The 70003-nt window shown below is 37.1% G+C and overlaps 7 protein-coding genes and 1 long non-coding RNA gene across 8 annotated transcripts; 1 reads left to right on the top strand and 7 right to left on the bottom strand.

Moving 5' to 3' along the window:
* Positions 1-11650: 11650 nt before the first annotated feature.
* Positions 11651-13752, bottom strand: LOC136801550 (uncharacterized). The gene is made up of 2 exons (XM_067058189.1): positions 12806-13752; positions 11651-12484 (listed from the first exon to the last, which is right to left on the bottom strand). The coding sequence occupies exons 1-2, from the start codon at positions 13701-13703 to the stop codon at positions 12147-12149; spliced, it is 1236 nt and encodes a 411-aa protein (XP_066914290.1). The 5' UTR covers positions 13704-13752; the 3' UTR covers positions 11651-12146.
* Positions 13753-13902: 150 nt separating this feature from the next.
* LOC136801569 (streptococcal hemagglutinin-like) lies at positions 13903-22551 on the bottom strand. The gene has a single exon (XM_067058203.1). It carries the CDS (start codon positions 22549-22551, stop codon positions 13903-13905), a length of 8649 nt encoding a protein of 2882 aa, XP_066914304.1.
* A 116-nt stretch (positions 22552-22667) lies between these two features.
* Positions 22668-24521, bottom strand: LOC136801570 (microtubule-associated protein 6-like). Its single transcript, XM_067058204.1, has 2 exons — positions 23667-24521; positions 22668-23411 (listed from the first exon to the last, which is right to left on the bottom strand). Exons 1-2 carry the CDS (start codon positions 24519-24521, stop codon positions 22668-22670), a joined length of 1599 nt encoding a protein of 532 aa, XP_066914305.1.
* A 909-nt stretch (positions 24522-25430) lies between these two features.
* On the bottom strand, positions 25431-40989 carry LOC136801571 (uncharacterized). Its single transcript, XM_067058206.1, has 13 exons — positions 40910-40989; positions 40568-40627; positions 39876-39962; positions 39322-39524; positions 38205-38342; positions 37765-37779; positions 37051-37395; positions 36144-36424; positions 34640-34879; positions 30943-32783; positions 28061-30190; positions 25572-26766; positions 25431-25437 (listed from the first exon to the last, which is right to left on the bottom strand). The coding sequence occupies exons 2-13, from the start codon at positions 40605-40607 to the stop codon at positions 25431-25433; spliced, it is 6522 nt and encodes a 2173-aa protein (XP_066914307.1). The 5' UTR covers positions 40608-40627; positions 40910-40989.
* Positions 40990-41929: 940 nt separating this feature from the next.
* On the bottom strand, positions 41930-43975 carry LOC136801572 (uncharacterized). The gene is made up of 4 exons (XM_067058207.1): positions 43851-43975; positions 43067-43422; positions 42536-42881; positions 41930-42450 (listed from the first exon to the last, which is right to left on the bottom strand). Exons 1-4 carry the CDS (start codon positions 43888-43890, stop codon positions 41930-41932), a joined length of 1263 nt encoding a protein of 420 aa, XP_066914308.1. The 5' UTR covers positions 43891-43975.
* Positions 43976-43993: 18 nt separating this feature from the next.
* On the bottom strand, positions 43994-45892 carry LOC136801551 (E2F-associated phosphoprotein-like). The gene is made up of 5 exons (XM_067058190.1): positions 45638-45892; positions 45356-45432; positions 45000-45155; positions 44662-44755; positions 43994-44438 (listed from the first exon to the last, which is right to left on the bottom strand). The coding sequence occupies exons 1-5, from the start codon at positions 45721-45723 to the stop codon at positions 44156-44158; spliced, it is 696 nt and encodes a 231-aa protein (XP_066914291.1). The 5' UTR covers positions 45724-45892; the 3' UTR covers positions 43994-44155.
* A 4549-nt stretch (positions 45893-50441) lies between these two features.
* Positions 50442-51920, top strand: LOC136801552 (uncharacterized). The gene is made up of 3 exons (XR_010845870.1): positions 50442-50642; positions 50959-51101; positions 51517-51920. It is a non-coding gene; the product is annotated as an uncharacterized lncRNA (long non-coding RNA).
* A 5828-nt stretch (positions 51921-57748) lies between these two features.
* LOC136801553 (BET1 homolog) lies at positions 57749-60486 on the bottom strand. The gene is made up of 4 exons (XM_067058192.1): positions 60413-60486; positions 59964-60067; positions 59288-59344; positions 57749-58664 (listed from the first exon to the last, which is right to left on the bottom strand). Exons 1-4 carry the CDS (start codon positions 60426-60428, stop codon positions 58509-58511), a joined length of 333 nt encoding a protein of 110 aa, XP_066914293.1. The 5' UTR covers positions 60429-60486; the 3' UTR covers positions 57749-58508.
* Between the last annotated feature and the right edge of the window lie 9517 nt (positions 60487-70003).

Here is a 70003-nt window from a genome sequence, read left to right on the forward strand (position 1 = left end):
CAGCAAAAATTAATCTATTGGAGAATATAGAGAGAAGCGGGATCTTATCTTAACAAATCATCAAATTATACAACCCTAGACTGTGTGCCAATCCCTATTTATCGTTTTAATCGATTGCGGTTAATTAAATCAGCGCATGAAATTAAATTAACAAGAGCCTTCAGCAGCAAGAGCAGGACATCAAGCGCACGCATTTCATAAACAAAAACAAATCAGGCTTTTAATTATAATTGCATTAAAAGTTATCTTTTGCAATTTGATTGATCATTGATTGCTTACAATCATGATATAGTTTCAGCAAGGAATGATTCTTCAGTTTCTGACTACATGAAAACGTGCTTTCGAATTTAGTAAGGAGCGATGGCCGAGTGGTAACGGCGTTAGAGCCAGAAACCTAGGCTGCTGGCATCCACTAACGGATTCGTCTTCCTTATAGAGGACTACTACTTTTGTTGAGGTCTGCGATTCAGACTATCTGGAACCAGGGTTCCTTGTCAAAATCCCACTCTTTCCAAAGTCCCGCTTATTTTACAGAAAGCCGACCGTTAAATTAAAAGCCTGTCTGAAGTCCAAGGTTATATTGGGCTATCAACCTTAATATATCGACTCTGACGAATTCAGCATTACAAGAAAAAAACGAGTTTTTCAGTTATCGTTATGTAAAGGATGATATTTACTGTTGACGCGCTCAAATACACGTTTTTTATAAGAGCAAACTATATAAGAACATAAGGATTTGATGGCCAATATGTAAAGAACAAGTTAAGAACATTATAAGGCTTTGAAGGCTCTAAAATACTCAATTTCTTAGGAAAATAGACAAAAATGCTCAAAAAGTGGTGTAGGCTTAAATCTCCAAAATTTAAGAAAATCCGAAAGCTTAAAAAATTTTGAATGTTCTATTAAAAAAACGTGTAAAAGGCTTGGTAGGCATCTACGAATTTTCACACCAACTAATAACAAACTTGCGGGGCGTGTCATTTTGCCGACGTTTTCCGGTCAACGAGACGTCAGTCAGGAATGACGCAATAACGAACGACATATTTGTCGGCTGCCGGGAAAAGAAACGTTGCTGACTAAAAATAGTTCGGTACATATAAAAGGAATATTTTATTGATTAACAACTAATTTTCCGAGATCCAGTTTAGGATTGATCGCTGACCACATAATAGACTAGTAACACACACGTTTTATTTATAAGAACATCCAAAATTTTCGAAGCCTTCGGATTGTTTTTAACTTTTTGAGATTTAAGCCTAAAAATGTTCTTAAAATGTTCTTATTTTCACCATTTTGTGGGTATTGTTATCCGTTTTCCTAAAAAAATCGAGTGTTTAAGAGTCCACAAAGACTTAAAATGTTCTTAAGTTGTTCTTAACAGTTTAGCCATTGAAGCCTTATGTTTTTATATAGTTCTTTCTTACAAAAAAACGTGTATAAAATTGAGGGTAACAGTATTCGAATTTCAATTCTTCACCAATGGGTACTGTAAAAACCAAAAGGTTATCAAGAATAGAAATTCTCTTCGATAGAAGTCTCTTGAAGACAAGAAAAACATTTGAAAGACTCGTAATCATTTCAATCTTCAATTCTCTGTATATTTGCATACTAGAAATGCTAAAAGTCATGCAAGAAACTACAATCAGATTACAGGAATCTTTTTCCCGGCTTTCAAAGAAATCCCGCTGTACACAATGTAACCCGCGAATGGTTTCCAAAAAGAAGCCCGAGGATTTCCGTACATTAGCCTGTCCGCTCCAAAATATATTCACATCAAAACAAATATGTAAACATAATAAATAACACGAAAATAATAATTAGATGAATTGCCAAAGATGACGTCATTTTCTTGTCAGTAGATTAAATAACATTACGTCACTAGACGACGTCACGACAAGTAGAGCGGCAATGATACAGAACGGTGACGTCATCATGATTATGTCAAATGTCTGAACTCAGAAATGACGGATGATTAATTAGCTTTAATGACGGTTTTAATGATAGAAATAGAAAGGGAAGATTTTTTGTCTAATGAAGTTTATTGGATTAAGTTAATGTTGTTGAAATCGAAAGTGAAAGTAAAAATTTGATTTTAAGGAAAGAGGAAGTTCTTAGTGTAGGAAGACAGTTCTTGGAAAAAATCGTTGTACAAAGGATTGTACACGGAATGTAGGACGAAGCAAACTTAAAACAGGAATTAGGAATAAAACCAAAAACCAAGAAACAAGAATAAGTAAGGGTGGCCAGCATGATTGGGTTTGTAGTAATTGTCAGTCTCCCCTACTGTTAGGCAACAACAATGGGCGGTTCAGGTTATAGCCCGTTACCTCCCTGTGGACGACATGGATTTTCCGTAGCATTTTACTTTTGAAAAACTTCAGGATTCAGGCACGACGGAAGCTTTTTATATCTGGTACGGCGAATGAGGAAATTTAAGCGATTTTATAGCGATTTGACCGACGAAGAGGAAAACTTCGGGTATTTTTGTGAAAATCTGGTACGGCGGCCACCGTACCTGCCGTACCCGTTGCGTCGTGCCTGGGATTTCCGTAACATCCAAGATTTTTTAGGGGAAAATCTTGGATTTTCCGATACTTGGCAAAAGAATAGAGCAAATTTTATAGATTTTCCATTCTTGGTAAGAAAATGGAGCAAATTTTATGGATTTTCTGATACATATGACTAAATAATGAGGAAAAATCCTGGATTTTCCGAAACCTTTTTCAAATTTCTCAGGATTTCCAAGTGAAAAATAAATCCAAAAAACCTTGTCGTCCACAGGGGAATAATGATTTTTTCTGGAACTGCCCAATGCTTCCGGAAGGTCCGCAAAATATAAAGGGGAAACAGGAGTTTCAAACTATAAGTTAATTTCTTTCTACGAATTTATCAATTTCAAAACCCTCTGTATCCGCATCTGAAACATATTTTCTGAAAATTCAAACCAACTAAGAAATGCGAGAAATTTGTTCGTAATTTTCGAAAGACCTCCCACTTTCACTGATTACGTCATAAAGAATGTAATTTCTTGAATTTCAGCCAATGAGAACGAAGGTTTTCGCATGCATCAGTGACTTCTTTGAAAACCCTTCTCTGATGTTCTTTGAAAACAACCGACTGTAAGAAAAATACAGATTTTGTTATATTCTCTTGATCATATGAATAAATTAAAAGGAATAATTATCGAGCCATTTTCTGGGATTGAATTTTTTGGTAAACCCTTTGTCAATACCGATTACTATTTTACTATTTTAGCGATATTACCGATTACTAATTAAAGTTTCAACTTTACAGGGTGTCTCGAAAAAAAGTATGGAGTCGAAACACAACTGTGTGTATTCACAAAATTATATTTTGAGCTCTCCCTCTTTTTACTTTGTCATTACGTAACAATAAATACGTTCTCATATTTTAGCGATAACACACACAAACTTTTCTACTCAATGGCTTATTCAAACTCCATACTTTTTTTCGGGACACCATGCATAACAAAACACTGTCTTGAGTTACAGTAGAAGGAGGACTTGCCTCATGATTCTCTGCATATGTATATAAAAAATAGGAATATACTTGAAAGACAACTACTAAAGAGTATCCCTTGAAGGTTACATGTGTAGAAAAAGTACCCCCTGTCTGTAAATAAGATAAAAACGTTCAGGGGGTACCAGAAGATATAGTAAGTCTCAAAGAAAGACAAAATCATTCAAGCGTGCGTCATTGCGAAATCATCCGCACGCAAAAATTCTGCCCAGTGGTTGTTTACCGAAACAGAAGCTTTTTACTTTTAATCAAATTAACGCGACACGAAAAAATGCTATCAAACAAAATGAAAGAAATGTGTGAAAAATTTATCGGTGAAAATGGTTTGGCCCTCGCGTCGCCACTCCAGCCCACCCAAATACCAAAAGGCTTCCAAACCAAAATAGTTCAGTCGACTCTCTCTAACTCGATCTTTTAGGAATCATAATTTTTCCCCTTTAGAGAAAGATTCGGATTATAGAGATTCATCTCTAGTCCCTTCGGTGCTTTTAAACTCAATGGAATTGAGAATCAGTTCGAATTATAGAAAGTTTCAAATAATACAAGTTCGAATTAGAGAGAGTTAATTGTATTTTACTCTATACATAGTCAAGAAGGGCTAGAATGGAATCAAACCCACCCTTCTTCGCTTCTTCTGCCAGTATTGAAAAATGTTATACTAAAATTGCCTCTACAGTAGAATTGGGAATATATTAGAAACAGTGATATTGGTGACAGGTCGCCCCCCAAAGCGGCCGATTTTTTTGGGGCACCAAAAGACAGGGTCGAAAAAAGTTGCATCTGATTACTAATTTTGGCGCCCGTTTGCTTTTTTACACCTAAGAATTAGCTGACTTCAACAAAAAGAGAAAATATACCCATATAAATACACCCGGCTTAACCCCATTTTTAAAAACACATTTTTCTTTTAAAAGGGGCGCTAAAATCCCAACATTCAAAAATTGCCTCCCAAGCTTTGGTCGGCCTAACCACGCTATTGAACCAAAACAAATTGACATTTCGTACTTGGGTAGAATATATCGCGAACTTCCTCTTCGAAAGTGTTGAAAATATATAAAAAGTACAGAAAAGTATACATTTCTTAACAGAAAATGTAGGCTTCATTTGAAATCCCTCCTCCAAAGGGATCACCCTTTACAACCCCTCTCTTCCCCCCACCCCATAAGAAAAATTTTGAATGGGTTCGAGCTATGCGACCGTTAAAGTTTTCCAGAACAAAATTCGCAATAGCTCATACTCGATGCCTGATAATTGCTAATTTATCAATCAGCGGTTTTATGTAACAAATACACCAATTATCCACCACAGGAAGCTTTCAAAGATTTCCCTTTCTCTTTCAAAAGGAAGTCAAACGTATTTGCTAATGAAAAATGAGTATTGATTTTCTATCTTTCACAGGATAAATTTTCGAACAATTATTATAGCCTGGAATCCAACTTGTTGGAAAATTAAAATCTGAGGATCCTTGCATCTTTTTCTTTTATAAGCATTAGACTTGTAGGCAGTCGTAAGCATACTTGGACTAAGAACTGACTCGTGTAAGAGTAGAATTGAGTACATTAAGCAAATTCTCAGTATAGGGCTAACAGCAGATTCCATTTTAACAATTTGAAGGCAGACAGAGGACGAGATAATTTTTCTATTTTGGTGTTTTTGCGACCTTATGGTCTTAAGGTCTATTGACCAGCAGCACTGACAGCTCTCTCCGTTTCCGCTACTGGAAGTCCTGGCTAATAAGACTATGATGATATCATGGTCCTTATAAACATCGAGCATGTTTGAATAGTTTGAAAAATTCAAAGACGGACATTTTGGAAGTCCTGCTTATTTCCGGACACTGTCTTTTAGTTTTGTTTTCTTGTTTAAAGGAGAAATCAGAGATTTTCTTAAACTATTTTCAGTTAAGAAAAACAAATGTATTAGAAAAACAAGCATTATTTTAAATCTCTTGTAAATCAGGTAAAAGGATATTAGCTTAGTTTCCCGATATTCCGCTTATAATCCGATAATAAAATAAACTGCGGATACACCCGATCACCGGGAAATATTGGCCTCTCGAATTTCTTGCAAGATTTGCTCTGTTTGTTTACTTCAGATTGTTCTTTTAATTTATTTGAAAACAAGGTCAAAACATATTCAGATCTTTTGGTATTTTGTGGTTATTCAGATTTCAAAGTTCGGGCGAAAATGGTGATTTGAGCATTTTCCTTTTCATTTCATTAAATATCTCTAGATAGGGAGATCTAGAGTTTAGTGCTTACTATAGGCTATATTCTTAGCCTTAATTGGAACATTTTTTAACTTTCGGGTTTAAGTTAAAAATCACAAAGAATCGTTAATACACGTTTGTATAAGAACGTCTAAAATTTTTGAAGCCTTCAGAAGTTCTTAGTCTGAAAATCTTCTTAAAATGTTCTCATTTTCACCATTTTGTAAGTTACTTTGTCCATTTTCCTAAGAAATTTGGTGTTTTGCAGTCCGCAAAGCCTTAGAACGTTTTTAACTTATTCTTAGTAATTTGGAAATCGAAGCCTTATGTTCTTATAAAATTAAGTAGTCCTAAAAGTTCAAGACATCCACGGACTGCAAATCAGTTCCAGCCATATTGAGAAGTCAATTAAGGAAGAGGCCTAAATGGAAAGTCATGGACCTAAGTTTGAAGACAATATTCTGAAGTTACCGAATCACTTCGAATGAACGCCCATTTCAGTAAACGCCCCCTCAAATAGATGCCTCCCCTCTAGAAAGCATAATAAAAAGGGGAAAGTTTGACAATAATAATTGTATTCTTTTAGTATTCGAAAATGATTCTGACCCGGTTTCTTTATCTCGTAGTTGACATATTTGTACTCAGTGCCGTTGCAACTGGGGGGCCAAGGGGGGGGGGGGCTATACCCCCCAATAATTTGTTCAAAAATGGTTATTTTGCAAAATGCAAAGTTTTTCTTTTTTAATTTGTCATAATTGTCACAATTGAGTGCATTTTCAAGCAATCTAGAGCTCAAATTTTCAAAATTTACCCCCTCTGGCCAAACCATGGTTGGCCCTCGCGGTGTCACTAAACTTCAGCCCCCCCCCCAATATGAAAATGCTTCCTACGGCACTGTGTACTCAAATAATAATGAAGTAAAGGAAGATTCCTATCAACTCTATCAATATGACTTAAGTGTTTATAACTTAGCCCCCTTCTTAAGAAAAATCAAAAAAAAATCAATGAACGCCCGGGCGTTTATTCAAACCAATACGGTAAGGAGTCTCACAGACACAGTGATGAAATCTACGGCATCACGATAATGGCGTAATCATTTTTGATGAAATTAGTGGGAAAGATGTGTAATTAGAGATACAGTAATTCATTTAATGCCCTCATTAACTTTACGTAATGTAATAACCATATAAACCCAGTTTAACCCGATTAAGGTTTAAGGGATTATCGGATTATGTTTTCGGGATTATGAAGGAAGTCGCATGAGGATGTGACAATATATGAAAATGAAGAAAAATGAAATGACATAGTAGTTTAACCTTGCTAGCTGATGTATTTTTCTATTTCCATCTTTTACTCCCAGAAAAAGGCCGAGCAAAGTGTCAGAAGCACGAGGCATTGGCTTTTGTCATAAACGACTGAAATTATAGGTTAGATATACATAAGTGAAAATTTTCAGTGAAGTTTTACATTCTTTTCTCATTCCCTGAAAATTGAGGTAAAAAAAAGTGGGCAAGAGAAAAAGATAATCACAAAATCATGGGAGGGAGGGTTGGTCCCTTTTTATCTGATGGGGCGCCAACTTTGACAGAAATATGAAGATTAAACTCATCAGTAAAGATCTCATTTTTCTTTAATTTCGAAAAATGTAAATCTTTGCGATTCTTGAGCCAACGAAGAAGAATTCGAAAATAATATTTCAAAAAAAAGAGAGCGACAAAATTATTTTGAAGCCACAAGCAAATATCCTACAGATACAATTGACGCTCTCTAATTCAACATTCTACTATTCGATACGCGCTCGTTATTTAATAATATTTAAAGTTACCGTTATCAAAAAACTATCATCAGCGACGCTCTACACGTTTATTTTTTATTCGAACCTAGTTTATAAGAACATATAGGCTGAAATTCGTCGAAAAATTAAGAACATCTTAAGAACATGCCCAGCCTCAGTTTGGAAATGACAAGAAACTACAATTTTCTACTTCCTCTTTTTAAGCAGTTTTAACCGAATTTAGGGGTGGATCTTCAAAAGTCGAGAGTCAAATATTGTCCAAATTTTGCCAAATTTAAGTGCTCTTTATTTTGTATCATATTGTCGATTTAGAGTAGTCTGAAAAATTAAGAACGCATTTAAAAACATTTTAGGCTGGAAATTGCTAAAAAAAATAAGCACATCCAGGCTCAGCCAAATTTTAGGTGTTCTAATAAAAAACAAAACGTGTAATTTCAGATAGGCTCCCTTATTGGATGAAAATCAAATTTTTTCGATGGTCGAAATTCTAGAAGAACATTTTAAGGCCTTGCAAACTCTAAAACACCCCACCAATATCTGAGAAAAATGGAGAAAAATAGTGAAATTAAGAACATGTTAAAAACATTTTAAAGCTTGAAACTCAAAAAGTAAAGAACATTCGAAGGCCTAAAAATTTTGGGTGTTCTTATTAAAAATACGTGTAGTCGTCTAAATGAGAGCTTATCATCAAAACAGTTTCGGTTTGCCCGCCCCTATCCTTCTCTACATAGCATTCTATTTATTCCGGTAGCCTTAATCCCGTCTTTAACGGATTCACTGATCGGGGATAATGATTGAAGATTGGATAAAAATAATTTGGAAGAAGGAAGGATGTGAGGTCATCAAGTAAAAGTGTTGCTAGGTAACAGAACGAACGCCTCCCCTATGTCTATGCTTTATGAATGAAGACTCTGTGAAAACGTTTTCCCTATCAAGAGAAACATTTTGAGAGCATTCTTGCTGTTCTATTTTTGTAAATTTTTGAGTTCTGTTATAAAAAAATTGATAAGGTTTTAATTTCATTCTTTCCTATGAAATCAGAAACTGGGTTCTTCAATGGTATAAGTTTTCGCTCTATCTTGGAAAATAACTCTATCCAAGACTCCAAAGATCAAGATTGATAAACTCAAGTTCGGAAAACTTCAAAATAATCCTCGTCACAATTCACCAAACTTTTTCTCCTCCCTTGAAGAATGTAAAATTAAAGCAAAAGAAAAAAGATTTTACCTCGTGCTGCACATGAAAGAGGCGCACATTCCGTTTGCTTGTTTCAAATTCGATACTTGAAGTTTGACACATTATTCCATCTAAAAAAAAACAACGAAAAAGATCAACAATGACAGATCAGGGAGCTACATTTATCAGGCAGGCGCTGAAAATATAATTTACAATGCCTACAGTCGATATTTTACGCAAATAGCCCAGGAATCTAAGTCTTTCAGACAGTCTTTCGATTGTTTTCACGGGGTCCACGGCCAACTAGCTCGGCTATCTATGAACTGAACGGAACGCCTTTAACCACTTGGCCGGCACTCATTAAGAGGAAACATACTAATATCATGAGTGAAGGTCTAGAGAGTCTATCACCATATTTCCCTAACACCTTTGGAAGCGCTTGGGATTCGAACAATATGGGAAGTATGGTGATAGACTCTCTACCTTCACTAATATATCTTTCTCTCTCTCTCAATCCGGCTGATAATCGAAGTATCGATTGAGGTCAAATGAGCTTACTAAGCTCAAATTGCAGATGTATAACGATAAACTCGGTATGCAAATCTAATATTAGGTCATTGGTTTAGCGACACCGACACCGATAACAAACGGGGGGCAAGACCGATCATGGTTCGGATTAGGAAGAGGATGATCGGAATAACAGAAAACTGGTAGAGTGGATTAGAAATTCAGGAACTAAAAACAAAATCAAAAATCATATAAACAAGATTTATGCCTTCTACCAAATTAATAAACTGTGACATACATAAGATAAACTTACTTTTATCACGGTCATCATTTAGTTCATTTAGCAGTGTATAAAAAAGTTCTTTTCTGGATACTTCAAGCGCATTGAGCTTTTGTGCCATCATTTTGTACTTTCCGCTGGTCAGAGTAATCATAGTTTCCGTCATCATTTTTCTCTTTACCTTTATTTGTGTGTGATTTGAATGTTTGTTAAATGTATTTTTTTGCTAAAAAACGACAAAAATATTCATTAAGACGAATGAGAATGAGAAAGCCTTCCTGGATGGGATGATACCAAGCAAAATAGGAAACTCGGTACGAAGTCAGGGAAAGTTTATACAGTAGTAGAGAAAAGAAACATTCCAAACCTCCAACCAACTCCAAGAAAAACTGTGTGCTGTTTTTGGATTGTGTATCGAGAACAATTCTGGTCTGTAAATTACATCGTATTTGTACCCCTAAGGTTTCTCACCTTCTACGTTTTACTCTTAGAAAGCAAGCATTGTGGGCACAAAGAAGGGTTTTTACGAGATTGGTTGATAAACTTACTTTTTATAAGATCCCTTTTTATAGGGTGTATAAATAAAAATATCTTTTTCATAAAATTGATTAAAACACAAATAATTCGTCTCTCTCATTTAAATGTCTAAACCCTGCACAGTGAACCGATTCCGTCAAAAAGCAAATAAGCTAAAATTTCTTCTTAGTAGTTAATTGGTTGCTTTGAGAACTTGCAAGATCGAATCTGCCAAGTTGAGACAACATAGCCTTACTTTTAGTTTGATGAAAAAAAAAAAATCATGAAAGTGTTTATTTCGAAAATTTCACACAAAAAACAGTTTTTCATTACTGGGCAAAATTGGCAAATTCCGAAGAGGCTCTGGCATAAAAAACATTTGCTTTTGAAGGTTTCGGTTGGAAACGGGACTTGGCGAGGGTAGGCAAATAAAGGTTTCATTTTAATAAAGTGGTCTAAAAATAATTACAAAACGAATTAAAAAAATCTACCTATCTAGAAACAAAAATTGAAAAAACATTTACCAGTGGATACCCCTTAAAACCCACAATAAAAAGTGGTACCCTCTATCTCATTGTTTAGTTGGAGTGTAAGGCTGAAACTTTTTGTGTTGAAAGTACGTTGTCTATGATTGTCTTCCCTAGCAGTGATGTTTTGTAGAAAACAGTTTTCAGTTTTTCACGAGGAAGTGAAAAAGTGCAGTTTTAGCTATTTACCACTTAAAACCTACAAAATGGTTTTTCTCGAATAACTTTTTACAAAAAAGTTCTTTTGACCTCAAATTTTGAACAGTGATTCACTGTAAAGTTACTAATGTTATGAATATACCATTAGTACCTAAATGATCTCAAAAATATGTGTTAAAATCAAAATACCCCTTAAAACCTACAAAAATAAGGCTAAAAACCACAAAGTCCGACCCTTGCTAACGGGATACTCAAGCTGATGGATACAAATTTGGTGTTGCTTCGTGATTCAATGGTTCAAAGACTTGCTAGAAATTCATTCCCACAACAATATTTTCATTTTTCAGGATTTCATGCCCATAATGCAATTGTGTGTGGTTTTTTCGTCAAAAACGGCTACGAAAGGCCAAAACCTTCATTCGCTTCATTTTTAACCTATGGTTCTAATGTTTTTTCTAAATAAATCTCCATCAAATTTGTGACATTTTGGTATGCAACATGACCAGGTTTTGAGAAAGTCGATTTTCAGATTTTATTGATCATCACCATAAAAGTGCTTTAAAGTAGAATTTTAAGGGCCTGTCATTTTCGTTGGGGTCTATTCACGAAGATGAAAATGGTTTTTTCATACCTACCATAAGTATAGGTATCTAAAAAGTATAGGTTTTATGACCTTAAATTCAATTGTGTAATTTCAAGGTCCAAAAAACCTGATTTTTTGAAGGGATTTTTGATAAAATTTTGAATAACTTCGAATTTTAAGATACTTTAGCATCTTTAAAATCCTTAAAATTTGGTATTTTATGAAAGAACATTGATAAGAGGTTGTAAAAAAGTGAAACATACCACATAAAATTAAATCTGGTAGTTATGAAAGCCAAAAATGCAACATTGTGGGTTTTAAGGGGTATGTGGTTTTAAGGGGTATCCACTGGTACGGCGAAGTTAAGAAGCTTAGCAGTCGTTAATAGTCAAAAATACAATATAACATTTTCAATAAATTCGTATCTTAGTTATTGAATGAATTTGAACTTTTCTTAGATATTTAAAAACACACCTTGACCGATAAGATTCGGAAAGCTGGACAAGCCGACCTTTAAAAAGCCACACATACCCGATACCAATTTTCGGCCCCTGGATTGTTGGCCGTAATCAACCGTGGGTGAGAAAAATCTCGTCTAGAAAATGAATGGTCGGATACATCATCAATGGATGAGTTCTCCTAACATCATATCATTGAAGCATTAAACAAAAACATGCTAAATGAAAACCAGAGGAGCAAGATTTATGCTCCAAGCTAAAACATTTCATAATTTTCCACCAGGTGTAACGTACAGAGCAAACAAAAAACCGAATCGAATCCATCTGTAGAAAAAGACAAAGAAACCACGAGAATCACTCAATCCCAATAAAATAGATCTGCTTAATAATCCAATTTCACTTTTTAGCCTGCATCCTTCTTTTCTTGATAGCTTTCAGGCTGAAAAGAAGCGAATCCGAAGTTGTTGTGCTGAGTGAGAAATAAGGCGACAAAACTTTATCAGTTTGCGAGACGTTCTCGAATATAGCCGGTGAAGGCGACAATAGTCGGTGATTTTCCGAGTTCTCAGTTTGTGTATTCTCGCCAACTTCGAGTGACCGCTCTGACGGAAATTGGTGGCTGTTTAGGGAATCTTTTGGAGCACATTGCAGTGCGTTCTCACCGATGTTCAACATTGACGTGCGATCGATTTTCCTGTGATTGTCTGTTGTATGATGAATGGTTTCATTTGAATCTCCAAAAAGAAAGGAATAGTTGATATATCAATTACGATTTTGACGAATCAAAGATAGGAAAAAACGAACTAATGAACTGTAGAGAAAAATTAATTTAATTGCATTTAGATCGTATGTAAACTCAAAGTCTCAGATTGCTTCCAATCAGAAAACATAAAAAAGGTCTTATTTGCAACGATACAGAAAACATAAAATGGAATATCTCAAATCTGAAAACTGTAACTGGACAGAAGGACAGAAGGACAGAACGGCTCTTATTTCATCAACAAAAATTAGTTCATCTAAAGTTTTACAAAATGGAAAAACAGAAATAAAATTACCCGGAGATTTTTCATCTTCAAGCTTCTGACTTTGCATCATTTCAAAAATATTTGATCGATCCAAACCACTCAAGTATCTACTTTCATCCACCATTCTCAAACGATGAGGAAACAATGGAAAACTTTCGTGTTCAAAAATTTTCAAATTTGCATCTCCGCAATTGTGCGAATCGAAAACCAAATCTATCGGACATGGACGGTTTCGTTTCTTCCGCTCAGCGTGCAAGAGTTTGGTGAAATGTGAAATGTGATTGAACTTAGGTAATGAGGGTTGTCTCAGTGCATTAGGTTTGATCTTTCTGTGAACGAGCCTTGCTGGTTTGTCAGTATCTGTCTTTAGGGCTAACGGAAAAGTACCATGTAGCAAATTGAGGCTCGATTTTTTATTAAAGTTCGTGTCAAAGTTGATGAAATTGAACTTCGAATCAAGTTCTGTTTTTGAGTCTCGATCGTATCGTAAAATGTTTCGGTCGATACATAAACCATCTTTGACAATCGATTCACTTGAAGAAACTTTTTTTAATTTAGAAGGCGAATCTGGCAAAGGTCTTTCGCGTAGTATATACTTGGTGGCGGTTAGTTCCGGATTCTTTCCGTCGAGTTCCGATATACGGTATTGACGAGAGTGAAGTGTGCAGGTGGTCGTTGAAGCGGGGATGGTATTGTTGCTTTGTGACGGATTATAAATCTTGAAGAGTTGGAAAATGTTTGGGTAATTTTCAGCGGTGAGTTCGGGGCTTGTGCTGTGTCCATCTTTCGTTAAGGAATCAAGGGGAACCATATTACATGATGCTGGTAAGGACTGGTCCAACCTTCCAGTTATATCATTAACACCAGGAAATGTTTCCATTTGAAAAACCACTTTAAGCTTCTGTGAGATGTTAGGATCGCGTATCATTTGATAATATTTTTTGTATCGTATTTTTCTCTAAATGTAACATGTAACATGTGTAATTGCATTATAAGGTAACATGCCAGGGACATCAGGAATACCAAATCAAAGGCTTTTCGAATATATTTCGTGTGACCAGGCATATAATGAAAACATACAAAGTGTGATGTGTATATTATTTCCGTAAACTTACGCTGACTGCCGTTTATTTACGCGAAAGTTTTGTTTTACGATCGTCGCTCAAAATCTTTTTCGCGAGTTCACTCATTCGTCGTTTCCTCGACTCCACCGTCGAAGAGTTCGAAAAGTTATGATGGTTACTTGCCCCAGGCTTTTGAGCATTGTCATCGTCTATTACCATAGTAACCTTTAATCTCTCTTTATCATTCGACCCAGTCCATTTAAAGTTTTGTGTTCTGTTCTTCACAATATTTGCCGAAACTGTCGAAGTAACTTTGTCTCGTTTGCTCGAAATTCCGTTCAATGGTCTATCTTTGGAGATCTCTGCCATCATTTCTTTATACATGTCACCCACTCTCTTGGTCTTGGTACCAGGTTCTTTGATGGAAAGGCTCTCCGACGGAGTGTTGTCTGCCAAGGCTTGTCTACTTTTAAGGGAGGTTTTAGTCTCCTCCACATTGATTCTTTCTTTCTCAGGTGGGAACAACTTTTTACGGAGAGGAATCCCAGTGGATTTGGATTTGTTTACAGAAATTTCTGTCAACATCTCCTCACACATATCAAAGACGTTTTGATCCTCGCGTTTCTTTTTCGCATCATTTTTTGCAGGGCTGAACAGCCTCCTTGATAAAGGCGCCACGTCTATCCCTTCCTCGTCTGAACTGCCCTCTGTTGTATCAGCAGCGTCGGTAGTCGATTCTTTGAGGTCATTTTTAAGCATTACCTTGGATTTGCTACGGATTTGTTGTAGCGAGCTCTTCGTGATTGACTTCGACTTCGATAACAATTCACGAGATTTAACTTCTTCGCTATTTATTTGTTTACCATGATTCGACTTTATAGGTGAAGCCTGTCGAAGTTCATTTTTGTGATGAAAATCCAAAGATTTACGAACTTTCGAAGATTTATCAGTTGTCGTCGTACTTTTCTGATAATTTGAAGTTTTCGGATGTTTAACGGACAGTTTGTTTTCGGTTACGAAATCAAGAGATTTGCGAGCATTTATTTGTTTTCTATCCGTCAATTTACGAGATGGTAGATTTTGCGAACATTTTTTCTCATTTACGAAGTTGAGAGATTTACGAGCTTTCGCGAGGGTCATTTCTACAGGTATACAAGGAGCTTCCCCCGGTTTCATTCGAACTTTTACCGTGTTAAAGTGTTTTCGAGATTTTGATTCTTCTTGCTTTTCCAATAGATCGACATGTTTCGAAAAAGGAGGTAGTTCCTTACGAGTTTTATCGTGTTTTTTAGTTACGAGAAGTGGTTGACTAGATTTCGAGCTTTCTTTCGATATCGCAGACCTCGAATTGCAAGGTTCTGAGTTCGAATTCGATTTTCCTGTAGATTGTTGGTTGTTACTTGTAAATAGAGCTTTTCGAGCTTTCGATACCTCACTTGGTTCGATATGCAAAGATTTGCGAGGATCCAAACTTTCTGCTTCTTGGTGTTTCCTTTGGAACGAAGATTTTTGAGCACCTTTACAGTCTTGCCTCAACGCATTATCTGCCGTAAAATCTAACGGTTTATGAGCTGCTAATTTCGAGTCTTTATTTTTCGCTTTGAAAATCGGTTTGCTGATAATATCAATTTTCGCTGCATCGTTCGAAAGTTTCTTTTTTGTGAGAGTTTTTCGAGGTTTCGTCTTTTCAGTTCCTTTCGTTTTCAGCCGGAATTTATCTTCTTCGAGGCGTTCTAATTGACATCCGATATTCTCTAAATATGACATGATCAGCGGACGACGAATGGCGAATTGCGTTGAATCTGCGGATTGTTGGCGAGACGCTTTTTCAGTTTTCGTTGAGGGTTTCATGTTCATTTGCGACGAGAGACGTTTCGGTTCCATGAAAAGATTATGCGCGCTTCTTTTTGTTTCTTTCGTCGTAACCTTGGGTGGAGGTTGGCTTGTTGTCTCTTTAACATGCTTCGGAGCCACGCCTGTTGTAGGTCGAAGTTTTTGCTGCAAAGATAGAGGTTTCTTTGTTGTGATACTGGAGCTATTACTTTCCGTTGGTGCCACTGTAGAAGTTCTCTTGGTCTTTGTTGCATCTTTCACGAGAGGGATTTGGTCATATTGTTGCTTTCTTTGGCGTTGTACCATGGAGTGGTTTATATCTTGAAATTGATTTTCTACGGCGTTTTGAGTGGAAGTCTCATTCCGGAGGTTGGGATTAGTTTCGTCAACGTTCAGTTTCCATGGTGATTTGGATGGTACAATTTGATTGGATAACGGAACTAACCCACGTTCAATCATTGGTGGAGAGAAAGTATTTTGAACAATACATTCGGAAGAAGGTTTTGCGATTGAAATGATGGGTTCTCCATCTAGCGCGCAGGAGGTTTTGTTACTCGATGATACGCTTGAAAAATCATTGACCGGTTCATCTCCAACACTATAACTGGTAGAATTGCTGGCAGAAACAGATCGAGAGGTGTGTTGTTTGGTCAACACCTCCGCTGATGAAGACGTCTCTTGTTCTTGACGGGTTGAGATGCCATTTTGGTCTGTTTTACTGTCAACAATATCCCCTCCCCTCGTTGGTTGGCTCAAAAGCTCTTGACGGGTTGAGATACCATTTTGGTCTGTTTTACTGTCAACAATATCCCCTCCCCTCGTTGGTTGGCTCAAAAGCTCTTGACGGGTTGAGGTGTCATTTTGGTCCGTTTGACTGTCAACAATATTTTTCTCAGATTCTTCATCCAATGGTTGGCTGGACAGTTCTTCTTCCCATATGAAAGGTAAGCTGGGAAATGAGATGCGTTGTCTCTTGTTGTCCGGAGCTGTTGGCAACCCACCTTTCTCTTTTTCACAAGTATTGGTTTCTGTATCAGAATGTTCAATTGGTGTTTTCGATGTAGTGACCTTTCTCCCTTTAAAATTTGAAGAAAGGTGTTGGTCGGAATTGCTTCCTTCGTATACTGAAGATTCTTTGATATGTGACGCAGAAGATTTATTTTCCGAAGCAACTTCTCTTCCGATTTGAATTTCGTCTTTTGTTAGGACGAGGTTTTGCGAGACTTCCCTAGAATGACACGGTGCACGTTTTTCAGTGATCTCAAAGTTAACAATAGAGGTTTCCCCTTTCTTCTTCGAGAGCTCTGAATACTGCTTTTCAGTTTTACTCCTTGAAGTTACCAATTCACTTACTTTCAAGAGATTAGAACGTTTTCTCGTTTTCTTATTAACCTCACTACGCGACGTCTGATCGGTCTGTTTCTTGCGATCGCACCGTTTCATGGATGAGAAAGTATTGATTGTCGAAACATTATCGTCATCGATAAATTTCAACCTTTTCAAGCGTTGGCGAGATTCTTGACTATCCGTTTCTTTTCGTTCATCTGAATCAATGTCCTGTTGTACCTTCTTCGCTGATTTAAAATCAGATTGGTTGACAACCTTGTTATGAGCCGGACGTAATTTCTTCGTCAAAAGTCTCTCCGATGGAGTGTTGTCTTTCGAAGTGAGTTTCCTTTTAAGCGATCTTTTAATCTCCTTTACGTTGATTCTTTCCAAAACAACGCTGCATTCTTTGAGTTGATATTGTTGTTTCCATGGAGGCGCAACCATGTTGCATTTGGAAGAAGTAGAATTTTCCTGACTAGAATTTTCACGTTTGGACATTCGATCTTTCGTTGTAGGTTTTTCTTGGGAATCGAACTTTACACTTTCAGATTCATCCTCTTTGGTTCGGTTAGAGAAAGGTTTCACCTTGGCGAAAGGTACTTTAGCTTCAGGTTGTTCATTACCGCTTTTTGCTTTTCCAGTGTTCTTTCGCTCTTTACGTAGATCTTCGAGAATTTCTTTCGCAAAAACTTCCAAATGCTTTTTAACAAAACGGAGGATGAATTTTCTTGAAAAAGTTTTGATGTCATCTCCTGATATTGTAGATTCCTCGGTTATCGGGACTTTCGATTCTTGTGAATTCTCGGTTGCCGGAACCTTCCAATGTCCTGACTTCTCGGTTACCGGGACTTTCGATTGTTGTGATCTCTCAGCCACCGGAGCTTTCGAGTGCTGCAACTTCTCGGTTGTCGTAGCTTTTGAATATTGTGACTTCTCGGCCACCGGAACTTTCGAGTGCTGTGACTTCTCAGTTACCGGAGCTTTTGGATGTTTTGACTTCTTGGTTGTAGGAGCCATCGAGTGCTGCAACTTCTCGGTTGTCGGAGCTTTTGAATGTTGTGACTTCTCGGCCACCGGAGCTTTCGAGTGCTGTGACTTCTCAGTTACCGGAGCTTTTGAATGTTGTGACTTCTTGGTTGTAGGAACCATCGAGTGCTGTGACTTTTCGGATGTCGGAGCTTTTAAATGTTGTGACTTCTCGGCCACCAGAGCTTTCGAGTGCTGTGACTTTTCAGTTACCGGAGCTTTTGAATGTTGTGACTTCTTGGTTGTAGGAGCCATCGAGTGCTGCGATTTTTCAGTTGCTGGAGCTTTTGAGTGCTGTGACATCTCGGCCACCGGAGCTTTCGAATGCTGTGACTTCTCAGTTGTCGATGGGACTTTCGATTGTTGTGACTTTTCAGTTGTCGGAGATTTTGAGTGCTGTGACTTCTCGGTTACCGGAGTTTTCGAATGTTGTGACTTCTTGGTTGCCGTGACCTTTTTCTTTGTCTTCAGAGGTTTGATAAATTCATGAATATCATCATCTTCAAAGTCTGAGAAGTTCTCCCTGGCGAAAATTCTCAACGATTCCAGGGTGTCATCATTAGAATGCTGCGATGTGGAGCGTGTAAAATCTTTTGTATTGTTGTCCGGTTTCGTTACATTTTTACTCCCTTTCGATTCAGGTTTCTTCTTCTTCTTCTTGAGTTTTAATGAACTGCTTAATGACGAACTGCTTAATGACGAACCCCCTTGTTGAGATTCACCGTCACTCGATTTGACGTGTACTTTGGTATCACCAGATATAGGTGTCGTTGACGTTTTCGCAGCTTTCGAGATTTCCTCTCCAGCGGTAACATTGGCAAGTCTTTTCTCTTCTGAAGATGATTTCAAAAAACCGTGTTCAAGTTCTTTGTCGATTTGAAAACTCAATCCCTGAGTTTGATCTAAAACGTTCATATTCATTTCTTCAGGATCATTGTCGGTGAAATTTTCCTCGATAAAGTTCTTTAATGCCCCATAGTCAGGAGAAGCCAATGATTGAGAAATGCACGTCTCCTTGATGGAGAGACTTTTTACAAGCTCTTTCCTTGAAGGTTTCTTTCTATGTATACTGGATTCCGATTTGGTTTCGGGCTCACCCTTTTCAAAATGACCAGTTTTCAGTGGTCCACGATTCTTCGTCAGATTCGATGTGTCACGAGGGACAAAATTGAAACGAGAAGTATTTGTTGACAAAGAATGCGCCTGGTCTGTTTTCTTCCATTTCGAAAACTGGTTAATAACAGAAGCTGGTAAACTTTCCACAAAGTCTAGACTTTCACCAATTACGGAAGGTGGTTGCTCTGCTATACTTGGCTGAACAGCTTTCGATGATGAAATGGCGTCAATTTCAGGCGGCACTTCCCTTAAAAGCACGGGCGGATTAAGACAGGCAGATGCAGACAAAATGTTCGCTGTTGAGATTTCCTTCTTCGATACTTTCGGCAATTCAGGAGGAACTTCACGCAATAACGAGTGTGGCTCTTCAGGAACAAAGCATGCTTCATGGTTCAATGCAATGACTTCTGTTTGTTTGGTCAACATTGGAGGGACTTCTCTTAACAGCATTGGAGGAGGTTCTTCTACAAGTTTCACATTATCTGGAACATTGTTGTTTTCGGCATCGTCAGAGAGGAGAGAGATGGTACGTTGTCTTTTTATCGGTGAACAATCAATCAGTATTGGTGGTTGGTCAGCTAGAAAAGCTTCCGGCGATTCCTTTGTTACGGTGGGTGGCACGTGATCTGGTCGGAATTCGATCAGTTCTTCACTCGAGCAAAGACTTCTTTCTTCTTCTTTGAGTCTGTCAATTGTTTCTATCGGCATGCAATCTTTCATCTTTGAAGAGCCTCCACAAATTTGGTTCTTGACATTTCCGAATGTTGCGAGTTCTCGGTTGCCGGAACTTTCGACAGTGGAAATCCCTACATCTTCTTCATCAAACATCAATTCTTCAAGAGATTTACCATTCCAACTGTCACTATGTCCAACACCTGATTGGTTTACCAATGACAACAACTCGTTACCCACAGCAACCGCAACAGGATGACTCTCCACTTTACGTTCTTGGCGACTTTCAACAACCAGATCTTCATCATTAGCCGATATGTTCAATCTTTTAATCACCAAATCCTCTCCTAACTTCTTCTCATCTGACTCACTTTCCAGCTCCATGCTTGGTGAACTAACCACATTACCATTAGTCGTTAGATGAGTTTTTCGCTTGACAAAAGATACATCTTCTCCATCTTTCGATATCTCGCCCATAGTGTTCTCTACGTGATCAGAGCTCTCAGTTTCAGCCGTTGGATAAACGTCATTCTGTTTCTTTACGATGATCTCTTCTGGAGTTTTTCGATCAATTTTCGAAATCATGACAACATTTGTTGCTTCAGGCGTTGGAATGCCCTCGCTTTGTTTGGTTGTTGTTGTTATTATTTTCCCTGGCTTGTCCATCGTCTTCCCTGGAGTCTTTCGTTCACTTTTCAAACTCGTGGTCTCAATTGTCGTTGAATTTTCAGATTTCTGAATTTCAGTCACTGAGGTAACGTCGTTCTGTTTGATTGCCACCGTCTCTCTTGAAGCTTGCCGTTCAACGTTAAGGCTCTCGACCGCAGGTTTCACTGATTGGTTAGACTTTTGAATTCCACTCATCGAAAAGACTTCACTGTGCTTGGTTGTCACCATTTTTCCTGGAGCTTCTCTGTCAACAATTATAACAACTTCATCGTCAGAATCTTCATCATCAGCATAATCTTCATCATCATGCTCCAGAGCTTTCAATCTTGCGTTGTAGTCAATTTTCCCATGATGCATCGCATTCGAAGGTGTCGGGTTATTGACGGCAGATGCAATGTCTAACACATCGTGATACGATATCATATCTTCCGAGTCAGAATTAAAACTCTCGTCGGCATATTCGGCGGGATCAACAACTTCTTGAATCCCAAGGCCTTGACTAAAATCTCGAATATTATGAACTTGAACAGTAGTGTTTCCATTGGTTTTCGTTGTTTTGATTTCTTCTGATGAAAAAGTTCTCAACATTTTGGAAGATGTATTCTTCTCAGATTCATGATCTTGAAGGACGGACGTTTGCTTGTTACGTGAATCTGCTTTGTTCAGTTGATAGATCCTCTCAGTTTGGTCAGCCAAGTCTTGCATGGAGACCAACAGCTCGACATCGTGGACAAGCTGACTCAGCAATTGTGAAATGTCTTGTTTTTCTTCGGAGGAGGTGACCTGCGGTGATGGATTTTCTCTCAATGATGTGATAAAATTTACTGGTGTCTTCACCACGGATTCTACCTTCGTGTTCGGAAGGTTTGGTGCACTCGGCTGAGGTGTGACTTGAGCCTGAAGTCTTTGAATGAGGGAAAGAACAGGATTGACTTTCCGTGAATTTGTATCACATTGAAAATCGAAATCGAAAGGTTCATCTTCATCAATATCTGAATCCTCATCAATCGAAATGTTTAATTCTTCATGAGGCTCCGTAGAGGTGGAAAGCTTTTGATTGGAAGATTCTTTACCTAAATCCGTTATTTCTTCATCATGCACCATAGAGGTGGAAAGCTTTTGATTGGAAGAAAGTCCACTTAAAATCGTCATTTCTTCACCGTGCACCATACCGTTTGAGAGATTTTGATCGGAAAAAATTTCATCTGAAAGCTCTTGTTCACGAACGGAGGAATCCAAACTCGTTTTGCTGGCAAGTTTGTCACCATGAAGTTTTCCACAATGAAGTGTTTCCAATTCACCAATCTTCTCTTTTTCGATACTTTGTTGTTTGGACATTGTCGAAGTAATTTTGGATACTTCTTCGTCAAGAACCGACACATCTTCGTCAAGAATCGACACATTTTCGTCGAGAATCGACACATTATCGTCAAGAATCGATACATCTTCGTCATGAATCGATACATCTTCGTCAAGAACCGACACATCATCATCGAGAACCGACACATTTTCGTCAAGCAACGGCACTTTTTCGCCAATAACCGACACATTTTTGTAGTCATCCTTTGATTCAAAGAACAAGGCCTGGTTGTTTTGAAGAAATGGATTTTCCGCATCCTTCAAATCTTTGAACACTGAGGTCGATGGGAGCGCATTTGCAACAGCCGTTGTTGGGCTAGACGACCCAATGCTATTGAAATCTTCAGCCGTCTGTACAGTGTCTTTCTCCAACGTAGAAAGGCAGTCTCTGGCAGGAGAATGGTCAACAGGCCCAGTAGCGAAATCATAAAGTTCGTTGTCAGACATTGGGCTTGATGAACCAGTTCTAATATCAGACTCTTCCATGTCATCATGATCAGAAATCGGACTCGATGATCCAGCTCCTGAATCAGCGAAGGTTGGGAAAGTGGTCATTAATTCATTCAGCCGATTTAAAATCATTTGCTCTTCCATTTTCCTCTTGTCCGAGTTTACTGATCTTGTTTCGTCGAATTCATTGGAAAGAAGAGGGTTTTCAGGGACGCCAGTGTCCTGGGTTGAGAAAAGCTCGTCCTCTGATTTGTCCATTACATCACTACGTTGGTTGATTTGAATGATTGATAAGTCTTTTTGAGTCTCTTCTGAGGAAGTCGGAGCAATGTTTAGTTCGCTCGGATTTGAGGTTTTGGCATTGTCGGGTATCTTTATATTAGTTGTCCAGAAATTGCTAGATTCAATTTGAACAGGTATCGGTAGATTGTCGGGTAGCTTCGTATCAGCTGTCTGGAGCTTGTTGGATTCAATTTGAACAGGTGTCGGGAGATTGTTGGATTCAATTTGAACAGGTGTCGGGAGCTTGTTGGATTCAATTTGAACAGGGTCGGGAGCTTGTTTGATTCAATTTGAACAGGTGTCGGGAGCTTGTTGGATTCAATTTGAGCAGGTGTCGGGAGATTGTTGGATTCAATTTGAACAGGTGTCGGGAGATTGTTGGATTCAATTTGAACAGGTGTCGGGAGCTTGTTGGATTCAATTTGAACAGGTGTCGGGAGCTTGTTGGATTCAATTTGAGCAGGTGTCGGGAGATTGTTGGATTCAATTTGAACAGGTGTCGGGAGATTGTTGGATTCAATTTGAACAGGTGTCGGGAGCTTGTTGGATTCAATTTGAGCAGGTGTCGGGAGATTGTTGGATTCAATTTGAACAGGTGTCGGGAGCTTGTTGGGTTCAATTTGAGCAGGTGTCGGGAGATGTTTGGATTCAATTTGAACAGGTGTCGGGAGATTGTTGGATTCAATTTGAACAGGTGTCGGGAGCTTGTTGGATTCAATTTGAGCAGGTGTCGGGAGATTGTTGGATTCAATTTGAACAGGTGTCGGGAGCTTGTTGGGTTCAATTTGAGCAGGTGTCGGGAGATTGTTGGATTCAATTTGAACAGGTGTCGGGAGCTTGTTGGGTTCAATTTGAGCAGGTGTCGGGAGATTGTTGGATTCAATTTGAACAGGTGTCGGGAGATTGTTGGATTCAATTTGAACAGGTGTCGGGAGATTGTTGGATTCAATTTGAACAGGTGTCGGAGATTGTTGGATTCAATTGAACAGGTGTCGGGAGATGTTGGATTCAATTTGAACAGGTGTCGGGAGATTGTTGGATTCAATTTGAACAGGTGTCGGGAGATTGTTGGATTCAATTTGAACAGTTACCAGTAAATTGCCGGGTTGCTTCGTAGCAATCGATTCTTTGATTGGCAAGCCTGTATCTCCAGATTCAACATTGACTTCCAACGATGATGAGCAGACTATTGATGAAGGCTGTTGAATTGCTACGGCGGTCGATGTTGCAATTTCGGCAGCAACCTCTTTGTTGTCCACGATCTCTTCCCTGGCAGGCGATTCTTGAGTCGAACCTCTTGTTGATTGCAACTTCTCTGTCTCAGATAAAAATTTCAGGATTAGGTCTCTTTTACGTAGAGATGTCGAGTCTTTTTGTGGTGAAGACTTTGCAAAGGTAGACATCGTTGTCTTGTTGTCAACTGAGGACAGTTCAGGTTTTGAAACATCGATTGGAGTGGTCTTCATTGTTGAGGATATCGTGTGTGTTGTAGAAATGGTCGTCGCGATTGAAACAAGTTTAGCTGGCTTTGCAGTAAGAAGCAAGGGCTGTGACTGAGCTTCTATCGTCGTTGTGTTTGACGTTGCGATGTTTTTTGGAGTGGAAGATGCAATGACAGATGAAATCATTTTTAGCTGCTCCGCTGTCAAACTCAAAGGCTGTGTGTGAGTTGCAGAAGGGGTCGCTTGGGTGTGAATTAAAGGTGAAAATATGGTATTATTGGTGGTCCCTGGTGGCACAACCTTGATTTGTTTTGCGCTCAAAAACAAAGGTTGGGTGTAAGTGACCAGTGCTGTTGGACACGTGGTCTTGAAATAGACAGGTGTACTCTGCGCATGCGTTGTAGGGGCAAAAATCGTAGAGTTTGTTGTCACTTTTGCCGTCAGCATTTTCAATTGTTCAGCAGTCAGAACCAAAGGTGTTGTAGGTGCAAAACTGCTCGCCATTTGAGACTGGGATGTTGTGATTGTCTTTGAAACAGGAAGTGACGTCACTGGCTGTGTTACCAATGTCATGGAAACGGGTGGTGTGATAGCGTCCAGAGGCGTTGAGTTCCGAAGGGGATTGCTGGACACTGTATATGGCTGTTGATCGTTTGGCGCGGACGAAAGTTGCTGACTCAGGTTAGCGGTGGTCGTTGTTGCGGTTGTTGCAACAGAAGTGCTCGAGTTGACTTGATCTGACAACATTGGTGGTGATCTTTTGACATTGTCAGGTGGACACGTCAATTTCCCTGAAAATGAAAAGATTTATTATGAGAAACAAAGGCTCCCATGAATCTAAGAACATTACCGTATTAAAGCTCCTCCTTCGAGGAAAAAAATTCAATAATAATTGAGCTGACCTTATGTTCTGAAAAGGACCATTCACGAGCCTGAGTGAGAGACAGTTCTTAGCCTGGAAGCGCATTATCTTCAACCGCAATGTAGCTAACTCTCGCCAGGAAAGATGACATCCAAAAAAAACGATCCCTTAAGCAAATCGAAAGTTTGCTACCATTATGGTGAAAATTTAGTAACTTGACAAAACATGAAAAACCCCTTATTCATGATATGCACCACTGGAGAGCCTTCTGAAAACTTTTAAATTTTCCACCATATACGTCACTTAAAGAATAGAAAAAGTATTGGGTGGAAATTTTTGAAAAAAGTCTCTCCAGTGGTGCATAACATGATTTGCATCTCTAACATTTGATCTTCCTTGGCAATTCCGCAATGTGAAAAGTATAATAATAATAAAGATTCACTTACTCACCTTCAGATTCAGATTTGATTGAAAATGAAGATGTGATTGGTTGAGAATTCGATGATGTCGTTGCAGTGCTACGAACAGAAGTTGATGATACCATTGCAGTGTTATAAGCTGCTGGTGACGATAACATAGGGGAAGCGGTCGCATTGCTTGTATCAAAACTGGTTGGGATAGCGTTGACGCAACAAGAAAGATTTAATAAAATATTGTAAGCTGCCAAAGTCTGATGACTTGAAGAATCGGACTCTTTCGTTGATGTGTTATCCTCCGTAACCGAAACATCTGTTTGAGCGTTTGGATTAGAGGCTGTTTGATGTTTATGTAACAATGCAGGGATAGACGGAGGGTTCTGTTCGTTTAGAGCGATGAGATTTTGAGAAACCTTGAGGGTAGCTTCTCCGTCTACAGTAATACATTTCTGCAACGGGGCGATCTGTTTGTTTGGGGCGATGGGAATTCGAGAAACTTTGACGCCGGATTCTTTGGCCAGAGTAGAACATTTCCTCAACACTTCTTGCTGACGATTCCTCTCACGATGCAAGAGTAAAACTTTCCGTTGAAGATACTTTGTTCGTTGCTGTGTTTCATCCGCTTGTTTGTGGAAAGATATGAATTGTTTGATGTAATCTTTCCTGACCAGAGTTAGTTGGGCATTATCCACATCCCCTTGTTGGGTGTACCTTTGGATTCCCTTTAAAGTAGATTTCAACTTGTTTGCTGTTGGCTGGAGTTGACGAATTTGTTGCTCGTTTTCCCTAGCCTCGTTGTGGAGCGATTGAATGTCCTTGCGGGGGGTTCGATAGCCTATTGGTTGAGTGATCATATTTTTGAATGTTTTCTGTAAGATAATGGAAGCGTCAAGGTCGATGGATAATTGCTTTTGTAACATTTTGAGTTTTTCCACGTTTCGATGATCGAAATACACCTCTATCGAGTCTTCTTTTGGTTCAAGATTCCTTGACGTGGGTACAAAGGAACTGGAATGTAACCTCTTGTGTTGCACCAATATCTGTCGCTGGAGTAAAGAAGACCGATTTTGTAGAACTTCAATCTCTTTTCGACACGAATCAAGTTTTGCTTCGAAATCATCCTTCAAAGCTTGATATTCTTTATTGAGTTTTCGGGTTTTTTTACTGAGTTTTCGCGGTTTCTTACTGAGTTTACGCAATTTTTCATCGAGTTTTCGGAAACTCTCTTCAAGTTTAGTGGACGATAAAAGGAGTTTCTTGACCCTACAACTTTGATCTAAAGCACTTTCTTGGAAACCTCGCGCGATGGAAATGTCTTTACAGTTGGAGGTTTTCGCCATGTTGAGAGCAAGTGTTTGTTGAAGTTGAGCGACTTCTGAGATGTGTTGCAACTGTTGCTTGAATAGCGCAATCTGATCGCCATCATTCCTTGCCATGCTTTTGTGACGATCGTTTACTGCTGCCAATGTACCTTGAAAACAGAAATTTTGTAAAGTTACTTAATTTGGTGGATGACACAAAGAATATTCAAACAGAATTCAATTTGACGGTTGGCTAGAAATATCTTTTTTTTAAGCTTGAGTAGCTCGGTTCGTTAGGCGTACGCCTTGCAATGCAAGGGTGAATCACGGTACAGGATCCAACCCTAGTGGCTGCTACTGAAATCTCACTAATGTTCTCATGGGAAGATGATAAATGAGAAAGTTAGTGTGATACCGGGTGCACCACAAAAAAGTTTCTCTCTTTAAAACTAATTTTCCCGAAATCTAAAAATTTTAAAAGAAGCATTCCTATTCCAATTGGGAAGAAAGATAAACTAACTTTTGATGGGTCATTTATTAAATTCGGTTCATTAGATCGAAAGTTATGCTCTATTGAATAAAAAAGTTACTTTCTGAAAATTCTCAAAAACGTTAAAAATCGACCTATTAAATTAAACAGAAGCATAATTACATGATACATCATTATCTTCCTTTCAGTCATTAAAAATGATAATTAGCTGTCTAATTGACCGTTTGTTATATAAAGGAAGATTGAATTTCAATAAAAGGCAGAAGATTCGTCGAAAAAAGCCAAAAAATCTGGTAAAATTTATAAAAATACATCAAATATGGGTTTCGAGGTACATCCAGCCTTACATAGACTTTATCTAGTCTAGAACCAAAAATCTGTGGAAGATTTCGTTAAAAGTAAATTGGAATGATTTTAATGAACATTTTAAACCCTTTCGTTCAATCACTTTCAAAATTTATATGTTTAATTACTGAAAAAGTGGTCTTAATCATGTAAAGCCTCTTGCGATTGCCAATTTTAAAATAAAAATTTAATAGGTCGATTTTTAACGTTTTCAGGCACTTTCTGAAAGTAACTTTTTTATTCAATTGAGCATAACTTTTGATCTAATGAATTGAATTTAATAAATGACCCATCAAAATTTAAGTTTATCTTTCTTCTTTATGATGGAATAGGAATTGTTGTTTCTTAATTCTTAGATTTCCAAAAAATCAGTTTCAAAGAGAGAAACTTTTTTGTGGCGCACCCGGTATTTTCGACCGAAATTCGTCGTGAAAAACCTGTTTACAAATTAAACGGCATTAAATTCGGAAAATGCATATAATGTGGGAAAAGTCTTAGTGTTTTCTGGAATTTTATTAGCTTCTTCAGATATATAGTTTTTTTGGCGTGAATACATTATAATTTGACAATGAATACAATTTTGGTGGACACTAAGTCTCAGAATTAGCAATTTTATTAACTATTCTTACCATTCGAGGGACCTTCGTTGAAAAGTTTTTGAATCTCAACTGCGTCTTTATGAAGGTTTGTCGAAGTCGCAGTAGAGATGTTTTTATTGCCATTCGAATTGTCTTCTTGCTGTCGATGGATCGTCATTGGAGTTGCAGTTGTTGGAGGACTGGACACTAGAATTCGCTTCTTCTCATTGGTGGAGACCATTTTGTTGGACTTTGTTCGCTTGTGCGTGTTATCGACACTTTGAGATGGGTTTAAATTCTTGAGCGGAACATTCTTGGCTGAAATAATTTCATGGAGATCAACTTGTGGTGTTTGCGGTTTTGGTGCAGGCTCCTGATTTATTGGTAGAACTGTACCGGAGAGTACTGGATGTGTCCTTGATTCTTTAGGAGTGCTTTCGGTATGTTTTGTGAGAAGCTTATGAGAATGTTTGAAAGACTTTTTTCTGTGTGTGCGTTCATGGTTCTTCAAAACTCCCAGATCGCAACATATTTTCCCGCACTTGTTGCAAGCGAAAAGATCGGTCAATAACTCTTTCCCACCCTGACCTTTGGGGCGCAACTCTCCTTCACCCTGACTTTTGGGGCGTAACTCTCCTTCACCCTGACTTTGGGGGCGTAACTTTCCTCCACCGTGACTTTTCTCTCGCTCTTGTGTTATGTTTTTCGTTGGATCCGTATCTGTACTTTGATTTGGTACAACCTGGTTTCTATTTGGTGAATCTTTACTTTGATTTGGTTGTACAACCTTGTTTTCATTTGATGAATCTTCTATTTTTTGTGCGGGGTTTTCCTCTTGTTTAGCTGAATTTCTGGCAGTGTTTCTTTGAGTTGGATCGGCATTTTCAGTGGACTTCTGTATTTTGGTTGGTTGATTTTCAGGCTCTTTAAAGGCATCTCCATCTCGATCGGGTGAGGTTTGGGTGTGGTCTTTAGTAACTCTCATCTCTACCGATTGAATGTCGGTTGATTTGGTTGATCTTTCTTTCAAATTTGTTAATCTACCACTGGCTATCAATTTTCCATCATTGGGCGGTAGCTTTTCACCATTGGGCGGCAACTTTCCACCATTTGGCGGCAATTTTTCACCATTGGGCGGTAACTTCCCACCATTGGGCGGTAACTTTCGAAAATGATTGTTGGTGTGAGTTTTCAATTTTTTAATGTTGGGAAAACACTCATAGCAAAGTTCACACTTCACAAAGTTGTGGGATTTCTGTTTGTGTTGTTGAAGGTTGCGGAAACCGAAAAATAGTTTACCACAAACATTACAAGCGAAAGTGTGTTTGTTATTGGTCGGTTGATGATAGGGTTTGTGTCGTCCTTTGGAGATAGGTGTGAAGAGTATGTCTGCCTTCTTGTAGACTGGGACTGGTGGGGCGCTTCGTGGGCGGCAGTGAATCAATTGTGATTCTGATTGTTGTACTGTCTGAAGCGTAGGCGAAAGCGTGTGTCGGTTGCAGTCCTCATTAGCTTCAAAAGACATAATTGGTGGAGTGTCGTCAAGATGATTAATTTGAGATCTTCCATTGAGATTATCGTCAGAAGGTTGTATTTGAGGAGACTTGTTTTGAGGTTGAGAAGAAACATGGCGGAGTGAGAACACTTCAGGGTCAACTTTTTGCAAATATTCTTGTTGTGGAGGAGATATCCATTTCATAACATCCTCTTTTTGTAAGTATTGTACGCTGCCTACATTGTTGGCGTTGGTGTTTGCAACTTGATCGGTGTTGGCAGCTTGAGTGGTGTTTAGTTCTGATACATTAGCATGGTTCGCTTCTGCCCTCCCTGTCTGTAGATGTTGTATGGTATTTGCAGGGTTTGTAATTTGGTGCTTCTTTGGTTGTGAGGTGACAATCCAGCTCTTAACGTCTTCCTTTTGTACATACTGGACATCCTTGTTTGTGAGTTTTCGCTTCTTGAGTTCAGGAGAATTCGAACGGTTGCCATCAATCGTGGAATGAGTTTTTCTCATTGTTGCCGGATTGTTTGGCTCAAGTGCTGTTAAGGGTACCGATAGTGTGCTCAATGTCTTGGAGGAGTTTGGTTGGCGGCTATGTTGTCTATGGATTGACAAAGGTCTGCTGTTGATGGTTGTGGTGGAGGAATCTCGCAATGTTGTGGTTGTCTGATTGGTTGGTGCTGAAAATTTCAAAGCAATTGAGATGCATTATGTCATCAGAATCAAAAATTGTCTAAAGCTCCAATTAGACGAGTAGCTCTTTGTGATCAGAAGGGTCATATTTATTCAAATAATTGTTGTTATATTGTACTACTGTCTCTAAATAGTTCTTTAAAGTTCGTGATCCCTTCAAAACCCTTCCTCAAGTGAATGGTGGATGCTTTGAGTAGAAAAAGTAGAAAACCTCTTATAAGTGTCAACATTTGTAAGCTTTCATTTCGCTAAATTTGTGTAGTAAAAATGATTGATAAAATGAAACCAAGAGCCTTTAAAGCGGAGAGGGCAGAGGGACTGCGTTGATATTCTGGTAAAGATTTTTATTGAAGCGATATAGTTACGTCAATATAATAAAGCTATTCGAATGCACTCCACCACAGAGACTTGAGAAAATGTCTCAGGAGTTTCTGCGGAAATTTGCTTAGTTTGATTTAGTTATGGCGTAAAAATGCCGTGTGCCGAGAACAAATCTAGATTTAGTTATGGCGTGCACAAATCAACAAATCTTCCTTGTAAATTCATTCCCAGTTCCCTAAAAAGCCGACCACACCGCTAAGGGTTGATGCAGCGCTAAATTCTAGAAATTAACCGTCAGATATGATATTGTCTAGGGTACCCTAACAAGTTGTGCGTCCCGTACCAAGAAACGTTTTTCTAAAGAAGGGGCGTTTGTTCGAAATAATACGGTACTTGATTGCGAGAAATGTTAACATACCTTCTCTTATTTTCAGTGCATTAGCTGAAAAAGTTCGATGATTGGTCAACTTGATGTCTGATGTTGTAGTTTTCGCATCTTCAGTTGAATGAGTTTGAGGGATGTTGGCTGCAGAGTGTTGTTGGATGCTCTGAGATTGTTTCTTCTGGAAAGTTTTGAGGAACGTTTCAACTCCTTGGATCGTTGCAGATCTATATTGATGTCTGACCTCGTCACGTGACCGTTCTTTGTCTTCGTGTATTGGAGTTGATGGAGACGGGGCGCTTTGTTGGGGCGGATGTTGGTCCTTACAGCTTAGTGGATCTTTGTGGGTTAAATGTCCCTGTTTCTCTTGTGTGGTACGGTTGGTATACTTCACATTCGATTGTTGCTCTTTACAGTTTAGTGAGTCTTTGTGGGTATGTCCCTGTTTCTTTTGTGTGGTACAATCAGGGTTCGTAGAACTCAAGGGTTGCATCGTAGAAGTTTGTGCTTCTTCGTCGAGTAGATCATCGATCACGAGAAGGTCATCACTGTCGCTGTCAGCCGAATGATGTTCGATGGCTTTGAAAAGGGAACCGTGAGAAGATTTATTTGAAGTGAAAGCATCCTTTGTAGCCAGGAATGATTCAGTGTAAGCATTGTATTGAGCAGAATTTGAGGAAGGCGACGAGACGGGGTTTCCAGGATGGGTTTTTGCTGCCAGTGTAGAATTATTTAGGTATTGATCCGCTTGTCGAGTTGAGCCACTGAGTTGCTTCATTGCATCAATAACTTGAATTATTTTAACATCTCTTGAAGAGTCAAGTCTGTTGGTTGTTGAGGAATCGACATCTTTGCCACGTGAATCATCCAGAGGTGATGAAGTCCTTTGCGAAAGGTTTGTTATTGATTTAACGTCTTTTATGGTAAAGTTAACTTCATCCTGATCAGAAAGTGTTGAATGTGGAAACTTCGCAACAGATTCCACTTTTTCGATTCTCAGATCACAAAGAGTGTCCTGATCAGTCAATGTCGTTTCTGGGAACGATATCTCGATGTCTTGATCTGGAGGAACACGTGTTGATTCACAGTCTGGAGCCTGGTAAGAGGTCTCCGGTGTCTCTGGAAGAGAGTGTTTGGTGATAGCTTCGTTCTGAATTCCAAGTTGTTCTCCATGAAGTTTTGTAGCGTTTAAGGGATGCAGAGGGATGGAGTTCTTTGTAACAAAGGCTAACAAGTTTGGTATCGATGAATGGTCATTATCGGATGTTCCAATGCTATTGAAAGTTGATGTCACATGAGTTGACGTCACAAGAGATGAAGTCACATGAGCTGAGGTCACATTGCCATGGATACATGTCGTGGTAACTGCTTGAGACTTACTGCCAATATTGATTCTATCTGAAGTGACAAGGGGAAGCAATTCTGTGTTTACAGTTGTTTTGTCTTTGGTTGCCACGATTACAGATGGTCCATTGGTCAAATCGGGACGACCAGATATTAGGCTTTTGACCGAGGTTTCAACGATATCTGGGCTTGGTGTTCGATCATTTGAAATTTTCATTTCACTTGTAAGGTGACTTTTTGATGAGGTTTCAAGTGCCATCGAACTGATATTTTCGCTTGAAGGAGGATTTCTTGATAAGGTTTCAAGTGACATCGAACTGTTCATTTCGCTTGAAGGAGGATTTTTTGAAGAAGTTTCAAGTGCTATCGATTTGACGTTTTCAATCTTGAGATGACAGACCGAATCATGCGCTTCGTTGATGGCTGTCGATGTGAATGAGTCTTGAGTTGATGGTGATGCGCACGCCTCTGTTTTTTCAGGAGGTTTGGACACCACGTGACTTTCTTTTGTTGTAGGAGTGAACCAAACGATACTGAAAAAAAGAATAGCATATTTGCGTTATATTTTACAAAGTAGTGAAATAATAGCAATGCGCTCTTCCAGAAAATGTCCGTACCCATGCACGTGGGGTCGGAGAATATAGTGTCCGGGGGTAGTGAAAAATCTACAAATTTTCCTTGTCCGGGGGATAAATTTTCTCTGTTTTGGGTTAATTTTAATTTTGAATGTCCAGGGGTCAACTGATGCTTGTCTGAGGGGTTAGACCTGCTGTCCGGGGGGTCAAAAGTCAATTTCCAAGAATGTTATATTCTTCACCCCCTATATTCAAATTTTTTCTGGAAAAGCCCAATATGGACAATTATATTCAGCGTAATGTAACGCGCAACTAAAGTTAGCAGTCATAGGTTGTTCACTGACCGGTTCATACCAAAAAATACCAAAATTATAAGAGATGCAATCCACGGAAGAGTGGTCCACCAACGTAGTACCTTCAGATAGATAGCTATCGAAAGAGGAGCCTTCAATCCACCGCTCACCTCTTGTTATCAGATAATGAATTGTAATGTTGTTTCGCCAACGCTTAAGCTCTAAAGGATTGGGTCAATCTCCCATCGGCCGTTTATTTCGCGCGTCCTGGTTAAACTGCTTTTAACAACACTAAAATTTGAGTCCAATTCTCAGAGCCAACAAAAGAAGTTGTTTTATCGCTGAGAAAAGTTTTACAATTTTCTTGCGAAATTGAGTGTGACCACCGAGACAAAAGGCGTGTTTGATTAGCAGAATCTTATCGACGATTCTTTTGGTTGGAAATTTTGAAACTTTCGAATTATTAGCTCTGAAGACCATGCTATTTATTTTGCCGTCAGCTCAGGGGGGGGGTCATGCAGTTATTATATAAACACTATGACAATTACTACCGTGGTGGTATATAAACCAAAATTTGGGAAAACAGTTACTCCACCAGTGGACTAACTGCAACATGGGTGGTGCCTAAGCCCAAAATTGTCGATTTTGGTAGGATATGGTGTACTGTGAGCACATTTTTTAATTTTTCACTTAAAATTTTAGGTTTTTAAAAATTCCGGAAGCAAAAAAATTCAAAACATTTTTTCAAAAGTCAAAAAAAAATCACAAAATTTTTTCTTTAATCAAGGCATGAAAGATATTTTAACAAACTTGCAAAATGATTGAGATATTTAACTCTTGAACGGTCGTTAATAAGACGTAGCCAGTAAAATGGTATCAAAAATGAGGAATTCAGTGAAAAAATTGCCAAATTTGGCATTTTTGGGGGTGGTATACACCAATTTTGAGGGTAAAATCAGTTAGTACACTATGGAATAACTGCAAGGGTGGTGGTGTCTGTAGAAAATGTCCAAAATTGCAGTTACTCCACATAGTGTCAAGGAGTAACTGCAAGACCCCCCCCCCTGGTCAGCTTATAAATACAGTAGAGTCTCAGTAACTCGAACACGCACGGGAAACTTGTTAGAGTTTTTTCGAGTTATGGAAAAAGGTTTTTAAAGCATCGTTAACTGCAGGGACGAGTTATCCGAGTTAAGGAAATATTACAGTTCAAGTGAAAGAGACTTTTATGTGAGAAATCATATCATGGATCTTCGGGCTATGAAACTAAGAGCATGCGTGTCTGTCTGTCTGCGACCCGAAGGCTCCTCTTTCGATAGCCATCTATCCAAAGGCGGCACTTTTTCTCCCTTGATTGGTCCATTTGCCTTTGAACTTTCTCTTAATTACTGAGCAGCGAGCTGAGAGTCATCAAGTACCATTTTTCTTTGGGATGGGGACGAGGATTGAACCCATCACCTTGAGCACCGTAGTCTGACACACTACCACTGCACTACGGTGGATACTTGAAAATTATCTTACTTGTTCGCTTGTGTTTGAGCAGGTGTATTTGTTGCATTGACGATGATCTGTGTTTCGCCGTTCGGTCGTTTAAACTTTGCTATGGTTTTGTAAACACCTTCGATGGGACTTTTGTGAAGTTGAAACAGTTGGGCAGCAGAGACGGGGATTGGTTGATTTAGCTGAACCGGTCGTGTATTGGAAATCGGCAGTTTGACTACTGTAGTACCCGTTGATTTTTCATCCTGTCGTTTCTTGATCCTAGAAAAACAAGTAATACTTTAATGGACCTACCTATTTATAAAACGAATAATTAGAATTTAATGGAAGTAATGTATAATTTTGGGCATTGCCATTTTACATCATTGTGCGAAAAATCATGAAAATCTGTCGAGTATAAGTTGAAAAAATGAAGGAAACCGTTTTACGCCGGTTTTCGCCTGTTCCGGCGATTTCTAAGGAGTTCCGGATTCAAAGGATGATTTTTTTGGAAATCAAACAATGCTAAGTTTTGGGCATCATCATAAAGAACATTTTTCTGTAAAGAAAAAATTAAATAAGTTGAAAAAATGTGACGGAAATGTGAAAAAAACGACGATTTCCGGCACATTTCCGGTTCTACAGACCGGAAAAAATTTTTTTCGGCAAACGGTTTTCGACACCTTTTCGGCAGTACTAATGTGCATCTATGTGCAAAAAATCGCAAAAAACTAATGATAAAATCTCGAGAAAATCTCAAAAAACCGCTTTTTTCGGGACATTTCCGGTTCTACCGGCCGGAAAAATTTTTTTTTCGAAAATCGGGCTCCGTCACATTCGAGGGTTTATAGTAATGCACCTTTGTGCAAAAAATCAGAAAAATTGAATGAGCCAATCTCGAGAAAAGTTGGTAACTAACTAACTAACTAACTAACTAACTAACTAACTAACGAACACGGGTTAATTTATAGGACCTCCACCCCACCGGGGTAGGTCCAAAAAGTGATACTTAGACTAGCAAATTTCAAATTAACGTAAAATCTTACTTTAGGGCTTACGAAAAACCGTTCATAAGCTTTTTACATGTGCGAGCTTTTTTCACATGTATGCAAAATCTTACTGAAGATCTTACGGAAAATTGTTCGCAAGGCTGTCTTTTTGGAACTTCCCCGATATTACGTAAAGTTTTTATTGAAGCTTTTTTCACATGTACGTAGAATTTCAATCAAAACCTTCAGGGATGGGGAATTTCCCTAAGCTTACATATAGTAAGGCAGTAAAGCTTTTTCACATGTACGTAGAGTCTTGGTTTACAAAGTAAATTAGCACATATTATTCTTGAGACTTTGGTGAATAATGCAGAAACAGAAGGGACGGAAAAACCTTTTTATATACTTCATATATTTTGTCGAGACAGAAGAGTTTTTGACACAAAACATTGCGTCTTGTAAGACTGAATTGCCAATTATGGTAGAAAAAGGTTGTGATTGGTCAAGGTGATGTTTGAAGGAGAAAGGTTTAAGTCTACAATATTAATAAAACTCACCCTTCTTCTTCATTGTGGGGTATATATTCAGCCGTTCCTTCTGTTGATTTGATGACGTCATCAGGGTTAAAGATGACCACATTTTTTGGTTGCTCATACCAACAGATATTCCGTTCAGAAAAAGAGGTACTCCCGCTATTTCTCGCAACCTTCTTTTTGATTGGTTCTCCGTAAGTATTGTATTCCCAGACCTCTTTCGGTGCCGTGTCTTTTGAAAGTGATCTTATTATTTGTGAAGGCTTTGATTTCGACGCAATTGTTTGTTTGGTCACTGCTTTATCCTGAAAGAACCGAATGAAAGTTGTGATGAATTTTTCATATTTTCATACTTTGAGCTCAACTTTTGCAAGAATATATTGCAGCATGAACCTGAGAAACAATCAAGGAAGATTGACAGGTTCGATGTTATATACGTGGATCTCCCAGTAATCTAGGACTTTTTGACTTTTTTGATTATTTTTATTTTTTAAGTAATACATGACAAGCCAACTCGGCTCTCTATAAACTGAGCTGAACATGAAATGGAGTGGAGACCCTGGAAACTAATAAACTTCTGTTATCACAACTCTTGGTGTGCACGATCGGCGATCATCACAAGATGACATGTATCAATTTGGAATCCTATGATGCTAGTCTCATGTTGATTATAGCCGAAATTATGGGCATCCCTCTCGGTCATGGTTTCTTAAATCAACGGGGCGATGAATTTATCTCAATTCATAATATAAACCATTGCAATGTCTTCTGACATTACATCACGGGCTCAACAGCTGATTGGTTGCAAGTGACGTTAAATCAGTCAATACATCACTTTCGACCAATCAGCTGGGTCCGTGGAAGACATTGCAATGGTGCATATCATGAATAGGAGGACAAATAAAACTCAATAAAGGTCAATACTGTGTACCTTGTATGATTTGAACTTTCTCCAATTCTTTTCTCTCAGTTCATTCTTTGCCTTAAACAACGATGACAAAATGTCAACATCTAGCCTCCTACATTTCCAACAAATCTGTGATAAAACGATAGAAATGTTTTTCGGTTCATAACAATTGTTTTCAATGATAGGAATGGCTTTTTCGATCGGCTGTTTGTTTGGGCAGCACACATCTTTCGGTGTTCCATGCAAGAGATCTAACTTGACCAGATTTTCGATGACTTTTAATGATAGCCGGGAGGCTTGCAATGCGAGGTCTTCCGATGACTTCTTTTCCTTCAGTACAATCTCTTTCGCTTTCTTTAGAACGATGACCTGTAAAAAAAGTTCACATTCTACTATCAAGCTCTAAATTCTATGACCACTTTATTGGTGGTCTATAACGCGTCTATTTACTTAGAATATAATATTATTTCTAATCAGGGCAAAGACCCTCCAAGGAGGGAAACGCCCTTAAACTCAACATCACATTTGTTGTTGTATTAATTGAAAGCAAATAGGACATTACATCGGAATCAAGGTAAAATAAGATATTGATTTTTTGCAAATTGGTAAGTGTGATGCCAAAAATATCTAACAATTATTTGACTTGTTACCTTCCTAAATCCTGAAGATAAAGGAAGGCTTCATCTGCATGACAGCCAAACCTAATTTATCTTGATTCTAAAAGAAAAAAATCGTTACCTTTGGCGTTTTGTCCTGAAAAGTAGAGAAAAAAGAAAAACGCGTGTTAAAATACAATGAGTGAATATCAATAACTAATAAACATAGGGGAATTGATTACTTTGCTTAACCCTTCATTGTTATTCATGATTTTAAACAGATCTCTCAAGATGAAAAGTTTATTCTTAGAAGAAAGGGTGTCTCAGATTTCCCATAGAAGTGTGTCCAGTTTTGAAGTTGACTAGTCCGCCATGCTGTTTTCTAATTTACCTTAGATTATTATTAAAACATTCGAAACGCGCTGTTAACGACCAGAATTGAAAATAAGATGGCGATCCATTCAGCTCTAAAACTGGGAACGTTTCCTTTTACATGAAAAGCCCGATCCAGAGATTTGTGGTATGTGCACATTCTAAAGAGATCTGGATTCTTTGTGTTCAGATCAGGGAATTGAAAATTACCTTGAGGTAATCCCTGCTACTGTCCCCTTCCACAGTATCTTCATCAATAACAAGTTGTCGCAATTCCACAAACATACCGCTCATCTGTCGGCGACGTTGTCTTTCCATTTGATTGTGTTTTGTCAACTGATCTTCATCCTGCAAAACAATATTTCATATAATTCCGCGTGCAGTCAAAGTAGAATTTTTCGCCTGAGACAGAAATGGATTTTACACAGCAAATCAGCACATTGTCTTGAGATGCTGTTGAGTTATGCAGAATTTGGAGACCGTAAAACCTCTTCATGAACTCCACTGAGACAGAAATCCATCTGATACAGTTTGCAGGTCACTGTTTAAGATGTTTAAGAGCAAAAGAAAAAATATCTAAACTTCTATTTTGGTCACCATCTGTCGTATTAAGATCAAAAGAGTCAACTTTCCCTGAAACTTTGAAGAGCAGGGAAACATGTTTAGAGATGGAGCAAATAAAGACGGTCATGCAAGATCAGGTTATATTGAAGGAAGACTATTCATGATATGCACCATTGCAATGTCTTCGATGGACCTAAAAGCTGATTGGTTGAAAGTGACGCATTGACTGATTTTACGTCAATTACAACTAATCAACCAATCAACCAATCTGAAGACATTACAATGGTGCAGATCACAAATACAGATTTTCCGATTTTCCGATTTTTCGAAAGAAATAGTGGACAGAAGGAAAATTCTCTACAGAATTATTTATTGACTCCTTTGGAGCCAAGTTTTACTGTGTCAAGAGGGAGAAAAGCCTCAACACATGAGAGGAGATAAAGAATATGTATGTGAAGAAAAAGCATTGAAGAGAGTGACCAGCCACCATAAATTAATTTTCAGCTTGATATTTAACCTATTTCACTTGTGTAATATAAATTCATTGCTTCATGTTTTATGTATTGTCTTACTGCGTGGAGATGTGTTAAATTGCTGTGTTAGGTGTGAAACTTGAAGCGATGTAATTATTTTTGACATTAAAATTCTGAAATGAATTTATGGAATGATTCGTACAGCCTGTACCATATTAACACATCAATAGAAAGAGAGTCAAATATAAAAGTGCACCGATTATTAAAAGTCTTAAATGATAACTCCATACCTTCCTGGGGACATTACTGGATGCTTTGATAGAAGAAAGTGAAGGACTTGAGCCTCTTGAAGAACTAGAATCATCATTTGATGTTGCGCGTACTGTCAGATATCGCTGCAAGGGAACTCCATCAGAGTTGGGTATGGTAGATGGCAGATTTTTTTCACGAAATAGTTGGAAGTTGAACGATGATTCGATGTCCACTTCATCACCTACAAATGAAAGATTGTAAATAAGATGAATTAAGCAAACTTCTTCAGCAATTCAATATGGAAACTTTCAATTTCACCTATAGTCAAAGCTTCAACCTATTTCTAACCCATTCTAAAGTTTTCAAAATTTATTTTCAAAATTTTAAAACCCACCCATCGTAATTATCCCATTCTACATGATCAAATTTTGATCAAGGTGTTAAGGTGTAATATTTTAAGGTACCCAAATAATAATTTAATTTGTTTATGTAGAATCTAACGATTGAAACCAATACAATGCGAAGAAACACAATATCAAAGCCATGGCAAACTCAACAGTGTTGCCACACACAAAAAAAAGTAATGACAAACCAGATGAGAGAGTATCTACATTGATGTCATCTCCTTCATTCTCCACATTCTTCATCAACATCAAGTCACCACACCCTTCCATCACCTCTGTAGATAAAACTTGCACATTAAATTTAAAAAGCTTTGACATCACACCATAGACCCAACGGTTGGAAGTGACGTAAAATCAGTCAACACGTCCCTTGCAACCAATCAGATGTTGGATCTGTGATGTAATGTTAGGAGACATTTTATTATTGCATTTCCGCCATCATGGAAGCAACTGTTCGATTTGCGTAAGGGTTCACTTCTACAGATTCGAACGTTTGCTTCCATAATGGCGGATGTTACACCTAAACAAAACATGAAAATCTCTAAAAAGTAATGTTTTTGTATTCAAAGTAGTAGGGAATGGATCAACTGGGTATTACAGCTGTTTAGTAGACACTAGCTATGGAGGGAGGAATCATTGTTTATCCAACCTAGGTTCTTCTGGACCTACACGGAGGGCTGGTGATAGTAAAAACTAGTGACGTGAAACTTTATTTTGAAATATTTCCCCTACTGTACAGAGAGAAAATTAACAAGATATTATCAATCAGATTTGCTCTGCAACACTTTGGATTTAATTTTACTCTATTTCTTTGTAAGGATATTCGAAAGCTTGCGTAGTTCTTTGGCTTATTTCTCAATGAAAGTTCTATTTGTCTTACTATTTTTACTATCATGGTTGTTGTTATTGATCATGAGCATGTTGGACTCAATCCTTCTAACTTCTAAAACAAGAAAAAATTGGATTACAAAAGAAAATGTCTTTTAAACTTCAGCCTAAAAATGAATCCTTATAAAAGAGGTAGCTGATTTCAAGTGTGAAAGTTTGTAGTTTAAATTTCACATATAATTACAAGGGTTGACCTATGATAGGGTAATATACTAAAATTGTATACTTTTAAAAACATCAAGAAAATATTTACCAACACTTCTACGCCATTAGTATAAGAATAGGAAGAATTATTGGTCAACTCATAACATAGTTGAAATGGTTCTGTTAATACCTGTTTGCAATGTCAGAGAAAAAGCCACTCAATCAAGCCAAACATTTTCAACAAGTCAACAAAACTTGTGCATAATGAAAAGCATTGTTTTCTACTTCAACATGGATGGACTCATATTTGCTTTTATTCTTATTTTTGTGCTGAAAATTGAAAAAATAGGGATGGTCAGTCAATTCAATAACAAATTGAAATATGAATGATCGAAAAAAAGATTTGTTAAAAAGAAATACCAGACGAGAAACAAACTCTATACTATATGTATTCTTAATCCATACTTAATTTTATATTTTATGATCATAATTTTAAATTTTCAAAATCTAATCCTAATTATTCATTTGCCTAATATAAATAAAATTCAAATAAAAATAATTTATAAAAAATATGCATGAGAATCAAAATTTGATAAACTCAAAATAGAATAAAACTGAAAAAACCCACCCACCACAAAAATACTGCGCAACAGACTAAGTACGCAATACTGGTCCAAGTGCATTGTACTGGGCGACCAGGACAAATCATATCATAATGTCATTATTATAATTCTGAGAAATTAAATTTTAATAATTGAAACGGTCTTACAGCCATGCTCCATAATTGACCCCAGAGTTGATTATGAAGTATCAAACCTTGAGAAAACAAAAAGCTCACTTATGCAAAATTTGGGACTTTGAAAATGTCCCAATTTTTTTCAGACGTTGACCTTCCGACCCTAGCTTTTATGAAATAGATTTCTATTACACCGACCGACTGATCCATATTTTTTCTAAAGGTTTTCTTGTAGAACAATAAATTAAATTTGTCTTGCCTAGGTATTTTTTTTTTTAATTTACTTGCATGTTGTACCTATAGTTATGGCGTCTTGTCTGATTAGGTATGAGCAAGCCAATTTCAAAAATCAAAAAAAAGACAAGGTTGAAAGTAGTTTTGAACCCTACTCAAAATCTTTTTAAATTGATTGCACATTGTTTGCAATATTGGTGTAAGAAGGAATTCAATTGCTGATGTATATATAAAAACAGATCAAACCAAAGCTGCAAGTCCATCGTCAATATTGATTCCATTTTCAATTTCGTCTGCATATCTTTCAATGGATTCTGACTTGGAAGGTGCTTGAGCTTCCAAAACTTGTAATGTACTTGGCGTCAAATAAGGATTTCTTTGATAAGGGAGCTGCTGGTTTGGAACGTATAAAAATTTATTATCAATTCGTTTCCTTTTATTTGGTTGAAAAGTAACAGGTTGTACCATATTTGCTTGCGGTTGTATAGGCTGTAGAATTATATGTGTTTGTGGCCGAGGTGGTGGCTGTACAGGATGTAAGATCGTATTTGTATGTGAATGATGTGAATGCTGTGGATAGAGTGGTGCTGCTATTGCCGCTATTTGAGGAGTTGTTGGTGTTATGGAAAGGGCATTTTTGAAAAACATTCCCGTTCTTGAAGGAGAGTTATTAGGTACAGCAACTTCTGAGGGAACCCTCGTGCTAGTAGAGCTTTCCGATACAGCACCTTTGATGGGAGCATGAGAGCTTGTTGCTTTATCTGGTAAAAAAACTATGGTTGGATTGTCATCTGGTGAGAGCATAACGGCTGAAACACTTTCTGGTGCAGACGTGTATTTTAAAACTTGGGTTTTGATAATATAATGCTGTAGACTCATTGATTTTAAGCGTAAGCACTGATAGCACAAATCTCGTAACAGTATTAGTAATGCATTTTAGTAATGCATTTACTAACGCTGAATCAATTTGTTTATTGAACTTCTCATTAAAATGCTTTAAAACATCTTTTAAATAACCATTTGCATTATCATGACAATGGCATGATGTGCCATCCCCTGACTTGCTAACAGCAAGTTTTTGTAATTTAGGAAGAATATTAAAGTCTATTAGTTTTCTCAGTTCAGTCACCAAGAAATTGCGATGTGATGTTTCGGTGTTGATCACGTTTCTGGCTACATTCAATACATCACTCTAAAAATGAGAAAGGAGTAATTTCTAAAAAGATATTTTTCAGCAGTTGGGAGAAATCAAATAAGGAAAAGTACAATAAGATATTTTCATAACAACATTCTGAATGAAATGTAGAAATAAAACTAGAGTATACTTATTATGTTATATCAGGCCTTTCATCAAGAAAAAAAACTTTGTGCATTCACCTTGTTAATTTTATTGTCCAGCTCAAGAACAGTCATTAAACTGTCAAAATCTGACTTTTCTTTGATTCTGCGATCAGCTTCCTTGTAACGATGTCTATCCTTGCTAGTGAGTTCAGACACTACTACTATTTCTTTTTGCGGCTTTGGTGTTCTTCTTTTGGGTGCTTTATGGATGAACGAAATCTTTTCAGTTGATTGGACTTCAACATTACGTACTAGATCAAGATTGTCTTTCATTGATTGAGGTAATGTTTCAGTTGAGATTAGCTTTTCTGCCACTTTCAGTTTGGTTGCAATTTTATATTCAGTACGTTTGTTATGCCCATTTGCAGGGAGAATGGATACAGGGTTTTGCACTAGAGAAAAATAATCAACTGGAATTAGAAAGAATAATGAAATTGAGGTGAAAGCAGGTTAGCAACAGAAAAGGCATAAGAGCTTTAATTACAAACTGTGTCTTCAATCAAGTGAAAAGTTTTTTTTCATTATTTAATTGCAAACGGCAAGCACCCATAGCATCACACAAGATAATGGACAGTAAGCACGATTCTTACAGAGTAAACAAGGGATTGCGTACAATATCAGTATATCAATTCATAAAAGGCTATTAGGACAGTGGTATTTTAGTGAAGCTATGACTAAAAGGCAAACTTAAAATTTGACATATAAATTTTTGATTCTAATGTTTTGGTTCACATAAAAAGGGATGTCAAACATTTGGTTCACATAAAAAAGGCTGTCAATTGAGCAGTGGCCTTGAAAAAATAATGAACAATATCTATACCTGCATTTGCTTTAGTGTCAGGAAGAACTTGCTGGTGCATTCCTCAAAAATAAGTAGCTGGATCCTTTTTTAGTGATTTATTTACTATAAAGAAAAGAAACATCAGTGTATATAAGGACAAAAAGAAAGTTTTCAACAAAACCTTGGTTATTTAATTCATCTTTTATGTTTATCTCTAAATAAATATTTACATCTTAAAGTGAAAACAAAATAATTTATGAACTATAAAAAATTGACAAAAATCTATCCATCAAAATTCTCCATGAGGTCGATAAGTTTCAAATTCGACAAGATCTTCTAAAGTGTCAAGACAAGCTTTCAAGAACATTGTGGAAATGATAGATTTCATTTTTATCGTAAACAGCAACTTCAGTCTGACAACAATCACATTTCACGGGATTATAAATCTCAAGGTCCTTATTTAAAATTTCTTCACTGTCTTTTTCAACTGGGACCAACTTCCCTGGCCCTTCTTTTTTCCTTCTCTTTTTAGATTTATTTTTAGTTTCGTATTTGAGTACTTCATCAATGACCACAAAACAGTTCATAACAAACATGGCTCGAAATTGTGTCTTGTAGATGTCATGCCTTAAAAAACAATTGTATAGTAAGTGGTAACTGTTGGCCTGTAAGTCTATTTCCCAATAGGTTGGACATTTTCTGAATTTTCGAAAATAGAGATTGATTCTTTAGCTTTTACTTGTTGGTCTTTTTAAATTGCCTGAAGTAGAAAGCCTAAATTGAAAAACTTATTATAGAAAAATTTTGATATAATCTAAACAAACTAAGTAAGATATTATAATGAACATACCTCTGGCAATCAATACAAACGGTTACCATACATCCAGGACAACTTAAAATGGCGTCACTTTTTGGAGCTTTATGAGCAGAGGAGGTCTCAACACCTGTCAGGAAATCAATCAAATAAATCTCAGTATAATGTTTGTGAAAAAGATTAATCTAACAAAACTAACAAAATTAAACAAAATTAATTGCAAACAATAATGGTCAGCGCATCATTGCAAAACAAACAATTCAATCGATTCTATGATGGGGAAATTTGAGAATTTCCACTTGTATAATTATAAGCATAAATGAACAAGCCAAAACCTTTATATGAATCAGTTTGAATGTCTAATAAAAACAGACCTGATGAAGAATTTTTCTTTCTCTTTCTATCCATCCATTCTTGATTTTGTTTATCTATATCTGCATCATAAAAAAGATCATCTTTTTTTACTGTTTGACCCAACACTATCTTCTCGTCCAGTTGTGAACCACTTGCTGAAGATGATGGAAAATTTCCTGAAAAATTACGCACAAACTTCAAAATTCAAAAACCTTGAAAATCTATTGTAAGAAAGAATATTACAAGAATATGATTAGCAATCTTGATTTTTATCGAACCTATTGGGGTGATCTATTTTGAGAGCGAAAAAACCAATGAACCCACCTCAGAAATTTACTAATAAGATAATCAAAAAAGAATTATACAAGATATGCACCTTTTTCTTTGATGATATCTTTACCAGCTTCAATGGTTAAAAAATAATCAATATCTGCATTTTGTTCCTCGTCTGAGCTAAAAGCAGAAAATAAGAAAATCAAGAAGTCCTTACTTATAAAATTCCCAGAGAAAAATCTTTGCTAAAGGTTAGTTCTTAGAGCTCTTGGATGGTATTCAAAAGTAAACGCTATCTATATATCCTTTCACTTACACATATTAAAGAATCAGATGTATTGATGTTTATCAACCACAAAACTCCCAATTCAAATAACGAAATTACCTGACAGCAGGGCCATCGTCATCACTTTCATTGTCGTGTTCTTCATAATCAAAATGATTGTTTAAATTATCAAAACGGTCATCCATTATTACTAAATTTTTTCCTACTGGTCCAAAAGTCAACTAAAGAAGGCCAAAGAAGAGTTTGAAGAAACCCTATTAAAATTATAATTCCCTTTTAATTTTTTTATTCCTGTAGAAGATGTACGTTCTGTTTTGTTATTAAATGTTCTGGATATTTTTGCCATATAATCTTCTTTTTCTAAGTGGTTTCAAAAGGTTTGACTTTTCCTTAAACTTTTCCTTAGTTAAATTATCAAAAATCTTTTCTAATTGGATGAATGCACTGAACTTTTGTTTGATTGGAAGTTACTTTTTAAACAATCAGACCACACTCTTGCAAATATTAGACAAAAAAAATTTCTGTGATCGGATGAGAAAATATTTGGTGCTTTTGCAAAAACATAAAACTATTCACAAATTTGCCTGGAGGTTAATCTTTATTTTTCTTCTATTTCTACTATTGAACATAATATAATAGATGAAGGCGCAAAATTTTCCAGGGGGTAAAATTCTAGTCTTTCCTCTATTATTCCATGCATGTCAAATCTTCATTTATATATCATAGCGAAACCCTCTGACTCTGACTTTTTTAAGTTCTACATCCAAAAGTTTGACAAACAATCATTTTTGCTCACTTAGGGGTTTTCTCTTTAATTTTTTATCACTTTTTATGTTGATTGCTTGTGTCATAGATGACTTGCCTGTCATTTCTTTAAATGAAAACATATTATTCTTCCTAAACTGTTAAACACCCCACAAAGCTCATAATGTATAATCGTGCAATAGTGACATCTAATTCTGACACCCTTCTTTACAGATAGGAATAATAGAAAGGAAACTTTTAATCGAGATTTAGCAGGAACAGCAGGGCCTGAAATAATGGTCAGACATGGGACATTGTCCAACCCAATCGATGAAATGTCCGACCAAAATATATTCTGTCCGACCCATATTTTCAGCCCCTTAAAAAATTCAAACAAAAAAGATTGTTTACGTAAACTTGAAATTAGCAACTTCCTTATTTTCACAGAGAAACTCTCTGCAGTTAAAAATGTCCTCTGTCCTTATTTTTTCATGAATCCCTTTAGAAATTTTGCGACGCATTTCTTAATCTTTGATACGCGTTTTGGCTGGACACTAGTGTGACTAACTGTTGGGAAGTCGCAAAATTGTCACGATTCTAACCAATTCCATCCTTCGCTTTGCCTGCCATCTTTACTTCAATCGCATGTTTCATTGTTTTACAGAAGAATTTCAATTTCAATCTATAACAGGTCCATTTGTTTCAGCACCATTTATGCCACTTATGCCACCTTTTTCCCATTTGTTTCATCGAAATGTGTTCAAAAGTGTTAAAAAATACTTACATTTTTACCACCTCAATTTACATTGATCATTTGTGTTCTTTGTGTCAAAAGTGGAAGTTTGCCAAGCTTTTGCAAGCAAAAAGAAATTCGCATTTGTTTCAACATTCTGGGTCAACGGTGGATGAATATTATTGTAAATAGACCTTTTTTCAAAGAGGACGTCCTGTTGAATAATTATGTAATCCAGCCATAAAAACAATGATAGAGCCATGCATAATTACTGTATCATGTATTTATTGTAATAATTATGCATGGTTTTATCATTGTTTTTCTGCTGGACTACATAATTATTCAACAGGGTGGCCTCTTTGAAAAAAGGTCTATGGCGGCAATAATCGAATGCATAATTACGATGCGTTTCACTTTTGTTTTCTTGTTTGTTTGTTTACATTTCCGACATAATTTATGCAGCCATTATTGACGTAACTAAGAGTTCGCAAGATGGTAGACTTCATGCTGCACAAGCGACTGAGGTTCGATTCCCACATGCAGTGGTTCACTTGGCAAGTGAATGAACCTTCGCCCGGGTCAACCCCTGCCATGTGAGGGGAATCGGGTAGTCAGTCCAAGGTGGTGACGGGCGCTCATTGAAAGCGTCTATAGTTGTGAAAATGGGTCTTAAAAGCCTCCTGTGACTCAACCAAATAGAAATATAAAAAAACATCCTCGCACTTCAAAATTGTCTCTTTTTCATGACAGCAAGACTTAGCCTGGATATCAAGACCGCAAACTATTTCACAGTCTAGTTTTTTATAATCTAGTCTCTGGTTTACGGTCTGGTCCAACTAACTCCTCTGCAGGGATATTTGTCCCTGCATATGCGAGTGTATCTAATTGGTCAGAACGCGCCCAGTGCTGAGTGGAATTTTTGCTGGATTTTCGATATTTCTCGATGCGCGCACAATTTATGGAAAAAGCTGACATGGCAAAAAAAGAAACAAATGAAAATGAAAACACAGGTTCATTTCTAAAAAAATGGCTGATGAAAAGGAGCCTTTATGAATGTGTGGCTGACGTTTGGATATAGTTCAAATAGTTTAAAGTAGAAAAGAGCGAAAAGCTTTTGCTAATTTTAAATGTTGTTGTTTTTATAGTTTAAAGTAGTTTTGAAAGTTTTTGTGAGTTTGTAAAAGAGGTTTTTTGGTAAGTAATTATGTGTTAATGTGTTAATCATTTTTGTTAATGCTTTTATATATAGGGAGAACAAACATTTATGTTGTTAACTACTGAAATATATAGATAGAGATAGATGTGTCTGCCTGGGTTTCCAAAGTTTTGAGATTCTGTCAACAAGGGTTCACTCAAGACTGTGTCATTCAAAACTGTATCAGACTTTTTTAGTTGCAGCAGACTCTAAAATTTTAGAAACTTTGTATGTTGAGGTAAGAGTTTTTTTTTTGAAATTTTGAGTCTGGATACCCAGGCTAAGGCTGATGGAATTTAATGTTATGTTTACCGTAAGCCGCCCGCGTGTTCAAAAACCTGCCGCATCAAGTTGTCATTATATTTGCCATTTTCTCGAAAAGTTGTCATTATTTTTCCTCCCACTTGAGCAGAGAACAAAAATTTTTGAAGTTGATATCAAAACAAACGGCCAGTGGCTTTTTTAGATTGTTAACAACCCGAACGGCCCTCTAGTAGTCTTTACCGTGTGAATTTAATTTTGTCATATTGTGGAGATAACATTATATAATTCTCTAGCGGGAAGAAAAAGATTTATCTCTTTAAGCTCGTACAAACGGGAACCAAAAGAATCAATAAAAACACGAGGATTGTGTATCTATAAGGAAAAACGAAAAATCTGGTAAAAATAAATGTTTATGGGAAAATAATGAATAATGAATAATGAAAACTTTGGCCGCATCGAATTCTGAAAATCGTCATTACGGTAAACATATCATTAATTTCCATCAGCCTAAGCAAGACTGTGAGAATAAGCCGGTATAGTAAAATACCGGAGACGCTCATTATGTTTAAAACGTTTGGAGCTTTTTTCCTCCGCGTCATAACAACTTATGCGGGTCTGGGAACCAATCTGTGCTTAAGTCCAGGGGATGTCAATCGAACTCAATCGAATTCGATTTGGAATCGAATCGATCGAATTCAATCGAACTCAATCGAAGTGATTGGTCGAATCGATCGAACTCAATCGAAATGATTGATCGAACAATCGAACTCAATCAAGGTGGAAAAAAGATGTAAATGTTCGATCGTTTTCGATTGGATTCGATCTATTCGATCAATCACTTCGATTGGTTTCGATTGTTCAATCGACCACTTCGATTGAGTTCGATCGATTCGAACAATCACTTCAATTTACTTCGATTGATTCGATTCTCTTCCATTCAATTCGACCACTGATCTCGAGAGATCATACCCACCGATCTAAGATTAGCGAGTTTATGTATTCGAGATAAATCGAGGGGCGGGGACGGTATAAAGCAAAGCTGATATGTCTCGCCGTCTCATATCGTCCACTTTGCTCGACGACGTTAAAAACACCAAAATATACCGTCGTCTGTTTAGTTGAGCAAAGGCGATATAGTGCCGTACATCAACTATCGACTTTGTTTTGTAAACATAAACTCGCTATTACTCGCTATGGGGGTGTCGGTTAAATTGTAAATGACTACCAAGGCGAAAATTTATTCAAACTGCGGAAACGTTTAGACGGGGGTATTGTGGTTCCATTTAGACGGGGGTTCTGTTATTATCAGTGAGGTAGGGTCAGGGTTGCTAGTAACGACTTGTCACTGTGCCGGGTGCATACTCGGCGCCTTGGACCCCGCAGGGTTGCTAGTAACGGCTCGAATTTCAGTCAGGTTAAAAAAGGGGTACTTTTACCCATATTATAATAACATTACCCCCGTCTTTTTTGTCATTCTATGAGTATTTACAAATTTTGTGTTCTGCTGTGCGAGTGTGGCTCAACGGATAGCGCGCTAGGTTTCTCATCAGAGATTCTTTCATTTGATGGGTTCGAATCCCGGTCGGGTCGATATTTGGAGAAAGTTTGAAATATAGAAAAGTTAGTAGAAATCAGCAGAAAACAAGTCTCAGAAAGTCAGAAAATAGAAAAGACTAGGATAGAATGGAAGATAGGAAGTAGAGAAAGTAGAAAAAATCCAGGAGAGTCGTTTACAATCTACACACGGACGGGAATTTCTACGGGAATTTCTTATCTTAAATTTATCATCAAACCAACCGATCAAGTGGATCAGATAGAGATGTATGCATATATCGTGTTTAACAATCCAAAGTTACTAGTCACTAACGCGCTTCGGGTGGGGAGTCCTAACTACGATAGAAAGTGCGATGTAAGAAAATGAAACGTCTCTGAAATGTCTGACTACATTAGCTAAATCCATATTATTATTTTTTATTTGACTTGCGTTTCGTTCCAGATGAAAATGAAAAGAGAGAAGTAAAAATAAAAACGAAGAGCATTAGAGAAACTGGACAACTTACGAAAATAATGAAGCATCGATCGATAGAGTCATCAAACACATGTTATATTCCTCGGTTACAAAAGATAGCATATTGAATCTAAAAGCAGAAAATTATCACACCCAGCAGGTGCGTATTTCTTTTTTCCTCAGAAGAGTCTAGCTCACCTTCACCCCTGTTTCACAGGTCAGGGTAGGTTAATAGAAAATTCGCCGGAAAAAAAACCCACTGTACATACCCCGTTGTTCCCCGTTGTTATACGCACATTATAAATGAACACTGTTTTGAATACCCCTGTCTCAAGTATCACTTGACCACTACCAATGCCCCGTGAAAAGCTAACTTTTCCAGTTTCGCAGTGATACTGGGTGTGATAGCTGAGCCGTTAAAAAGAGTAGAAAAATTAACCCGATCATTGTATACTTTTGTTTTCCCATTATTTCAGGTCGTACTGAACAATAGTAGATACTTGAAAGACGGGAGAAGATTATCAATAACGCTCTTGTTGACTCGGCACAATGGCGAGAGAAACGGATGATACACCCCTGTATCAGTGACCCGGTCAAGGATCCGTCCCGATGAAAACCGGTGAGAAAAATACAAAAAAAGACCTAACACAAACACGTTCACTGCCAAGCCACTTTAAGAATTTTGACCTCATTGAATTTCATCAAAAGTTTGACTTTCAGAGGCTCCGGTAGCCTTGGTTTTGCTTTAAGTGCCTACAAATCACCTACCGATCGACGCAGAATTTAAGGAAGACTCCAAAAATGCAAAAACGAAATACTACAACTAGGTCAACCCATCTCATCTATGCTGAAATCTAAATCGATTTTTGTGCTTCCCAATTAGTGTGCGTTACTTCTCACTGTAACTTCGGCAATTTATCTACTGACTTTTGAGTGACGGTCAATTCGAGTTTCAAGCTTAACAACAAAATCTACCGTACCACGGATCTGCTACAGTCATTTGATAGTAATTTTAATTTTCATTCTTTATTTAGCGTACCATCACCAATGTTACTGGTTGTTACCATTATGAGCTGTTTACAGAGAGCGTGCTGCTTGAGAGTCGTGAAGAGGAAAACAAGAACCACTTTTTTTATCAAATTTAACAATTCATAAAATGATATACGTTACGAAATATATACAACATTAAAAAAGTGGCCAAAAATAAAAAATGAGGCCATTGATCATTACAATCAAATTAATGAATAGACTGTAACTTCGTTGGTCTTTCTTTTCTTTCTATTGGCGTTTTTTTTTCATTCTCTCACTCACACGCCACTGTCTCAATGCCGCCCCGGTGAAGATTTTTTCCTTCAGTGTGGATAAAAATGAGGAGTAAAGTCATTTGGTTGTTTTAAAGTGGGTTAAAACTTCAGGTTATTTTTTGGCTAAATTTTCCAGTGGGCGGAGGCTGGCGGAGTGCTCCACCGGATCTCTGATACGAGGGTATTCTCCAGAGGGTTTCCAGATTCTCGCCCTCACCAATGGATGTGTATCAATATGATATTACGACGTTGGAAAATGTAACCTGGATAAATGATCGCAATTGTATTCCCATAAAAATGAAAACTGAAAAGAAAAAGAAGAAATAGCGAGGGAAGGATTGTTGTGATTCATCCAATCTAGACCGCTGGAGAACTAAAAATAAGCATAGAGTGGCAAGATCAGGATTCTGAAACATCGTTATCACAATGCCCGTATTCTAAGTTTCGTATTGTTCCGCATCAGAAAATCAAAATTATGGCCGCGTGGATAAATTCCTTCTCCCATCCCAGAGCACAAGAAGAACGCGTGTTTAAATTCCAAATCAAAATACAAAGACAATAAAAAAGGATTACCTGGTATATCTAATTGAATTTTGATCCGTCTTCTTATTACTGATTCTAAACAAAAAAAAAATGGTGTTAATTGATTTTAAAACCATTTCTAATTTTTCACCCAAGTGTAAATGCATAGAATTCCAAAAAAAAGCCAGTGTATTTCTACTGGGCTTTTTTTGCGCTACTTTCGATTTCGATCCGTTACAAATGCAAGAATTTGCCTGGCTGTCAAATTGCGTTTTGACTCAAAAAACTTTCCTGAACGGTAGGGGTTTATATTTTAGCAAAAAGTTATATATAAGCTTTTAATAAATCACAAAATTACAGTGAAACAACCTTCCTTTCGAAATGTAAAAATACGAATAATGTGGATGGCTTTCGTAGAACACGATAATAGAATAAATTCTCCAACACAATCAAATCTTCGAAACCATTTTTTTCCGATAATTGATAGCAAAATAGAATGGAAAATCGTCAACATCGTTAGTGGAGAATACTTTAGGCGTACAAACTTTAGGGAGATGAACCTTTCGCGAGGTAAAAAAATTGCGAAAGTTGCGACATTTATTTACTCCCGTGAATACGACAGAAAAAATCTTTTTCGTGAACTTTAACTTTCGCGAATGATCCTTTCGATAATGTTCAAAGATACTGAGTGACTTTCACAAAAAGGGCTAAAGTTCGTGAAAATCGTGAAAAGTTTCCACTCGCGAAAGTTTTTACGCCTTGTATGTAAGCAAGATTTGCCCTCTGTTAGGTACATGATATTTGACCAAAAGAGCGCTTCATTTGTTTGGAAAGAGGCGATCACACATGGTGTTATTGTTCGGGCTTTTCATTTGTCCACTAACAAAAAAGGATGTGAATCGAAAATTTCGATTCTCGAACCGATCGAATATAATCGAAACCAATCGAAGTGATTGACCGAATCAATCGAAGCCAATCGAAGCCAATCGAACCAAATCAATCTGAAAAAAGATGTAAATCTTCGATTGACTTCGATTGTTCGATCGATCACTTCGATTGGCTTCGATCGATTCGACCAATCACTTCGATTGGTTTCGATTATATTCGATTGGTTCGACAATCGAAATTTTCGATTGACATCCCCTGGTTAAGTCATATAGCGAAACCACTACGCGAAAAAAAAGCAAAATGTACCAAGCAGAAGGGGGAAGAAACTTCTCTGGCAGTGGAACATCAATACTTGACGTGAGAAAGGAAAAAAGGTTTTTTAATTAGCATCATATGACGCTAAGCATGGGAAAAATTGATATGTGAGTGACCCCTTAGGCAAAATTAGGCAAAATCATGCTGCTATTTTGAATAAAGTGACCTAACTTTCAAGCCTGATTGTGAAATGTGAAATCAAAATTAATCCTAGGGTGAAAAGTTTACTTTTGCATGGTTCTAAAAAATGCAAATAATTTCAAAACCCCATTCATCACCCTACAACCCTGCTCTAGATTTAAAGGCAAGCACTGTCAAATTTGACAGCAGAAAAGCTGCGAAATTTGACAATATTGCAGAGTCTGACTGACAACGCCATCCTAAAGTAAAGTTGCGGGTTTTTCCAGTCTGCCAGTCCTGCGATCAAATGCAATTTTCTGAGCTAAGAAGAGGAAAAAAGGCTGTGAAAGTCCAGCATAACCTGTTAATATAATAGAAAGACAAAAATAAAAACGTTATCACTCTTCGATCGATCCAGTCCAGTCTACAACAAAAGATGGCGAACGAGCAGCATGCGTTTGTTGTGATAAAAAAACTAATAGAATGTTTTGTGTAAGTAATACACGAAACTTATCACCCTGTTATTAGTGGCGGTGTTGTTTCCCTACGGCTCTCCGCCCCCGCTAAACGGAGTGGTTACTGCATGCAAGCAACGTCAGGTTATTTTTAGAAATGCCGTGGATATAACACCGTCCGCGAGGAATGGCTATTTCCACGTCAGGTTTTCCAAAGTGTCAAAAGGCTGACAGCTGTGCTGTGACTTCTAAACCTTTTAAACACTGTTACGCAAAAGTGAAAGGAGAATTAGGGCGGCCTCGTTTTCATGCCTAGAGCAGATCTTTGTAAAACTAAAAGCTCAAGTAATGTTAGGCTTCTGCTCATCCTCTAGCGAAAAAAGTTTCCCAAATCAGTAATCATTTTACTATAAATGTTCTCTCTTTTTTATGTTTTTCTCTAAAAACTCTAAAATAACGAGATTTGATTAAATCATAATGCTTTTCCAACATTACTTTAGTCTGATTCGCAGACCTAAATGAAGTATTAGGTCTGCGAATCAGACTAAAGTAATGTTGGAAAAGCATTATGATTTAATCAAATCTCGTTATTTTAGAGTTTTTAGAGAAAAACATAAAAACGAGAGAACATTTATAGTAAAATGATTACTGATTTGGGAACAAGCAAGGCCAAGCCGAGCCAAGCAAGGGTAGTAATCCCCCAGGATTTGGCAGTTTCATAATTTTTAGTGTCGTTAGCCCATATGTCAGCATATGTATCTATCAAAAGTTTAAAATGTTAACTAATATTCCTCGCAAATTTTCAAAACAAAAAAAATTGTTTAAAGTGCTGTAAGTTACTTTGTTGGGTGTAGTGTAGAATTTAACTTGGAGTTGTAACATTATTACATAGACTCTTTAGAACTCAACTTGGGATCTCAAAGCTAAAAAATGTTCCTTAGTAACGTAAGCAACGGATACACGGGGCCGATACTATACCGTCTCCTCAAATCAGTCAGGCTCCTAAAGAGTAAAGTATTTGCTGAGGGTCATTCGTATAGTACGTACGTACGTAAGAATTTAGCGAATTTTTGTTACCTCTCCCCTCCCCCCTCCTTTGTACGCAGAGTACAATTAGAAATGGCGTGATTTAAACATAATAAACGTACGCTCTTTCTAAGCTCCTGTCCCCCTTAATTGTAGGGGTCTATATTGATGGCCCCTGGATAGGAGGCAATATGTAGGTCCTTTTCAATCGGCGAGCCTGTGTGGTAAACATCAGGAATTCATTTTATGACTGGTAAGGTTCTTTGGAGGATTGAAATTGACTGAAAGCAGAGAGGCTACAAACATTGTCAAAATACACTGTCTACATACTGTCTACAATACAGGCCAAAAGTAAATGAAATTCTACGCTTTTTCTAGCTCCACTCCTTTTAACCCTCTGTGCAATTTTCCTGAGTCAAGTTGGACTGAAATGCAAGATCGTAGAGGGTGTAAAGGGGAGGGATTGTGAATTGGTACACAAATCTGAGAATTCTTTTGGCTAGGATGATAGAAAAACGTGTAAAGAAACCGTAGAAAATTCATTTCATTTTTTTCTAAGTAATATTTCGTTTTTGGTGTCTAATAAATTAGAAAGAAACAAAAAATAAAATCCCATTATTAATTAACAAGTTCCGAAAACCAATAACTATAACTTTAAAAAACCTAAATAAAACTCGTAACCGCTTTGTATATATACTAGTTTCACGATTTTTCGCTAGAAAAAACTCTTTAATATTACAGGATACATTCATGATTTCGTCAAAAAAGGTCCAGAGAAAGTTAGTTGCGAGAGACAGTTTCGAAGATAAGCTCGCTAAATTTGACGATGAAAATTCGAAAGCCAAGGCTTGTAACTTATATAGTGTAGCCAGAAAAGGTGGAACAGATAAAATCCTCCAAGATCATTGGAGATTAGATTAATTGAATTTACATATAGAGTGGCGTTGTTCAATCTTTAGATATTAAATTCCAAAGTTAATAAAATGGGTTTTGGAAAAAGAAAAATGTAAATTAGTTGCCAAAAATCAATATAGGTCATGAGGATTTTTAATTGTTCAATGTGAACTCTGTCCCGCTTTTTCCAGATACAGTGGAAATAAGAAGGTTTATTCGTCGTCGGAGCCAGGAGTGAGGGAGTCTTCCCTTCTATTTACGCCACACCTGAGGTCGAAATGCTGAGGTGGAGCGCCACACTTTTTCTTTTCTCAGCTCTCAGTACCTTACACCGCCTAGATCAGATTACCAATTCTAAGCTACTCATTCGCTGAGTTGGTGGCGACCAGAGATCGAACCCTGGGACTGTAAGGCGACTGAGCTCCCCGGCCGACACACAGGAAAAAAATTTCGATTTCCAAGGTCGGAAATTCAATATTTTTGGGTTGGAAATTTTGGTTTTATAATTGAAGGTTGGAAATTTGAGCGATTACCTTAAGCTGATTTGTAAAACGTAAATTACCCATAGGTTTTGTAGAATAAACCAATGCCCTTGAAAAATCAAGTGAAAAAAAACCAATGTAGAAATGACAATTTTCCAAGGCGGGTTGGAAAACATGATTTTTTGGGTGGGAAACTTGTGTTTCTCCAAACAGTTTGGAAGACGTTAAAAATCCATGTGGAAATTAGATTTTTGTACCATTTTCTGCGCATGTCCTTTGAGAAAACCACAAGCGATTTTTCGCGCAGAACTGTTTTGATGTATAGCTAACCTAGATATTAGGCTACAATGTGAGCAGTCAAGCTGTAAGTTTCCGTCAGGTCAGGGGGGGGGGGGGGTCATGCAGTTATTATATAAACACTATGACAATTACTACCGTGGTGGTATATAAACCAAAATTTGGGAAAACAGTTACTCCACCAGTGGACTAACTGCAACATGGGTGGTGCCTAAGCCCAAAATTGTCGATTTTGGTAGGATATGGTGTACTAAGTGAGCACATTTTTCAATTTTTCACTTAAAATTTTAGGTTTTTAAAAATTCCGGAAGCAAAAAAATTCAAAACATTTTTTTTAAAAATCAAAAAAAAAATCACAAAATTTTTTCTTCAATCAAGGCATGAAAGATATTTAACTCTTGAACGGTCGTTAATAAGACGTACCCAGTAAAATGGTATCAAAAATGAGGAATTCAGTGAAAAAATTGCATTTTTGGGGGTGGTATACACCAATTTTGAGGGTAAAATCAGTTAGTACACTATGGAATAACTGCAACGGTGGTGGTGTCTGTAGAAAATGTCCAAAATTGCAGTTACTCCACATAGTGTCAAGGAGTAACTGCAAGACCCCCCCCCCCTGCTGAGCTGTGTGAGTGATCTAAGATCAACCAAGTATCTGTGCGAACAATAACGAGAGATTGACCGGGAGCCATCGAGCCTAGGCTAGCGAGTGACTGTTCACAAAAACAAAAACCTTGTTTAAGATCCCTTTTTCCACATCTCTGTCATCACTTTTTGGATTTTGGCTTTTGTCAACCTGGATTTTTGAAAATTCCACCTTTTTTAGCTTGGATTTTGTTTTTTTTCAACCTGTATTTTTAAAAATTCCAAGCCATGGAAAATGCAAAATTTCCATCCTTGGAGAGTGTCCCAAGTTTCCAGGTTGGATTTTCCATTGGATTTTATCTATTTTCCAACTAAGAAATCTTGAAATTTCCAACCTTGGAAATCGAAATTTTTTTCCTGTGACAACTGGATACCGCTTATAATCTTAATAAAAAAATATAACAGTCCATCGTTAATAAACCTATCGTTTTTAAGTAACAGATTAATATCCTTTTAATAAACATTTATTGTTTTCCCTTCATTGAGGAATCAAAATACCCGCGTAATCATAGGTCAATAATTTAATAATTTGGTCCAAGGTAGCTTTCGTAAAATCATCACATCCATTTGTCCATTTTTCCTTTTGCCGCATTCCAACCTCCAAATAACTACGATTCACTTACTTATATGAAGGTAAAACAAATCTCTGCTGTTGGTTCATGGCTCAAGTCTTCAGATCAATAAATCCATTTATAAAAAAAGTTTCATGGATGGCTGTGATATAAATCATTCAACAAAAACCGTGGTTAAGCCAAAGCAAGACGGACTGACTTGCTTTATTTGTAACGTAGAGAAGAGTTTTCTACCAGACCATCAATATCCATATCAGCTGCTCTATTGGAATCACCATTGAGGTTTTTCAGCTTTTGCTAAAGTCATAATCCGCCATTATAAAATCATATATCCAAATTAATAGAGGTGATTGATAAGCCAGATCGAGTGTTTGCTTCCATAATGGCGTCGGAAGTAAATCAAAATGAAAAACCTTTATATTGGAATCAAGTACTCTACTGAAACTCCGAATCCATATATCGAAATCGGGTCCATTATCGGAATCACTACATCGGAATCGGGTTCACTATCGGAATCGGACGATGAACCATGTGACAAACAGGACAACAAAACAGAAGAGGATGACATACATCAAGTTCTTATGATAACCTTTTTTCGTCAGTGCTTTTAATCGTCCCATTGTTCCTTGTAAGAACGATCCAACGCCGTCAAACTCCTCATCCTGCGTGAAGAAAAAGAGAAAAAAAATCCCGTTAGAGATGCTCAGTTATAGAGTTTTGTAAACCATGATTGGAGAAAGTCTATACCCGATTGAACCGCCTTTATGGGTGCTATCAAATGGTGCATAGGTCACGGCGCCCCAAGGTCCCTACTGGAGGTATCCAGTCAGAAATAAGCGTGACATAACGTTCCCCTCATTCTGGAATGGCCGTTAAGAAAGTTTTACTACCACGTCACTTTGTATAAACCTTGAATTTTCTCTCAATCTCAGTCAAACAATATGTCTTTTGATTGACTACCCAACAGCGATGTAACGCATTGAGAGCGCTAGATATACTTTTTTTTTGCACACTTATGATGTAGCACCGTTGAACGTGAGGTAAAGCTTTAACACTGCAGTGACTTCGTTGCGGGTACCACTTTTACTTCCAGATTCAAAGAAGTCATTGTTTACACATAGAAGTTTGCTTCCATAATTGAGGAAGTTGCGGGAGCAATAAGCCTAGAAGCCTGAGAAGAAGTCTCAACTCAACCCCTCAGTCAGGATTTCATGATATTAATTTTCTTTATTTTATCTGTTACATCGTTATATATAGTGACAAATGTGAGAAGGAGATAACATACCATCTCATTTAGCATTTTGTTTTGATGTCTCACTTCATTCCCAATGTCAATGGATAACTAAAAACAAAACAAAAGGTAATGAAAACTTGAAAGAACATGAAACAATATTCGTTTACACACACTAGATAGGCTAACTTCACACAGATTTCCCGTGGAAGGATATCCAGTTTTGAAGTCGACTAGTCCACCAACTTGTTTTCTAATTTACCATAGAGATCTAACGTTCGAATCTCAAAACATTCAAATTCCATAGGTCGTAGAACAGAAAACAAAATAGAGGACTAGTCAGCTCAGAAGCTGGACTCACTTTCCTTATTTCGTTTTAGGTTAAGTTAAGTAGTTAAAAATCAGTCATAATACACAATGACAGGATGATCAAACAGTCTGTTGCTACCAAGTAAAAGTTTAGAAGTTGAAAAAAAAAACCTTGTGCCTTGTTGACTTTCCTAGCAAAGCTTTCGTAAGGGCGAAAATGCAGAAAAAAGGTCTTCCTCCCTCACAAATGTTAATTTGTTTCAAGGGTAAATGTAATAAATTTTTTCCCTCACAATTTTGAGTTCCTTGAAAAATGGTTTTGATACAAATGCAGTAAAGACTTTTTCGACTTTTGAGTTCCGTGACTTTTTTCCACAGAGGTTTCATTAGTGTAAATGCAATAAAAAACCTTTCCACTCACACTTTTGAGTTCTTTGACTTTTCCGAAGAGATTTTCAGTCATATTGTCATTTTCTTCCTCGACCATTTGATAATTGTTTTGATAACCTGAGGGTTGGCCATAACCTGAACAACCAAAAGAAGCACTTCCAAATGAAACAAAGTGCGTAATTTTCAAATTCTAACAAGAGCACTACTAAATCTTTTGTTATATTTACTCTGCATTTGTCAATTAATTCTTTTCATTTTCTCAAATACAAAAATACGAATAAAACAACACGAAAGCTGCCTCTCCTAGGCCTATTTTTCGATGTGTTTCGAGTGTATATATGTTTTACTTTAGAAATAAGAACACATCATTAGAATAAAAGCAATGAAAGTTCATGTCATGTGGTCTCCTAAAAGATAAGAACATGTATTCTGAAAGGTTACTTCTGCATCTGCCAAAAATAAAATAAAAAGAAGACTTACCCCCTGCTCTTCTCATTTCTTCTTCTGAATTATTTTTTTGTTGAATATTTTTTGTTCTTTTATTTTTTCTAAATTTAGAATTTTAAGTTTAAAATCAATAAACCAATAAAGTTTTTAGTGTCAAAAAAATTACTTCATTTCAAAATAAATTATCCCAAGAGGGATAAAATTTTTTTTCCGGTGTTCAAGATTACTATAGCTATAGGAATTGAAAATACTGGATCAGAATTTTCATTTTGGGGTAAATCACTGGTTCTGCTAAGAGTTCAGAATGGCCTCAAGATGTCTAAAATCACGGAAAAATGCCAAATTCAATTTCTCTTGATGCAAAACCAATGAAAAAAGTGAAAAAATCATCAGATTTCTGCCTCAAAAGATTTACAGTGGGAAATTCGAAGTAACCGCTGATGGCATTCAAAAATTGTGTGAGGTTTTCAAAAACAGCAAAAAAAAAAAAGAAATTTGAATATCCTTTTTAAAAATAACTCTTTTCAAACGAATCTTCACAATATTGGTTCTAAAGGTGATATAAGTAGGTTGAAATTTTTTTTTTTTGTAAAATGGGCCAAAATTGCAGCACTTAAATCAAGAAAAACACTATGTTGATAAAACAGCAGCCACAAATTTGTTCAATGAGTAAAAATCATTTTTTTCAGATGAAACTCGTAGCAAAAGGGTTTATCCACAAAATATCAAAAATGGAACCAAAATTATTGGGTCATTGGGCTAGAATTGCGGCTCAAAGTTGACGATTTTTTTCATATATGCTTTGATTGAAGCCTTATTTTAAGCCCATTGAAAACCCTGCAGCCACAAAATAAACCCTAAGTATCTTTATAAGACCTTAAACTACCAGTTTCAAGAAAAATGGTTAAAAATATTGAAGTCTTAAAGCACAGGACAGCACATAAGCCAACCCTAAAAATGCCAACTAATACTTATATGTAACAGCTCAGAAGGTTATATGTACAAAAAATGGTATTTGCAGCCACAAAATGTACACTTTTTTTAAAAATAACACTGTATTGTGTCAGATTGTGTTTGTTTTGCATTAGGCTTTGCAAATATTCATGTATCGAAAACAAAACCCAACCTGGAATGTGTAAATTGATAAATTAGTGATTGAAGCCACATTTTAAGCCCATTGAAAACCCTGCAGCCACAAATTAAACCCATAAGTTTCTTTATTAGACCTTAAACTACCAATTTCAAGAAAAACGGTTAAAAAATATTGAAGTCTTAAAGCAGGACAGCACATAATATAAGCCAACCCATTGAGTGAGCCACAGTGACATACAGCCACAAAACCTGCCCTCACTTTGCCATCTTATATTTTAAGACTGAATCACTCAACTTCAAAGGGAGCCACATTTTTGGAAAGCTCATCAATTTCCTTATTATTATTCCTTATGGAATTTTGTACTACACAGCAGCCACAAGAATGTCAACGCTGTGGGCTAAAAAGTAGCTGTGATTGAAAACCTCACTTTTTGGGGTTCTATTTTTGAATGTAATCCGCTGTCTTCACTTACTAAAATAAAAACCAAATTTCGGAAGAAGTTGCGTTTTCTCTAAGAAAGTGTGACCAGTGAAAGACAAACAGAATTTGATTGGCTGTGATTTCAACTGTCATTAGGATCTGAGAAATTCAAACTCTCAGCCCATACCATGCTATATATTTTGCCATCAGTACTGTATATAAAATAAGAAATCATAGCATGGATCTCCGATAAAATCTTAGCTTGTGTTTGCAAAATTTTAGTCTCTACACGACAGATTATTGATGATGTTAATTTTCAAGGAACTCGCTGCCAGAGAAATTACTTAAATTTTGGTCAATGGTACAAATCTTGATGAGGCGGCAATCACAAATATCTTCATTTCGCGTCACCCGACCGACTCTCGAAAAATGAATAGAATTGAGTCGGTGAGTCGGTAAATTTGTCGGACTTTTGCTGTCGATGACGTTTCCTTCGTTCAGAAATTTTATTATTGCCGATTTCTTGCGAGTGATTTCTAGCGCATTCGCGGCATTTTGACTTTGTTTATCATTACATGCGCCATTTTGGGTCGGAGGTCAGTGTTCAAAAGTCATAATTTGAAACCACCCATAACACACGGTTGTTTTGACTGCTGGCTGGCTGGCAGTTTCCTTCAAGAATACACTCCAAAAATGGATGATGGAGGTAAGAAAAACCGAAATTTTTTACGACCGACCGAACAACCGACTCACTTTTTAGACCCAACGGCAGTTAGGAACATTTGGCGAGTTCCTGTACGCGGCCGCAATCAAAAAAATCATAACATCACCCATCAAAAAATGGCGTTCGTGTCTTTTCGCACTTTTCTTAGCCTAGACGATGTAGCAATTTACATAATAAGTATAAGCACACTGTGCTTTTAATTGGCTGAAATTTTTTTTTGCGTCAGAAAAACTTTTTCAAACTTTCAGTGATGATTGACAAAACTGTTACAATGAAAATTATCCAGCGCATTTTTTATCTTCTTACCTTCTTCATTTTCAATGAAGCACTCAAAGTTTTACTGAAGGTAAGCACATAAGATATTCTTATAATTAATGATATTCATTGAAACACGCTTCGTTGTGCACTGCGGTGGAGTGCATAACGTAACTCGCGCGGCAACTAATTCATGCGGCAACTAATTCACGCGGCAACAAACTCGCCTTCTGTTGGAAGATCATATTGGGCGTTTTGGCGTTACCACCCTCAAAGCAACGAGCGCCTTTGTCTTTCCACAACTCTTTCCACCATTTTAGATGGCCTTAACAATAGATCCAAAGGGTGCCATAATCTTGGAAGATAATTTGTTTTGGTCTCCGGCTTTGGGAAGTACCAATGTTTTTGGTTGTTTTCGATGGAAAATGGTAAGAAACTTAAGTTTGCAAGTGTCATTTAGTTTTTGCTGGCTTATAGAATGGCAGGATCCTGGATGGTTTCCCTAACTGAACGGGGACGCGAAATGAAGATATTTGTGATTGCCACCTGAAGAAAAAGTTTCTTTAGTTTTCGGAACTCGGATCGAAGCAATTACCTGCAAAAATATTTAAGTCAAAGTATCTGCTCTCCTATTTAGCATACCTGAATCTCCTAATTTGGATATAGACTATATTCTCCTATCCTATTTAAGAGAGGTATCAAAATAATTTGTAATAATAATCCCTGACTGTAAGATGTTGGCTTGAAATCAAAAGTGAAAAAACTGTACTGAAAATGAAAGTAAAATCGACCCGCACTCCAATTCCCGTAATCTTATGGTCTTATGTAAGACTTTTAGTCTTTTAGTCTAACCTGCCAGTTCTATTTGGATTATCACACAATACATTTTGTCCTGCGGGAAAATACGCGACTTCCGACTGCCCTAACATTAACATTAGTATATATATACATTTTTGTGATTTTAATTTAAACATAAAATTAAAGGAAAATATAAAATGAATAAGTTGAGAATGGATTAGTGCAGATCAATCAAATTCTGATGACAGAGTTAAATCATAATATATTTTTTCAGACAGAGATTACTTGTTGAGGAGGGAGGGAGGCTAGTAGGCAAGCTTTTGTATTGAGTCAAGATATTCCAGATATCTTCATTTTGACTGTAGACTTTTATCAAATTCTTTTTGTAATGGCTTGCTAACACTTCAAGGAAGAAATGAATAGACATTTTTTTGAAAAAGAAGACATTGCATTGCAAAAAACAATAAAAACGTTATAAAGCGGAAGTTAAAATTGCTAAACCTACCTATCTTTGTAATCAAAGCGCTGCAGAGGAAAAATTCCCCATGACATATAAATAACAAATAACCACCACTCTCTATAATTCTAAAGTCCTCATTTTCATGCTGAAAATGCTTGCCAAAGTATGAAAAGTCAAAAATAATAACTTTAATGAAAGAATTAATTTCAGAGCCTAGCACCATTGGATTTCTCAGGTATTTTCTGATAATAATATGGAAAATTTCACTGTCTGAACATTTTTTCCTCCGCAGCGCTTTGAAATCAAAGATGAGGTGTGAAATTTTTTGTGTACCTCTAAATTACTCAAAATGAATTATTTTTATAGCTCAACTACACAAAGAACAATTGCTTGTCAAAGTTGGACCTAAAATTGAAGATTTTCATAAAAGCGTCAAATAAAAAATAAGCAAACCCGGAATGGCTAGCTATAAAATAAGCACACAGTATATACAGAAAAACACAAAAAACACAAACTCATATCATGAAAAATGCAATCAAAAAAACAAAAACTATGAAATCTAAAGAGACTTTTCAGACAGCTTAAACTTAACAGAATTAGACCTTTAACCAATCGAAAATACTATAAACACACGAATCGAAGAACAAGGAAGAAATTTGAATGTCGTGGCATAACGAGTCTACCATGTTTGTTTAGTTTTTATGCTGAATAAGCAGTTTTTACTATGATGTAATGCTCAAATTAGCTGATCCCTTTGTCCGTGTATCCCAGGCTTTATTTACGTTGTACGTTACTGATTGACAGAGATTATCTAGGCTAGCGCTATCAGTAAGCCATTAATTTGTAAGTTCAATAAGTTATTGGCTCTAAATAAGCTGGTAGAGCTAAATTGACATCTTTGGACCTTAAAATCAACAATTGAAATCTTGTTATTATTACGGGCATTACGTACAAACAACTGCGTACAATGAAGTATTTTACGATGAATTGATCGAAAATGCAATCACTCACTGATAATTACATTTCTTTAGAAAGCACCCCTCCCATCATAAAGATGAAATCCAGCGTGATATATGTTCGCCTTTATTATAGTGGAATTTACAATTACTCGGGCAATTACTAGTTCTGAGGGACCACTGCCAGCTTGAAATAATAGCCAATCATTTTGCACTCTCAAAATATTAACTTCGTCCTTCTTTGTTTTTCTATTTTGCAAAGTAAAGGTCTTCGTATGATCTCTAATCAATTATTTCTAATCCATTAACCTACTGTGAAAAGCACATGCCGAAATCATCCGACCTGCAAGAGCAGCCGCTGACAGATTTTTTTGAAATATCTGTTCTTTTTTTCCAGGAGAGTAAATTTTATGGATAAATCTAGGAGAGACTTTTCTTCAAAACACCCAGGTAAAATCCAGGGATCGCCTTAAAGACAAGTTCTTAAAATCCAGGAGCACATCTTAAGGAAAAACACATACAAATTTCCAGCGGGCAATCTGTTTAAAAAATCCAGGAACTAAATTGTGAAAAACACAACCAGATGCTTCTATAATTTTCTTGAAAGGTCTCATTTTCTAGGAGCATTTTAATTTTCTTAGAGAATAGCTGTTATTTTTTTCCAGGAGCATAATATTTCTAGAGAACAGATATACATTTTGCAGGAGTCCCATTTTTTCCCAGAACAGATGATATAATCCAGGAGAGCCAAGGATACAGAACAGATAGTTTTTTCCAGGAGAAGGGGACCCCAAGAACAGATATTTCATACTTCCTAGCCGGTGGCTGCTCTTGGACCTGTGTCGACCAATGCCTGAAATAAAAAAACACCTTTAAAATTTTACTATGAAAAGATAAACACTCACGTACTTTCCACCGACAGCTCTCCAACATAGGATACGCCGCATCCACACATCATCAGGTGCTGGATGTCGTTTCGGCTCCTACACGAACAACAATGAACAACAATGTTGGACCCCCTACGGTCGTTATGATAGGTTGTGCTTCAACTGTGTGCTGTGGTGGGTAGATCGGAATTTATATGTCTTGAGTTCAATTTTCATTATCTCTCTTGTTAAACCAGATGTAAAAGCGTAAAAGTTAGCTTTTTCTACGGTTTCCTGAAGTTTTGAAGTCAGGTTTTTCAATTCTTTTGGTGAGAAACCAAGATCTCTCAATAGTGCGTAAAGGTAAACTAAGACTAAAATGACCAACGAAACCTCGAGCTCCAATCTGTATCGGAGGATGTTGAGCCGGGGGGGGGGGGTACTAGGGCAAGATGGGTTACGGGGATGCTCCGCTGGTCAGGGTACCTTTTTTAACCTCCACTAGTCCCAGTTAAGGTCGCAAAAACACCAAAATAGAAAAATCAGTCCCTCGTAGGGTGCCTATTTTTGGAAAATTTGGGGAAAAAGTAGAAAATTTGAGAAAATTTTGGAATTTCAGTCCCATTCAGGGTCACTTTTTTCGCAAATTTCGAGTCCCACGTAGGGTCCATTTTTCGAACCCCAGCGGAGCACCCCCGTCGGTCGACAAGGGTAGTACCCCCCCCCCGGGATGTTGAGGACCATCCTGAATCTTCACACTGGTTCATCAACTCTTCATACCACTCATCCTTCCAAAGCCAAGCCTCGTGGAAGTTGGTCTCTCAGGGCATGGTGAGTTTAATCAAGAAGATGAAAAAAAAACGGAATTTTGGGATTTTAGATCCTCAGATGCTCCCCCACCTCTTCAATAAACTTCAATATTTGATTTAAGGGCTCTGACCATAGTGAATTTTTAATTTTGCCCCTTTAAAATATGAATTTCTGCCTGATGTAGCGGACAAAACTTTGACATGTTATACATTTTCTGTATGACCATAGTGAATTTTTAATTTTGCCCCTTTAAAATATGAATTTCTGCCTGATGTAGCGGACAAAACTTTGACATGTTATACATTTTCTGTATAACATGTCAAATTTCAACTATCCGAGAGTCTGAAAATTGAAAAATCGCAATGAAAAAATTTGATGAAGAAGAAAATTTTTTCTTTTGCAAAGAAGAGTATTTCAGCTTTGAAGAGCTTAGTTTCGGCGAAGAAAAAACATTTTGAAAAATTTTTTGCGGTAGATGGTGTATCTTTTATCGAACTAAAATTATTTTTTCGGAAAATTTTGATTAAAAAGCAATTTATAAAGGCCTTTCTTTGTTAAAAGTGTTAAAGAATCTAAACTTTAATCTTTATGTTCAGATACTAAAATCAATTTTCCAACTATGGTCAGAGCCCTTAAGATTTCAAGAAAATTGTCCTCGATCATTTTCTTTCACTTTTATTTCAAAGGAATTGAAAGAGATTTTCATCGGCACGTACTCAACAAATCCTGCCAAATCTTTGCATTTTCTTTTCATTTTAACCAACTTCGATTTTATCAAAATTTCAATATTTAGACACGTGTATAATTGTGGATATTACTCGATGACTCTTGACCCTGGGAATCTGTGAGATAAAAACCTTCGCTAGCTAATCACATAAAAATATTATTTTTTTACAAGTTTCTAACAAAATCGAGTCTACGAGAGGTTTTTTTTCTTTTTGTGTTATCACAACCCTGTATCTTCTACTAACTTCTTCTTCTAAATAAGCAAAAGTAGAAATTGCAACCTAAGAGAACACTCAAGTACCATAGACCCGATGGGCTCCCCGACCCAATGGAAAATTTGGTCAAAATTTCGCCCCTGGTGGAAAGAAATACCCTATAATTTCAGTTCAACCGGAAAATTGACTTCGATTTCATCCCCATTTGAAATATGATGTTTAGAATTTGTACTCCAAAACCATCCCATTGGATTTTTTTAGCTTGGAACAATAGAATTTCCATCCCAATCTATAGGAATTCTTTTTCTTAGCTTAGGAAAAAGTTCCACAGGAGCTGTGAGACGGGGGTGTTCGGAGAAAATTGGTTGATTTTGAATAATCTAACTAGACACCCCCTTCTCACAGACCCGGTAGGATTTTTTCAGCCAGTGGGGATAAAAATAACGGATTGAAACTCAATTGGGATTGATATTCCCATCTTTCTATGGCTGGGGATTTCAATTCTTTTGTTTTGAAGTCAGAAAATTCAGTGGGGATGGGAAAAAAGCATAATATTTTGCAGAGTGAGTTGGTTTAATTGATTATTTTCAGTGGGGACAAAAATATATTTTTGCGAAATTTTTGCCAATTTTTGCCAATTTTTCCAGTGGGAAGGGGTCCCAGCGGGTCTGTGAGAAGGGGGTATAACTAGAGAAAGTAACATAAGCGCGAATCCGACAAGAAAAGGGATGGGCCGTTATCTGTTATTTCATAAAGATTTGTCAAATTAAAGAAAGATCTATCCATCAATGGATCAACTGTCAACAACTGAATGAAATGCGTGGGACTACATTTTGATAAATTACTTTTCAATTGAGGATATTATCAATTTCCGGAGTGCTCGTTTTTTGGTTTTAAAATATTAAAAAGCTGATGAAGGAAAATTCTTTTATTAATTAGATGAGACAATTTGAGCAAAAATGCAGTACAAAGATATATAACTCGCGAATATCCCCTTAACTCGAACAAGTTTTATGGGACCATCAACTAACAATTCCTTGTAACAATCTTACTCCATAACTCGAAATTTTTTTAACCCGTGTGTGTGTGTTCTAGTTACTGTGGAGTCACACTGCTATATTTGATAATTTTCGCGAAATAAAATCTCGTGAAGTCGCCATGGAGAAAGCACTTCACTGCGTGAAATAAGAGATTTCCAATCCTGGAAATATCTTGAAAATACGATATTTCCATATACATTTGTAAATATTGAAATATGACTTTCCTACATTCCCAAAGTTGAGAAAATATCAAGAACCGAATGACACAAAAATAGAAAGAACCAGTACAAAAAAGAGAAAAAAGTTTCTTATAATCACAGAAGAGGGAACAACAGTACTGCTAGGGTTATGGGGTCCACCAGGGCAAGTGTCAGGCACCAAATCCAGGGAGGGGGTAATAGGGTTGAGGGATGCTGGGTATGTGCGTGCTGGATCTCCAAATCCTGACCCTCAGAGAGACTTTAAAAAATTTAAAAAATTCTGATTTTTCCGACCCTTAGAAGGACTTTGAAAGGCGAAAAAAATGACCCTTAAGGCATGCATATACCCAGCACCCATTTTGCCTAAGTATCCCCCCAGGGGGCACCCAACCACTGAGTTTTATCTGAACTTACTAAATTTAAATAAAGGTGGAAAGCTGTCAACGGAACGATTACCGTGATACTTTGGCACCTGTCAATTTTCGTCGGATGTTCGTTCATGTGTTCCAATATCTTTTGAAATTGGTGAACCGGATATTTGAAGTTGGACTAATACTTCCTTCTCACGAAAGTTGAGTTACAATTCAATGACAAAACTAAACCCCTCTGATAATAAGAAAACTTTATTGAGCCGTTTTTTGGTTTTTGTTAACTAAAGTTTTATTTTTGCATGTATTTTTATTTGAAAGAAAATCTAAATGCCCTTTTAAAGTCTATTCCTAAAATAAATTGAAAATTAAAAATTGGAAAAACAGGGGAAAACGTGCTGCGCATTTTTTTGTCCGAGAAAGGTTTGAAAAATCTTTATAAAGGAAGTATTTCCGAAATGATTGATCTGACAATGGGCTTTTCCAGAAAAAAATTGAATATGGGGGTGGAGGATATGACATTTTTTGGAAATTTTACTCCCGGACATTGTAACTTTTGACAATGGACAATCAAAATTACCCTCAAACAGAACAAAATTACCCCAAAACAGAGCAGAGTTTACCCCCGGACAAGGCAAATTTTGTAGATTTTTCACTACACCCCGGAGTGAGCTAGAATATAAACATATTGTT

Source organism: Clytia hemisphaerica, unplaced genomic scaffold (genome assembly GCF_902728285.1).
Source record: "Clytia hemisphaerica strain Z4C2 unplaced genomic scaffold, Clytia hemisphaerica genome assembly, whole genome shotgun sequence".
NCBI classification, from domain to species: Eukaryota; Metazoa; Cnidaria; class Hydrozoa; order Leptothecata; family Clytiidae; genus Clytia; species Clytia hemisphaerica.

Bases quoted from the DNA above. Each gene is read 5' to 3' on its own strand.
- LOC136801569 (XM_067058203.1), bottom strand. From the start codon at position 22,551: ATGGACAAATCAGAGGACGAGCTTTTCTCAACCCAGGACACTGGCGTC.
- LOC136801571 (XM_067058206.1), bottom strand. From the start codon at position 40,607: ATGCTCATGATCAATAACAACAACCATGATAGTAAAAATA. The intron at 39,963-40,567 runs GTAAGACAAATA...TTTTATCTACAG, and splicing joins CAACCATGATAGTAAAAATA to AGGTGATGGAAGGGTGTGGT. The intron at 32,784-34,639 runs GTAAGATAATTT...TCTTTTTTTCAG, and splicing joins GCTCAAACACAAGCGAACAA to TATCGTTTGGTTCACTCCTA.
- LOC136801553 (XM_067058192.1), bottom strand. The intron at 59,345-59,963 runs GTGAGTGGAAAG...TTTTGTTTTTAG, and splicing joins AAGTCAAAGAACTCAAAAGT to TTATCCATTGACATTGGGAA. The intron at 58,665-59,287 runs GTATGTTATCTC...TTCTTCACGCAG, and splicing joins ACAAAATGCTAAATGAGATG to GATGAGGAGTTTGACGGCGT.
- LOC136801550 (XM_067058189.1), bottom strand. From the start codon at position 13,703: ATGATACGCGATCCTAACATCTCACAGAAGCTTAAAGTGGTTTTTCAA. The intron at 12,485-12,805 runs GTAATTTTATTT...TTCTTTTTGGAG, and splicing joins TGAAGATGAAAAATCTCCGG to ATTCAAATGAAACCATTCAT.
- LOC136801570 (XM_067058204.1), bottom strand. From the start codon at position 24,521: ATGGCGAGCAGTTTTGCACCTACAACACCTTTGGTTCTGACTGCTGAA. The intron at 23,412-23,666 runs GTAACTGTTCAA...GAACCCAACAAG, and splicing joins AGCAACCCGGCAATTTACTG to CTCCCGACACCTGTTCAAAT.
- LOC136801551 (XM_067058190.1), bottom strand. From the start codon at position 45,723: ATGGATGACCGTTTTGATAATTTAAACAATCATTTTGATTATGAAGAA. The intron at 45,156-45,355 runs GTGCATATCTTG...GTAATTTTTCAG, and splicing joins AGATATCATCAAAGAAAAAG to GAAATTTTCCATCATCTTCA. The intron at 44,756-44,999 runs GTCTGTTTTTAT...ATTTCCTGACAG, and splicing joins AAAGAAAAATTCTTCATCAG to GTGTTGAGACCTCCTCTGCT.
- LOC136801572 (XM_067058207.1), bottom strand. From the start codon at position 43,890: ATGCACCAGCAAGTTCTTCCTGACACTAAAGCAAATGCAG. The intron at 42,882-43,066 runs GTGAATGCACAA...TCTCATTTTTAG, and splicing joins TGGACAATAAAATTAACAAG to AGTGATGTATTGAATGTAGC. The intron at 42,451-42,535 runs GTTTTAAAATAC...TTTTTTTACCAG, and splicing joins ATTATATTATCAAAACCCAA to ATAAAGCAACAAGCTCTCAT.